Genomic DNA, 70,194 nt, shown 5'->3' with positions numbered 1-70,194 from the left:
AGATAATTGTCATTATAGGCAGTCTAGTTTTCATGACAGTACGTGTTACTTAATTTCCGAGTATAAAACGATTTTAGTAAAATGTTACATGTTATTATGAACTCTTCTTTTAAATTCATAAACATGTTATTCCAAATACTAATGATGTATTTTATAATGTGCATGATTTTATTTCATGAATTATTAAGTATTTACCACGTATTGGACACGTGGAAAGTTCTCTCTAAAAATAAATAATATTTCAAATAAATGTGGCTAGTGATGAACCCGTGCATTGAGGACGGTTATCACACTGTTAGCCACAATGATTGTATATATGATGGCCAAACAAATGGATGTATAACTCAGTGATGTAACTTTGGACTTCGGATTACAATATTTTTATAGATCACTTATGTGGAATTTGTCTAGTATTTGATTAAAGAGTATAAATATAACGTTCTATGTAAGGTTAGCCACTGATTTCACTAATGCAACTAGGAACAAAAGATTAAGGGGAGAAATTAACGGGATTAATTTGGAGTAACTTATAGGTGAGGTTGGAAAGAGACCAAATAATTAACAAAAAGTTTGCTAATTGTTCATTTAACTATTCGGTTTTATTCCATTTAGTAGTTTGTTTAATTATAAACAAATAAATTTAGTATTTATTCATAAATGTATAGAATTTAATATTTGATTCATTGGCTTATTAAACATTCATTTCAATTGCTCTTATACCTTGTATTCTTACACATTCGATGTTATGCTTTTGATTCACTTGCATTTTATTACTTTACATTCTATACCCATTTCCAGAGACTTAAGAGTCCCAAATCAGGCTTTAAATAAAAAACCCAAATTACAAATTTATACATCATACTTATAAAGGAATATTTCCAACTATGAATTTAAATATTATTTAAAAAATCAAATTCCTAACTAAAATGAAAGCATTTTTATCGAATCAAAAATATTTTCATAATTAAATAATGAGTAAAGCTAGAATAAACTTAAGTAGACTGAGGGCTATATCCACGAATGTTTTTATCTGTTAGATTTGCTTGGAGATTCATGCTAGTGTGTAATACACATCAAGGTCAACTTTGAAATGTGCGTCTACATTATGAATTTCAAAAGCAAAATCAAGAAATTAAAAAGTAGGTAGATAAAACCATTAGTCCACTTAAGTTTACTGTAGCTTTTTTCTTTAATAATTTAATATTCATAAACTATAATTGTTAATGAAATAAATATATTTTTATTTTAAATAAATATTTATGAATATTCAAAAAATACTCGTGGTCAAATTTCAAGAATCTAGAGAAGGATATTCGAATTCATATCCAAATTGAAATTTTTAAATAAGTACAAATATGAACACCTTGGCATTTGATTCGTTTCTAACCCTATTTATAATATTAAGCAGGTTTGCATAACAATTTCAAGAATATGAGGGAATGATTTAAAAATATGAAATATTTAAGGGGACACTAACTAAACCCCTTTTAGCCTTTAAATCATCATATTTTATTCTCAGTTGAAACTAGATCTAACTTCTACGAATATATTCATTTCTTGTTTGATGTTCAAGCATCATCTTTCTGACATGATATTTCTCAATCCTTAGCTGATATTAAAAAAATATTTTTGATCTTCAAGATCATTTTTTGGAAAGTAAACTAAAAACAAAAAGTTAATTATAGCATGATATTCTCCAATCTTCTAGGATATTTATTGAAATATAATTTCCGTCAATTCTTCCTCAATGGCAATGACTCGGTCCTAACGCATAAAATCTAAGATAACTCTCAAACAATAATTCATTTGTATGAAATTTGTCCTTCACTGTCCATGTAGTGACATAGTCCGAACGATCAATCCATTTGACAAAGTCTTAACGATCAATAAGTATTAAGTAGCCTAGCTCACTCAAGCTGCCTATGATGTCGCTAGTACCTCGCTGCTTTATTGTGGCACCCAAGCCTGAATTGGTAGCTTGGTTACTATTACTACCTAGGCATTTGCTCAAAAAGATTTTAAAACAATGTTCGATTGTCACATGGAAGTCTATCCATGTCTGAGACATTATCACGTAAAACGTAAGTGTATGATTTACGTTACGACTGGAGGGGCAAATGCTTTACAAAACAATTGTGAATGATTTTTAGTACACAAGTAACGCCCTATTATATATAGCAATATTTGTATTTTTATCGATAGTGATGTAGCAAGAACACCCTCCACCTCTCAACCCCACCCCATATCCATGGAAAAGGATGGCATCTCCTATCCATGCATATAAAATAACTTTTGCAGTAATGTTGCTGCTATAACTACTACGTAGGAGTGGCTATAAGTCTCCATTGCATATATCCAAAATGTTCATACTATTCACTGCATCCACCATTCAGGATATGCATGACATATGTAAGCATTTCTTATCCTACCTCTTCGCACATTTTATTTATGCACTCAACATTTCAATTGCGGCTACCCAGTTTTCTAGGTAAATTGCTTCTTAATTCCCTATATTATCATTTTAGCAATATTTTCCCCCCAGCTTCATGGTGATTTTACTATCATACAGTAGTGAGAAGCAATATTTTACTTTATTATTTGGTAATATAAACATCATCCTCAAACAACTCCATTACAATGAATGGAATGATTTGTCCTCGCTAATGAAAGTAGGTCAGTATGTATTTTTCGTAGTAAGTGTGAGCTTAATTTTTCATAACTTCTCATAAGATTCCTAGAACTATAATTCACGAATTCTTCCTTGACTTACTATTCTAAATCATTCTGATTTTGAAGTTTCTACTAATATTTCTTCGTCAGAAACTATACCTTCCCAACTCTCACCAATCAAAACTATGGCATACACAGATAACATTGACAATGGTGGATCGTTCAGAATATGTCTAGCAAGTTATTTAGTTATCAACACAACAGGCTAGGGATTATTGATTAGTAGAAATGATGATGAAGAAAGTCAAATACGAGTATGTCAAACAAGTGGAACATATTTACTCAAATATAATATACATTATGGATCTTCATCATAAATATACAAAAGTTCATACACAGCTAGTATATTATTGTTTACTAATAGAGGTTTTTGCTAACTCCTAGACCAAGAACTGCTAGCCACTACAACTATATCACTCCTAAGTTCCGAAACATACAGCTAGCTGGCAACCAAATCAGGTCTGTGCTCACGTCCAGAACATCAAAAATTAATTCTTTGTTATTTTACTTTCAAAATACAATTTATCTGTACCTACTTCATGATATACTAAATTTGTACAATATCGTTTAGTGCTATGTGAATCATTGAATTGGTAGATTCCAATAGTTTCAACTTTCAGAGATTTGGACTTGTGTAGTGTTCTTAGATTGAGGACTATAATCATGGCAAGTTTTAAGAGCAATGTGGTGAAAGAACTATGTATCTCAAAAATCTCATTTTTGCTCATTGAATTGTATTTGAGAAATGAGATATTTAGTTACCTTTTTCTGAAAGTTCAAAGAAAATTAGAAGTAATATGCATCTTTCTTTATGATTGACTTCTTTGAATAACTATTGTAGGCTTATCATGTGTGCATGTTAGCAATGTTATTCAAGGCTAAGTTGTGTGGATGAGGGTGTGATAAAAACCACTTCTGACAGCTTCAAATAAACCAACTACTGAAAAAGGCCTTACACTTGAAAGGACAAGCATCCAAAGAAACTAAAAGTTGGTAACTATGCTTTTAGCACTGAAAAATGATCCTAAATTGTAGAATATAAACATAATATAACTACAAAAATTTTAAGTTGTTCCTTGACTTATAAAATGTAGGAAAATTAGAAATATTGGTTTGGGACAAGTGTGAATCTCAATAATAAGCTAACATCAAATTAGTAGAGAAGATTATGCCTTAAGCCCCTGAAGCCAACATAGTTCCTGTTATGTTGTGCCTGAGCAGTTAATTAAGGAATATGTACTATTCACCTAGGAAATATTAAATAATGATGATGCCGACATTGACAGAGTTAGTGATATATTAGTGTCCTATATATAATCCATGTACTGTAGGTCATCAATTAGAAAAAAATTTCCCCTTCATTTTGCTTCATGTGATAAGGATGGTAGAAAGTTCCAGATATTTCATTTGTTTTACCTGTGGTATCAAGGCCTTAGTATAGTATTCCATGCTCCAAAGCATGCTGAAGATCCTTGACTATACCCGAGTTATAACAGTTTGAAAGAGAGCAGGATGGAAATGTCACTTAATTCTCAAATTAATAGTACAGTCATGTTTTTGCCTCCTGTTACGTCATTTTGCAATAACTATGATGGGGCTCTAAAATTAGTCCATGATAGGTGAACATGGAATATAGCAGTCATGTTAGCACTAAATCATGTTACCTTCATTCCGAGAGCATACCAATGGAATGTTCCATTTGGGTCTTGTTTCTAATATTCAAATTTGGTTCCCATATTTAATTCAAGAAAATAGATAAGTGAACTCCAGTGAAATGCACAACTTTAATAATCAGTGCTTATGTGAATTCAGAAAACTCTGAAAATAGCTAGAGATAGTCTTCTTCAACAGTACATGGCTTTTTGCATGTGCATTAGTCATGATGACCAAGATGAGCAACAGAATAAGTTATTCGTGATTCTCAAGCTCTGTTGTCTGCAGTACCATGTCATTTGATACGGGTAACTGTGAAGAGATCAGGATTCATATGATAGGATGGTCTTCTTAAACAAGGTAGCTCTGATAGTGTAAATTATTGTTTATTATCTTGACACCAACAAGCAAGTTGAAAAGCATATTCTGAATGTTATCAAATCTTTATCAAAGTTTAGTATCAATCCAGAATAATGTCGATGTACCTTGAGAAAAATGGATTCTTATCTGCATCTTTAGTGTTCTTATCCTTCTGTTTTATTTGGCAAACTAAATTCTATATCTGTTAGGAATTTAGACCCCATCTTTTAGGTTTTGTATGTGAAGTCAAATTATAAGATTGATTTGATTTGAGAGTAGGGATTACAGTAAAAAATAAATAAAAATTCAAGATGCAAATGCTAGTGAAGCATTACTATTCACGTAAAAAGTACCAATTAGATCTATTTCTGTTTCAGGATTTATTTCAGTTTTGTCTGGATTAGGAATTAGGATCTTCTCTTTGATTCTACTTCACCTTTTCCATGATGCAATGCCCTTAAAAGAAGCTGGGATCCACGAATAAACTGAAAAGAATTGAAAGATGATTTTTTTCTTTTGGATATGTTATAGTATCTTTTACTGCTTTCCCTCTTTCATCCTTTCGGATCTCAACGGTAGGTCTATTGCTCTTCAATCCTTCCTCTATACACAACTGCCCTTCTTAATTTCTCTTATATCCCTGTAGTGCTCCGCTGCATAAACTGATTACCAGGCCAATGGTCACTCTTTTGTTATCTTTACCATGTTCACTATGTCAAGAGCAAAATTTGAGATTTGTTATTTTTACCATCTTCACTATGTCAAAAGCAAAATTTTACCTTATTCACTGTCTAAAGCAAAATTTGAGATTTGTTATTTTACCATCTTCACTATATCTAAAGCAAAATTTGACAAGCTTGTTGACTTTATTGTATGATCACAGTAAGAGCGATAAATATGAGGCTTAGTGGATAATCAAACCCCACAAAAGACGAAGTACCAAGCATGCCCCTGAGTTGATGTGCCACTGTTAAAGTTAAGTATACTCACAATACGACAAGCTTCAACCTCACTATCATTGTGAAAGTTGACATCACCATATCAGCATCTCCCACTATTGGTTGAAGATTGCTCCTAGTAGTACAAGTCAGATGATCGAATAGTGGTTCATAAGCATTTCTTAATTTGAAGATGTTAATTCTCCTCAATGATTATTTCCAAGTAGAGCTCCTAATACAAAGTTCTCCTTGTCTTTACAAACAGATTAAGAGATTTCCCTTTGCTATTGTTGTTAGATTTTTATAACTAGAGTTTATTGGTTTACCTGCCATCAGCATGTATATGCCTATATTGTCGAGTTGCAATATCCTAGAGTGAGGTATGGATGAAGGTAAAAGAGCTAGTGGTGGAAGTTGATCAAATATTAGCAAATAGTTTGTTAGTTGTTCGTTTAGTTATTTGATTATATTAGATTTAATAATTTACTTAATTGTAAATAAATAATTTCAGGTGTTAAGTTCATAACTGAATCAAATTTAACTAGCAGCATATTTGATTCATTTGATTGTTAACTTTTCTTTTCTATTGCGTACTCCATGAATTTTGGGTATTGTGAGAAAATTTTGTCCATGTATGAATAATTATGCTCATATATCAATATTTGATACTCAACCTTTTGTTTCTAAGTTTACTATTAAAAGTAATTGCCATTGTAGCACTGGGAATGGTTTTCTCATTTTTGTTCCTCTATGTAATTTCTCCACAGTGTGCCTACGTATTCTAGTGCACAAATTTGATGAGCTGCTTGGTTTTTACCGAACAATTATATTTTATGAGAACGTAATTTGTTTCTATTTGGTAGGCTTATATTATGCACAACATGCTTTTGTTGCTCCACTATTGAATTCTCTATATTGTATTTGTATATTCCAATGTACATGTGTGATAAATTGCTTGGTTTATTAATGAGCATTTCTGAATAACTATCAAATAATACAAACACAAATGTGTTAAACATATATTTGCAAATAATTATCGAACATCAAAATAAATAAATGAATCAAATTTGAAATGAAGAGACGAAACCCGGATTTGGAAGATTCACAAATGAATGGATCACTGCAATTAAATCTGGATTATATTAAGAAGCAAATCAAGACTTTAATTGGAATCTTACTTAGCTACATTATACGTATTGAACATGCACAAAATGTGGAAGATACTGATATACCATAACTGATTGTAACTATTCTTCCATAATTAGACTATAATTTATCTAGGATTCTGCTCTTTGATCAATAAAATTAAGAAAATATAGAGGAATTTCCCCTCCTTCTTTAAGCTTCTCTCTCTTCTTCATATTATTTCCACAATTTAATATTGGTACCAAAGCAAGTTTTCAAAGCTAAAAGTCTATTTACATCTAACTCTGGGTACAACGTATTCTCAACAACTAATCCCACAGTTTTGGTGGCCTATTCTCGATAACTAATCTACCGTGAACATTTCTTCAATTGCATCATTTTCAAGAGTTTTGCTATCACATGGTCTCCTAAGACTCTCTACCTAGTATTCTTCCTTCATTGACGTTGATGGTCGCCTCAAATTATCAATCTCAGTGACATTCACACCTCAATGTGAGTCTTCTCCGGTTCGTTGTGATAAGATTCTGCTCTTGTCTTCTGGTTTCTTGTTGTGCTGCCTCTCGACATTGATTTTATTTCGAAAAGTTATCTACCGTCTTATTCGGTTGCTCTAATTTCCCGTCCATAGTTACACGATATGTGGTACGTAGAGGGCCGTGGTACGACATTAGATATGCAATTTGCCACTTAGAAACTTTGGAGTTAAGCGAGGAAGCTTGCTTCAGTATTTGGTCAATGGTAACTTTTTTGGGTGCACTTACAATTTTCCAATGTGTATAGTATTAGAAACTAGAAAAGCTAAATATGCATTTTAATATTTTTAAATGGTAACTTTTTTGGGTGCACTTACAATTTTCCAATGGTTTTATTGAGCCGGATGACATCTTGGTATCTACGGATCATCTAGTTTCTTACTATTTTCTATTTTAAATAAATTATGAGATATAGTTGTTTTAGCAATAAGGACAGAAGCCAACAAAGTTGTGAAAAGGGAAAATATGGACTTGTTACTTAACCATTGTTCACATGAACAGTATGTGACAGCAGCCATTAGATTTACTTTCTTTTTTAGGAATATACTTATTTGGTTTATACAAGGCTAAAGTGTTGTTTAGGATGGCATAATGCAACACTTTAAGAGCTGAAACCGATGAATGATTGGATGAAGATTACAGTCTTCATATCATTCCCTCTTCCTGTCATCTAACTTTCTTTTTCTCTACTTCCTCTTCTTACATCCATTAAAGTAGGTTTATTGCTCTAGAATCCCTTGACTCTATAAAAACTAGGGTAAAGTTCAGAAAAATCCCCTATAAATTTAGGAGTTTATGACAAGACCCGGAAAATTGTGGAACTGTCACTTTAACCCCCAATAAGTTTTTCCAAGAAACAGGAGGTTGCATACCGTATCCAACTTTAGAAGTATCCCGAATTCCGAATTTCTTTCCTCTCTTGTACCCTGCCAACAATAAGAGGTTGTGCCCTAGATATCCTCTTGTACCCTGCCAACAATAAGAGGTTGTGCCCTAGATATCCTTAGGACGGAAAAGCATGTCCATATCAAACAAGACCTATCTGTGTCACAGGATGCAAGAACAATTTAATCTCTCCAATGTCATTCGGAACTCTAGATATAGACTTGGTGACTGAGTGAACCTTATGATCCAACAAAGCAACGGTTTCAGCTTGCTGATAGTAATAATTCTCGCTTTTGCATTCATGATGTATCAACTTACAGCATACTCCACTTTCTCTCCCTCATACGTACGCTCTTTCAACTTTCATCTTTAACAGAACAGATAGATCTTGATGTATTTGTTTGACAAAGAATGGATCAGTGACCTTTTATATGGCTAGTAGCTTTACAATAAAAAAGTATGTCATGATAAATTGTTACAGACATTGATTACGTGCTCATGGCAATGAGATATAATTTCTCATATAGAAATATGTATGGGATGCCTGTGTGGTCCAATTTATAGTTACAGATTTGTTTTGATAAACATGCTGCATATAGGAAATTCTATAGTCATTAAAATTTCTGAAAGCTATTTGCTGCATGCATTTCATGCCGCTTCTACAGGCATATCATGTATGCATCTGAAGTTAAGCAGGTCATATGATCAATCCTGCTGGAGTACGATTACCTGTGAAGAAATGAATATTTTCTGGTCATGTACTAGAAACAATGTTGCATGGGCACATCTAACTGAAGCTGTACCCGTGTCGTACCCGTAACCCAACACCGAAACTTCAGTGGACACTTCTAGGATATTTCCATAAACTTATTTAAATATGTAGTAAATTATATAGGAGTGGCTGTTTTAATTTAAAACAATCGTCAAATACTTCTTGGATGTATATGCTACACTTGACACGCAATTCTTGAAACTCGTTTGAGAAAATTTGGGTTCGTTTCAGCCCGTACCTAGTTCAAAACCATGATTATAGGTCTTTTGGATATCAAGTTAAAAGGACAAGAAATTTTCTAATCTATAAATCTATAAAAGAAACATACAAATGCTATAGGAATTTTATTTCATAGGACAATTGAAGTAATAATATCCAGCTCGTATGAATTATTATTTTATATACATATAACGTGTAGTCATGTTCTTGTATGCCAACTTTTACAAATTTTCAGTGTCCCTTACTTGTACCCATGTAGCTTAGACTAGAAATATGATTCTCCCACCCATGTGTTTAATTGTCACCTACATTTAGTTTGACCAAATGTATCTGTACAATGCCTGACCGTCCATTGCACAAATCTAGCATGCAAGTGCCACATAAAAATATAAATGGACTACTTTACTTGATTATCGCATTTTCTGCAGTCTTAAGATATTGCAACACGATTAAACAATTATCAGGATTTAGCTAATCACACATTGTTACACGCACTTTTTCAGTTCAGTGGGGCTTGGATCTGGTCCTTTATGGACTGAGGAGTTATTAGAGAATAAAAAAATGAAAATGTATTCTGGTACTAGTAACAGTAGTAAAGATCAGCATGTATACCATTTATTCCATCTTTGGTTAGACTTTAATTGGCTATTTTTATATTATCCATGATCTTAGTTTTTTTAAAGAATGATCTAAGAGTTTATTGATATGAAACAAATTTATTTTTAAATTATATGCCACAGGTGAAAAGTTATACAGATTGTAAAATATGTCTTCAGTTTTCTTAGACAAGGGAATTGCATTAGTTCCTTGCATAGACAAAGGCTGGGGGTGGGGCCGTGGGGGTTTATACTAGAGATTTGAGATCATGGTTTTCCTTTCAGAAGGAAGCATCAAGCACTTTATTTCCTACTTGATGGCATAATATTTGAGTAGGTCCATTTTTCTTAACATTCTCAACAATGTTCATGTGGTCTGAGAGGCAACTCAGAGCATTAGGTTACTGCATTTATACTTTCAGAATTATTAATGTTCTTCATGCTTGTTGAAACCAATAATAGCTCACTTTTCTTCTTCTCCTTCCTTCAAAACTGTGACTTCATATTGTGAAAGGTCTATTACTTCACTTAAGTTCTTAATCATAGTAGAAGAAAGAGAGCCAACAAACATAAACTTTCCATAAAAGGTTTTACACTATTAAATTTGTTTCCATACCCTCATATTCCAGTTGATATTTGCAAAAGACATACTATAATCAAGTTGCCTTCTTGTAACTGAATTATTGCTACTTGTTACTCGCACTACTATAATCAACTAATCAAGTGGCTTTCTTGTAACTGAATTCACTGTTCTTTACAAAATATTGCGTGCTCCTTCGATCCTCAAAATTTATTCCCCTTTTTCCTTTGTTTGGAGAAAGACATATAATACTGCATCATGGAAACTCTCGTGAAGCGAAAAAATACCTCAAAGTGAAGGAAAGAAGCTCGTAAAGGGGAAAAAACTCTTGTTATGCAAAGGGATCAGAATGAGCCTCCACAATGTTAGTAGTATGTCATGGACTTGAGTTGTATGATGAATGCATCAGCAGCACTCCTGTATTTTAATCCTAAACCCCGATGGGAGGTTTAAACCCATGACCCCCCACTTAGGAAGAAATGGTAATACTGCATGAGCTAAGCTTAATTAATAACATAAATCTTGTGCTACAAGGAATATATGCCCCTGTGTCTGAAGTGGTTAAATATCTATGTGCATGTAGTTGCATTCCTACTGTGTACACTAGGCTCGCAAAGTATTTGTGAATTGTAAGACTGACTAAGGAGGTTATTGGAGATAAAACATACACATTTATTTATTTGTTTGTACTATTTTATATTGCCCCCTGAGTAATAGAATTATTTCTTCTTATTCTGCTTTGTTAGCTGGTTTAAGAGCATACGTGAAGGAAACTTGTAAGACCAATATAACATCGACAATTTATAACTGAATTTCTTAATGAAGATATTCGCCTAGAAGGAGATGCTGCAAGTTAATAACTGAACGGAACAAAAATAGATTATTAGATTGTGGGGAAAGTTAAGTGACCTTTTGAAGAACGCAACTGCAGACACTGTTGTTGAAGTGTTTAGCTGAAGGGACCCATCCCAGAGCTTCTCTACTATCAATGGTGACGTTTTCTCAGAAACTGACTGATTAAGTTCTTCCAAATTTATCAGCTGCCTATCATTAGGCTCTACTAATCTGTTTGCAAGACCATCAATACTTATAAGCAAGCTTTCCTCCCCAGATTGGTGACATGTATTTTTAGAAGTTGACTTTGCATCCTGCTGGTAAAGATTTTCTTCAAAACCAACATGATCCGGCCATCTCTCCTTAGAAGAAGATTCAGCATGCACTGGCAATAGAGATTTCGGTGGATCCATCTTTTCCTTATGATCCATCTTTTCCTTATGATTCAAGTCAGAACGCAAGTCGTCATGGTTATAAGAACTTTCAGATCTTATCAAAGTATCATAGTTTTGATAACTCTCATAAGCTACCCTCCCTTCACTGAGCGCAGGTGCTCGTACAGGCTGTGTTTCGCCGACTGAAATAGCAAACGGCCCACTTTTACAGAACTTGTGCCCATCTCCCATATCAGAATGAAAATTCTCATTAACCACCATCAAACTAGACGAACAAGTTGTCATATTATTCAAAGGTGTTCTCAATGGATACAGATATGGATTGGATAGAATCCTATTATGTTCATCACTATCTAACCTAGAAGCAACCTGAGACATTTCTGTTAGACCGCTACAGTGCCTATAATATGATGGGAATTTGCTCGGTTCATATTGGATAGTATTACCAGAAACAAGCTGTTTAGAATCTTCATTTTTACAAATTTCATGAAGAGTGTGGACTGGAAAGGATTGCAAGCCACTTAATGAATCTTTTTTGCTATTCTCCTCTTTTGTTTCTGATGTCGAACTGCCAGTATTATAAAACTGGAAGGCCCTATATTGAGATTCAGGATTGCTGGGATTAGACTGTTCTGAATTGTGATTAAATAGCATTTGGAAATTCAGTGGTGGAGTTAAAGCTACATTATGCTGTGATGCATACTCTCTCTGCAGTGGATGCCCCACTCTACCTCCAATATTTCCCAAGAATCTTGCAGAGAAATCATCATGACCTACATCCGTATCCGTCGATTTTCTTTTCTTTGTTACCTCAGCAAAAAATTGTCCATTTGAACTAGAAGGTGGGGATCTCATGTTCTTTACAAAAGGGGTCTGATGACTGACAGAATCAAAATTCAAATTCTGGTTGTTGCACATCCAGTTGTTTTCTCTCTTGTCCCACATTTTTCATAATACTTAGACAGTTGAAGATCCTCAATTAGAAATGAGAACCTTAATGACATATCTGTAGTGAAAACAATAGACCAATCAGGAAGCAATGAAGTCAACTAGTAGTTGCCAATCATTACAAATCACAATGTTTAACGCAAGAAACCTGCGACACTTCGGCTGATGCAATGAAGCAGCAGACAACTCTGAGAAAGTAAACCTTCACATGTGACCAAAAACTTCAGTAGCTAGCATCTGAATTGGACAAAAATTACACAAGGACATCAGCAACATCCCCAGAGTGAAAGAGCTTAAATAGAAAGAGAACAATATTAGGTCGGACTCACTGACATACAAAACACGATCTTAAGTCAAGATTGACAAGCCAACAATGGTAACGGAGCATCTCAGGACCTGCAGCATTGTCAAAGATATGTCCATGAGTGGCAACGGCAAATAATGGAAGAGTATCTCGTGATCAAGTTTATGGAAAGTGGAAAGCAGAGCGAAGTAACAAGGTGCCGCTTAGGTTTTGGGGGCTTAAGCAGGATTTAGCGGAATAAAGTGCCATATCAAATTTTTAACTTTTAAAATATTTAATAGGGACAAAAGTTCCAAAATAAGGGGGGAAACCCAAAAATTAAAAAAACAAGAAAAGTGAAGGGTAAAAAAATCTACAAATGCATATATGATGTTTATATAGATTCTAAGCATGAAATGGAATGCGTAACGATACTTAGATGAAATCGAGCAATAGTATTAAATAATATATAATATTATAATGTGATAACTAACATGGTGTTTGATATTCACATAGAATACTCAACAAGTTTAATGACTTAATGTAAACTATTAAAGGGAGGAAAACATACCTATTAAATACAATCATCACTATATTGCTCCGGGATTCTTCCAAACTTCAAGTAGAATCCCTTTAGGAAAAAGGGGGAAATCATGTAAACATGGGAAAAAATCACGTAAAGCAGTCCAACCACTTAACACCAGTGTTTGGGCAGCTTTTAGGCTGTTTTTGGTTGCTTTAAGCCGCCTTTAGGCCCTTCTGAGTTGGAAGCGCTTTTGAACAGCTTTTCGGCCTTAACGGAGTGGCAAGGTGCCTCTTCCAATTTTTTAGCACCTCATTCCGCATTTAACATTGCTCATGACAATTGAGGTGCTTTACCTTACTAAATGAATTTAAAGGAAAAAACGAACAGAAAGAATTAATAGCAGATTCCCTAAACTTATGTGAAGTTGTGAACCGTTACCTTAGAAGGGTTTCCCAGCTTCATACTTGAGAGTGTGAGGGTGCGCGAGAGGGAACAACAAACTAAGTGGCAAACATTTATATAAGCTTTCAGTAGAATATTTCGTAAATTTTAAGAGGTCAACAACCCCTAGTAGCCTCACCCTACAGCAACATGTAAAATATCATTTTAAATTACAGCGGTGCACTTTATATATTATAATTAAATGGATTGCTTGACCTTCCAAAAAGATTAAAGCTCTTTTGAACTACTTGACCTTGGTCTAAGTTATAGAGCACAAACCAAGCCGCAAATCTTGATGCAACCTGAGGCCATAACTTATTCATTACTACCATGGTCTTGTGCTTCCCGGAGTAGTGATCTTGCATGTGCAGTGTCCCTCACATATTTCACAGTTGTTTTCTCTCATGCATTTTCTCAGCTCACAGATGGAAATACAACATGCACTTACATGGTCTCTTATAGGAAAACATGGCTGCTATTATGGCATCAACTCATTTATTGATAGCCCAATTACTTAGTGAGGACTGTCCATGAAGAATCCCTACGCAGACGAAAGCCCAGACCGTGCTTAAGGAAGGAGCGAGTAGAGGGCGGTAAAAAGTTGTTAATTTCTCTTCCACAAATTCCTGGAATGCAACATACTAGTAGTGTTTCCATTATGAGATGAGTAGATGTTATTGTAGAACAACCAGGGTCTGACATGTCAGATCAGCTATTTTGTATTGTCTTGCAATAGGAGCGTTAGAAGAGAGTATTAGTTTAGCATTGGTTTAGTCCCACATTGCGTATGAGACTAACTTGTAACTAATCCATCTCTATAAATAATAAAGTATAGAATGAGGGAAATGTTCTACAAGAAACACTTCTCTAAATCTTAACATGGTATCAGAGTCTCTCCCTAACCCTAATCCTAATACCAATCCAAATTCCTAAACCTAACCCTAACCCTAATTCCTACCGCTGCTGCTTTGTCCGCCGTAGGGATCTGTAGCCCTCGGATTTGATCGAAGACTGGTGGACGAAGAGATCCTCGTCGCCGTCGTCAGGGGTAATGAATCTGAACCCCTTGGTGCTGTTGAACCACTTCACTGTCCCCTTGGATTGCGCTTCCGCCATTGAAATCCTAACCCTAAGAGAGAAACAGAGAATGAATCCCCAAAATCCAATTCTCTCTCCCCTCTCTTTTCAGATCTGCGAGTTGTACTAAAATAAATAAATAATAAATAAATAAATAAATTATTATTTTATATTTATGTACATATATTTATTTATTTAACCTTCAGGTTAAATAATAAACCTTCGGGTTCCATGTTAACCTTCGGGTTCTTAAACTTGTTCAGCCTACTGGCTAATTCAATAATTATTATCTTGAATTTGGACATGCTATGATTATTTCCATTTTGGAGTACAACTTGTGGAGGATATTGTCTTGAACTCTACTCGTTTGTTTCATGATGGCCGGATCTGAGGAACTCAAGAATTCTGAGTTAACGGTCCAGGCGAAAGTTTCGGAGATATTTTCAGGTAAAATCACTGACCGAAAGCTTTATAGAATTAACTATTTCAAATGGAAGCATGTTATTAAAATCTACGTGGCAGGCCAAGGCAAAACTGGTCATTTGTAGACAGACCCTCTAGACGGACTCTCCTACTCCGACACCGGAATCTTGGACATTGGATGATAGTGTCCTCTTACATCAAATTCTTAATACTATAGAGCCTAAAATTCAGGATTTAGTTCTTCATTGTACGACAGTGAAGGAACTTCGGTGCTTTTTGCAAGATCTCTATGGGGTAGCAGCAATATTAATCGGGCATATGAAGTAATTCAAGAGTTGTTTCGTAAGAAACAGGATGGTAAACCCATGGATGATCATCATGGTGAGTTTAATCGTCTGACTGAGGAACTTCATCAGATTTTTCCTATTACTAGGGATGTAAAACAAATACAAAACCAATGGAACAAACTTATGGTACTCACCTACTTGGGTACCATCAATTCCATTTACTCCTCTGCTCGACCACAAATCATGAGGAGTTCCACCATTAGCTCTCTGCCTGAGACTTATCACTTTCTCTGACTAAGACTTATCACTTTCTGAAGAATGTTGTCCCTGCATAGCCACTTACATCCACTACGGATCGCTCTGCGCTTGCCACTCAGAGTTGGCAGTCTTATGGATGAGGAGGTCATACTAGTGGTCTTGAAAGAGGTAGAGGAAACTTTGAAAGAATGAGAGGTTACCACACTGGTCGTTCTGAGGACCGAGGTGGTCAACGAGGTGACCGTGGAGGTCCATCTCAAGGCGGACATGCTCATGACGATGACTAAGCGAAGACTTGTAACTACTGCCACCAGCCAGGACATCTCAAATATAACTATCCTGAATTGAAAAAGAAGAAAGCCAAGGGTGCTTACATGACCACTCAGGATAACTTCACCTCATCTAATAGTAAAAGTCAACCACAGTCACTCTACCATGATGCGGAGCTGCAACATCAATTTAGCAATTTCAATTATTCCAGCAAAACCAAAGTTCACAAACATCTTCCTCCTTATCCGCTACTCTCAAAAGTACAGGTACTACTTTATCTTTACTTACATCATCTTCGTCTAATACTTGGATTATAGATACAGGTGTCACTGATCATATGACTGAGAATCAATGTATTTTGTCATCTTTCTCCAACTACATCTAATTCAGTTATATTAGCTGATGGTTCACGTACACCTGTTCAGGGTGTCGGCAACACTAATCCTACTCCTAGTCTTCCTCTTTCCACCATATTTTATCTTCCTAGTTTTCCCTATAACTTTTTATCTGTTAGTAAGATTACTAAATCTCTAAACTGTACAGTAACATTCTTCCCCACACGTTGTCTTTAAAGACCTGATCACGAGAAAAACGATTAGGACGGGACATGAACAGAACAGCCATTATAAACTGGAATTGGGTGCCAAATATTTGGCTTGTATCGAAAACTATCAGCCTTATAATACCACTGTCAGCTAGGACATCCCTCTCTCTGTTCTCAAGCTTCTTAATCCCCTGTTAAAATATCTTTCCTCATTAAAGTGTGAGCTGTGTCAACTTGATAAACACCATCGTGTGTTTTATCCTAATCGAATCAATAACTAAGCTACTTAATTTTGTTCATTCTGATGTCAGGGGATCATGCCTAATAACTTCTAAATTGGGGCTCCGATACTTTGTCAGTTTTATGGATTATCACTCTCGTATTACCTGAATTTATCTTCTCAAGTCTAGGTCTGAAGTCATTTCCACATTTAAACTCTTTTATTCTGAAAATCAATTAATTCAAGTCTTCGATAAAAAATTTCCAATCTGATAATGCAAAAGAATATTTAGATAGCAACTTCATTAGTTTTCTTGAACATGGGATCCTCCATTAGTATTCTTGTATTTACACCCCTCAACAAAATGGAATTGTTAGACAAAAGAATAAACATCTCCTTGATATTGCTCGGACCTTGCTATTTCATCGCCACGTTCCCAAAAAATTTTAGGAGAAAGCTATCTTAACAGCATGTTACTTGATTAATCGAATGTCATCTTCTATTCTGCAAGATAAAATTATTTTTAAAGTTCTATACCCCAACGATGATCTCTTTCCGCTACCTCTAAAGATTTTTGGCTCTGTGCTTTGTTCATAATCACAGTCCAAATAAATAAAAGTTTAACTCTCGTTCTATTAAAAGTATTTTTCTTGGCTATTCCCGAAAACATAAAGGTTACAAGTGTTTCTGTCTGTCACTCAATCGTCTTATGTTATCTGTTGATGTAACATTCTTTAAAGATAAACCCAGTTATTCTAGTTCTTCATCTCCATTATCACCGGATGAGTATGACTATTTAATCTTGAAAGAGTCATTGGTTAACGGTGATGGTCCATCTGCTGACAACACTATTTGCGCTACTAGCAAAGACTCGGTTCGATTTAACAACCCAATTCAAGTTTATCATCGTCGTTCTACTCCAGCTCCTATGCCAACGTCAACCTCAGCACCACGGCCTCCGCCTGAATAACCTGAATCAGTAAGTGCACATTTACCCCTTTATGCGGAAGACCTTCCTATTGCACTTTGAAAAGGGACACGAACTTGTACTCAACATCCTATTTCTAACTGTCTCCTATGATCGTCTCTCCTCTACCTTTCGATCTTTTATTACTTCCCTCGACTCATATTTGGTTCCAAGCATGTGTTAGAAGCCCTGTCTTATTTCAAGTTGGAATCAAGCGATGCAGGACGAAATGAGGGTTTTACGACAGAATGAGACTTGGGATTTGGTCTCACTTCCATCAGAAAAGCAGGTGTTGGCTACAAGTAGGCGTACACTATCAAGTTAAATCCTGATGGAACTTTAGCACGCCTGAAAGCCCGACTGATTACTAAAGGTTATTCACAGGTGTATGGCTTGAATTATGTAGATACCTTCTCTCCGATGGTAAAAATGACATATGTTCGGATTTTTGTTTCGTTAGCAGCAACAAATCATTGGTCACTTCATCAGTTGGACATCAAGAATGCATTCCTTAATGGTATTCTAGATGAGGAAGTTCACATAAAGCAACCACCAGGTTTTATCGCTCAGGGGGAGAATGCGAAGGTGTGTAGGCTGAAGAAATCACTATATGGTCTAAAGTAGTCTACGAGAGTCTGGTTTAGATGTTTTGCGTCGTTTATTCAAAAATTTAGGCTTTGACGTGCATAGAAAGATCATTCTGTCTTCTGACGATTTCAAAATAGAAAACGAATTCTGCTCGTTGTCTATGTGGATGACATTATAATTACAAGGGGGAAAATGGATGCAAAGTCTTTGTGGGTTGTCTGTGGAACAACTATGCTAAAACTACACGAGTTAGCATTAAAGTTGATTGGGCATCCATGTTCCTCTTCTTGTTATGAGAGAAATTGGAGCTCTTACAAATTTATTCATTCTCTAAAGAGGAACAAAATGACTCCCCAATGAGTGGATGTTACGGAATATGTTTATCCAAATATCCGTCTTCTTTCAAGGATATCTTCGGAATATTCTAGAAAGACAAAGATGTGGGACATAGGAGGTGATGAACTTGAATCATTCAATGGTGCTGACATTTTAGAAGTTGAAAGCCTTTCTCTTGATGGACTGGAGCTTGAGGTCATTGTATTTGATCGGTATGAAATTGTTGAATGATGATTATCTTGGAACCGATTCTATGCATCTAACTTTTGAGATATGCTAGTAAGTAGTAAATTTTTGGGATATAGATCAAACTTTTGAGAGTATATTTGCACTTTTAAACAATATACTTGTAATATTTTGAGAGCTGCTTCTAACACTTTGGGATATAGTTAACTTGTGAAGTTATGCTTGTAACTTTTGACTCTTGTTTTGCAAGATAACTTGTACTTTTGTATGCTCATGATAAAAGTAATTGAAAATTGGAATTTGACATTATCTTCAAATCAAGTATATTTATTATTGACCACACAAGTCAAGATCACATAACATACAACTTGATCTATTTTTCTCTATGTTTCTCCTCTTTCTTTTCTTTATCATTGTTGTCTTCAGCTCTTCAAAAGATTGTTACAGTTCCCTTCTATTTATTCACACCTGCAACAAGCACTTTCCTTTAGTTTATTATATATAATCTATACTTTACATTATAAAAAATGTATGAAAATATAATAGGTATTTAATTAAATATTGATCTAAAGTGATTTAGTAATCTCTCACACACACATATATATTCAGTCGTGTCCTCGTACCCTATTTTTTACAAATTTGTTGTGTCCTATACCCATACCCGTATCTATGCAACACATAACCTACCTATATGAGTTGCGGCCCTTTTGGGCATATGAGATATAGCCCTTTTCAGCATATTAGATCTAGCAAGCAGCCTATTGTAACATTAGGTTTCTATTCCCAGAAATGTGTTAAGTAATGTGTTTTCACGTTCCCATGCTATTGCACTATACATCATAGCCTTAATGGGACCTATGAGGTGGTTCTCGTAACTATGTGAACAGCTCATCGAGATTTGAGATTCAAATTTTCGATTGTGAATTTGACAACCCCATAATAATTTTGTTTTGCACAAATTTTCATATTTTGTTTGCCTAGTGATTATCTTGACTGCAAAGATTTAATTTAGGGATTCAAGATATAATCAATTATCTTTTAAGAAAGAATCTAAATTATTGTGTTTCTTTCTTGACAATATTAACAATGAGTTCCATGCAAAGTTATGTCATTTCAGAACTACATGTGCAAAACTTATTCACCATTTGTGGAAATAATTATTTTGTTAAGAATATAAAACCTAGTAGGAAATGTTCTCACTAAGCTGTAACTCACCTCATCCTTTTCAAAAAAAAAATTATAATTCAGCGTAGCTTCGTGTATTGACTGGACTTTTGGGATGAAGGCTTTGCCACGTGGCGTTATAGAGAAGCCTTACTTCTGTATCATAAAGAAGCATTACTTTTGTGAAATGCATATATCGGTGATTTTCGAGTTGTAAGTACTAGTTGTGTATGAAGTTTGCTCTGAACTTTTATCATTCGCAAGTTTTATTCTTGCTATGCGATATGAAATCCCAAGCTTGACACATGCATGAGATTTGTCTTGTGCACGGGTCACCGCTCATACTCCGTATTTATCTTCTGCTGCTATTTCAAAGACGTGACAATAAGCTAGTATTAGAGCCTAAGTTTTAAAGTTATGGGTTTTGTAGCGAGCGTTCACATAGTATACATATGTAAGATGAGGGTACCGTATTAATTAATTATTATGTGACATATATATAGAGGAATACGGGTATACTTAGTACTAAGCACCATATTTGGTGATTGGTAATGATGTGGCCAATATTCATCCACTCATCTAATAAAGGGAGGACCATGTTCAAACAAGGACATTTAAATATGTGAATGAGAACCATCCATGTCACTATCAAGCACCAATCCGGATGGTACCAAGTATGCTCATTTTTCTCTCATATATATACATGTGTGTGTATATTAGAGGTTAATGGTTATCAAATGTCATGAGGAAATTCTCTCACATAAAATGATGTGGCACAATCCTAATCAAGTACAATTATGCGGCTTTCTCTCCTCCTTTAGTCACTTGGTGGAGATTGAGACACATTATTGCTATATGAGGAAATCCCCTCACATAACAAGGATGCACATTTTTCGCATATATATATATATATACACACACATATGTCTATGTATATATGTAATATATATATACATATAATGTATATATATAGAGAGAGAGAAATATTGGTATGCTTGGTACCAATCACAAATTTTGTGCTTGGTAGTGATGTGTCACATCCCCATCCACTCATTACCCATGTGAATGTGGTCCCACATTTGAATGAGTGAAGGGAGATGTGACACCTCACTACCAAGCATATCTTTTTGTGCTTGGTACCAAGCATACCCATATTTCTCATATATATATAATGTATATATATATATATAATAGGAAACTTTTTCTAAAAAGACCCTTTTTAAAAAAATAATTAGCAAAAACAACTTTTTCGCTAAATAATTAGCAAAACGGGCCTTTTTTCAGCCAGCTCACCAATGCGGGCAAAAAAGATGTCGATTTCACAAAATTTGGTGTAAAAAAACATGGGACTACTAGTCCCGTGTGTAGCGTTCGCTAGTCACCTCATAAGCACAACCCAGAAACAAGGTTTTAAATGTCGGCCGACATGTCCGACATATCGGTTTGAGGGCTTGACCGACACGACATGGACGTTTTCAACTCGTATGTCGGTTTTCAGGGCCAAATTAGAAATATTAGGGTCATATCGGGCATATCGGCCTATTTTTTAGCTTTAAAAAACCGGCTGATATGATACCTTTTTTAAAGGTTTGTTTTTTATTATCGGGTTTGGGTTTAGTGATAAATACCCAAACTCGTTTGACCCGTTCTCATGTTTAAGGATTTCTTATGAACCCGATAGAAAGAATTTATGAACGCAAATCCATATATTATTTACTTTTTTATATGTTTAGTCTATAGAATTTATAAAGTATGCTTATATTGAATTTATGAATGCTTAGATTACATTTAGGACATGATATTATACATATGCGCCCACCCGATATGGCAATCCGATATTTAGTCAATGTCTCCCGATATATCCCCGATTTTCGCTATCCGACATGGATTTCAGCCATCCGACATGAACCCGACATCCGATGTTTAAAACCTTGCTCTCAACTTCTCTCTCCCTTCTCTCAAAAATATTAGGCGATCTCAAAAACATTAGGCGATCTCAGGTACGAAGTTGTCTTTCTCTGTCTCCTCTTTCTCTCCTATGTTCCTGTACTCTCTCTCTCTCTGACCTCTACCTATATCTAATGTCTCTAAATATTGTATATCATTATTCATGACGTAATTTCTTATGTTTAGAATACATTAAATATATTTTGATTAAATATTACAATATTATGTTACATATGAACATCATCCGATAAGACACCCCGATATTTTTCACATACACCAATATATTTCCAATTTCCGCAATCCGATGTGGATTTTGGCCATCCGATATTTTTGATATTTAATACATTGCTTACACTTAAGTAGACCCAACTGACCTTGCTCCAAACATTTTGGCTATTAACTGCTCTGCGATAAGCTGTGTAAACCTTTGATAAACCCTGAAAGAATTCACATTTTAAAAGCTGTTTGGAACCCATCTGGTGAATACGAACATTAGTCAGATGTTGGACTATGCATGATCTTAGTTTGAACTGCTTGACCTCTGCAGCAATTGTCAAACCCGAAGAAGTAAAGATGTTTGTCACGAGCAGCTTTGCTTGCCTTTATGGAAGTGGGAACCTGCCCTGCATCCAGGGATCTAATGGGGGATGAAAAAAGTCCTCCCTGCCACTGTTAATATTCAATGAAATGGAGGTAGGCGTGAGCACTACAGAGACACAAGCTTGTCACATGAGCCAAATCTACATAAAGTGCACCAGTACTCAAAACTTCAGAAAATATCGACTCCTACGGAAAGATACCTGGCAAATATCATCTGAAAATTTTAGGAGATATAAGTTCAAATACCTGGTTTATAATCTCATGTTTCTCAAAAGACATGTAGATTACAAGAAAAATTAAACGCTTGGATTGAAGATAGTAAAAGTAAAATATACTTGTGATAGTTTTCTTTAAACAAGTCAAATTTCGGCGAGGCATTGATTGCACAGTACTTTGGGTCCGTAGTGTTGTCAGCTTCCTCCTGATTTGTGATAGGTGGTAGCTTGATCTTGTTACCTTCAAGGAGGGATTCGAAGATGGCTGGAACGTCTTCGTCCTTGAAAGAGTACTCTTTTTAGAGTCTCGAACCCGAAGTCTTTTGCTGCCTTCGAGATTGCTGTTGTGATGCTTGATTAGCTCCACCAGCAGCTGCAGGTACCTTGCCCTTACCACGAGAGGCGAAGTTTGAGTCCAACGGATTAACCGTCGGTTGGTTCCTCTCGGCTTTCTTCCTTCTAAGGAATCGCTCAGCCTGCTCCCCTCGATTACATTTAGGACATGATATTATACATATGCGCCTACCCGATATGGCAATCCGATATTTAGTCAATGTCCCCCGATATATCCCCGATCTCCGCTATCCGACATGAATTTCAGCCATCCGACATGAACCCGACATCCGACATTTAAAACCTTGCCCAAAAAACACACGGGACTAGTAGTCTCGTGTATTAAACAAAAACAACCTCTACTTGGCTCTCAACAAATGAACGAGGCTCATAACAAATACACGGGACTAGTAATCTCGTGTATTTGTCAGGATATATAACCCAATCGTACCTAAAAATTAGGACACAACCGCACTCTCTCAAAACTTATGATCCCTCTCTGCCCTTCCTTTGAAATCAACCCCGACCTCAACCTCAACTCTCTCCTGATCTCTCCCTCCCTCAACTCTCTCATGATCCCTTCCACAACTCTATCCCGCTCTCTCTCCCTCATCCTCATTCATCATATCCCACATCAGCTCCTCCCACAATTTTCTCTCCTCTACAAACCCAAATCGAGACTCATCCCCAAAATTTCTCTCTTGTTTCACTTTGATGCTGAACTCTGACACCGTCTAACCAATCCACTATTTTATGTTTATTTCATCATAAAATTTTATTGTCAAAATAAAAAAAAAACATATATAACATCAGCCAGAAATTAACCGGCACTCTTTTTCATTTATTCTTTAGCAAGAAGAACATCACTGACACAATTGACAAATCAAAACTAAACCGAACAAAGTAACTAGTTAACTAAGTAAGAAAATTCTCCAAAGGCCATCTAATTTGACAGAAATGAAAAATAACTAATCTTGTCGATTAGTAACTACAATAACAAGAACTTAATTATGACTTCTCACATCTAAGTCCTAACAAACAAACGTTATGATATATCAGTTCCTATCAATCAAGCATAACGATTACCTATATCATGACAATTTCATGATAAAAATTAAGGAAAATAAAACAATAATAGAGCAACTTTTGCTCTGATACCAATTGCTAGCAACGGAAGGTGATAACATATCACGCTACAAATCAGAAAATTTCTAGTTACTTATCTCACGTGATAAAATTAAAAAAACTTACGTTAGTGGTTCGCCAACTTGACAGTCAGTTTTCTAGATTTGATCTAGGCTCGATGAACTCCCCTCTCATCTAATGAAGGCAGAGTCTGCACCTCTTATAATCTCAAGACTTCTTGTAACCAGAGAAGATGGGAAGTCATGAGTTATTACAATATGACATATTTATAGGATCAAAAATTGTTATTATAATCCTAGTGGGATTCATCATAACATGAAATTTAAATATGCAAATATCTTAACCTCAGTTGATTATGTTTATCCTATTAGCATTAATTTCACTTGATTTGATATTTAAATAACTTATTTATAAGATATTTAAATCTTTGATAATATCAAGAACTATTAGATTACTAAATGTTAAGTCTACCGATTAAGAATGTTTACTTAAATTCACATATTAAAAAATTAAATTAACAAATAAATCATTGATTCAACTAACTGCAATTAATTGAAGCAGTCTGCCACAAGTCAAGTTATCACTAGTTCAGGCCGAAGTGAGATTCAATCAATTATTTACTCATACACATTTGATGGTTAGTCTAATAGTTAACGGATTTAGTCAATTCAGATTAAATTGACTCCCTGCTTGTAAATGCAATTATCCTTGATCCTTCCACTGTTTATTACTTGGTTTCATCTTTGCGATAAATAGTCATTGTCTTACCTATAGTCAACATCCAACCCCATAATAGATATTAGGAACAATTAACTCTTGCAAATCTAATCTGTTATGAAACATGGCCAGAAATTTGTACAAGTTCACTTATCCAAAATCACTTTGTGGATTCCCTATTGAAAACTCATAAGGTCTTGATGACGTTTGACTACACCCAACTCATCGCATTAGCAGATCGATAACTCCTAGGTCAGAGGATAAATTACATTGCATACACAACTTGGTTTTACTCTAACAATATCGATGTTTCATGTGATGAATCTTTATGGTCCAATCGTGAACGCATTCCTAATCACCCAATGCAAACTCTCGCCTTGTATCACGAGATTCGCAGTAGTGTTAACACACAATATGGGCCTATGACAGTTCTTTTTATGAAACTTTTCCAAGCTTAATATCAGTTGTTACAAAATTTAAAAGGCAAGGATACTATCTGATCTCCCGCAATTTAATCTTAATAATTCTAGGATATTAAGTAAAATAAAGTGCATCACATCACATTCAGTTTATTATATGAGTGTATTTGGGGAAAAAGCCCAACAGAGGGGCTTATCTAAGACTTCTCACTTCAACATTGAGTAGCCCAGATATAAAACCCTAAAAAAAAGGTCAGCATAAATTGCCGATAACCAAATACAATATTAGTTAATATCATTCAAATCTATGTTAAACCCTAGTATTTAACAAGAATAAGTAATTCTAGCAGAAAGAGGAACATACCTTGGGTGTTTCAAAAAAAACCCTAGCGAAAACTCAGGGCTTTTCCCAGAATTTCAGTATCCTCGACTTCGTATTCGTATTCACAGAGAGTCTGTTGCCATTATCACCCTCGATATCAACTCTGTCAGAGGAGGAGGAGGCGGCGGCGGTGGAGAGTGAGAGGCCAGTCGGAAAAGGGCACACCGAGAGCGAGAGAGTGAATTGGCAGAGAACCTCGGAAGTTATCGGGTATTAGGAGCTTTGCTTTCTGGGCCCAAGTAATAAACGGCCCAGTAAGTGCATGGGGACTATTGTCCATATCCGGTTTCACATTTATTTTCAGACCAGATATATGCTCCATGCTATATTATAAAACGGTTTTTCTATAGAGTGTTCATGGACACTCTATAAGGAAGAAGAAAGATAGAGAAAAATGAATAGCTCATGACCTCCCTAATTTACATTAATTTTTGTGCATAATTTATTTCTCTCTATCTCTCTCCTCTCTTATAGAGTACCCATGAGCACTCTATAGAAAAACCGATTATAAAAAACCAATTAAGGGTGCCATAAAGTTTGGACGATCTCGGAGATCGCCATGGAAAAGATAGTGACATAATGGTAAAATCATGGGGTCAAAGTAAGCAAGCAAACACATGTCCAAGTTCAAGCTCTTTGGGGCTAGGTGTATTTACACATAGACCCTTTAGAAAATTTTATTTGCAATGATCAATACATTTTATCCTCAATTCTTTCCCCTCTATGTATAGCACAAAAAATAATATTTTTCATGTAGAAAAACTATAAGAAACTTTTGCTAAAATGTGTTAAACAAAAGACCAATATTTATTTAAATAAAAAGAATCTCATTCTTTTCTCCTTATTTTGTGTACAAATACATGCACTTTGGACAATATTCTTAGTTATTTTTAAGCAATACAACTAAATACTCGCAACAGTATCATATCCATTGCATCACAATTACAAGTTTTAAATCTCATATTTTACAGCACATGCATTTATACATGCTAGAATTCTAGTTTATCAAAATAATTTGTGTGATGTTTGGATACTTATCTTTATATGTTAATAACTATATATGTGTGTGTACGAGATTAATGGATATCATATGCCATTAAGGGGATTCCCTCATATACAATGATGTTGCACAATCTATACCAAGTCAATAAAGTAGGAGAGAGAATGTCTCATAATCACACATGGTAAAGATTGTGTCATATCATTGTTTTTGAGGGAATCCCCTCATATGGGCATATCATACCTATATATATATAGAGAGAGAGAGCAATATAGAGGAATTTGGTACTAAGCGCAAGTTTTTGTGCTTATTAATGAAGTACTTCATTTTCATTCACTTATTCAAATGAGAGACCACATTGACATGAGTTGGAGAGTAGATGTAAATGAGACACCTCATTACTAAGCGCTCTCCTTCGGACGATTAGTCGTCGTTAAATCCTCTTACCGGCAATTGTCGTTCCTTCCTTTTTTTCTTCATCTTGATTCTTGTAACGCTGATCTTTAATCTTGCACGACGTCATCTTCTATCTTGCGAACTCGCTCCCGGATCCATCATCATGGCTCTGATACCACTGTTGGGGAATTTTAGTCTCACTGCCTACTACATTTGCGCAACTTGGAAGCCAACCCATAATTAACAAGATATAAAACAACCACAATTAAGAAGAAAGAACACAGAGATTTACGTGGTTTGGTCAACCAACTTTGACCTACGTCTACTGGCAACAATACGATAAATCCACTATGTATCAGGGAGAACTACAAGAAGAACCACTCAACTCTCATCTCTCAATCTTTCAACCTCACATACATAATCAACTCTATTATCTCCAAAGCCATCTCCTTACGATCTTTCGAACAGACAAAGACTGTGAAACCCTCTCCTAATAATGTAATATTTTGCACGGACAAAGACTATGAAATACTCGCCTCTCGCATAATATTCTTGAACCAGGTTACACCATCTGCTAACCCTAGATTACAGGAATATTAGCTCTCTCTTATCTGCTTAGTTTTTCCTCCAACAATAAAAATATATATATAGGGAAACCAAAACATTATCTCTAGCCTAACTTCCTAATTAGAATAGGATTCAAACTCCTAATCATGATGAAACACAATCTCCTAATCATAATAAATCTCTAACCATATCTAATTCTCATAAAGTTATACAAAGAATCAAAGACGCAATCCTAACATTATTTTGATAGTTTTTCTCACTTATGTCTCTAAACTATAGCATTATAATTATTTATTTTCTTTAATGTTCGATTCATGAGCTACACTCAATTTAAATTCTTATGCTGATAATTGAATTGACACGAAACAAATGTAATTCGAAGCTAATTTAAATTATCATGTTATTTGGACCCACATAAAACCAAGCTTGACCTGAGAAAGTATAGTGTTGTAAAAGTGAAAAACACTTCAAAAATAGCATTGTAAAAGGAAGATGGCTAATTAAAAGCTAATAAGACAAAATAATTAGTTAAAATAGGCTAAAATAACATAAAAGAGAATATAGAGTTTATTCCTAATCTGTTATAGACTTTAAAAAAGTCATAATAAGCTAAAGAGTAATGCTAACTCTAGCACACTTTCATATGATAAAAGCATCCACATAAGCATATAAAAATATTAAAAAGTTCATAAAAATCTCTTTTAAAGATTCTTAATTTACTCAAAAAATAAATTATCTATAAAATATTCAAAAAATAGTGACCTTCATTCCTTTTGTTTATTTTTTAGTGAGCTGACATGTAATACCCCAACCCTTGAGAGGGTGATGTGATTAGTATTAATAGATTTGATTAGAATACTCATACCACCAAGATGCATCTTCTTTTCGGGAACTCAACTCTTAGAAACTCCAAAGTTAAGCATGCTTGGCCTAGAGAAATTCTAGGATGGGTGACCCCCTGGGAAGTTTTCTAGGGAGCGCGTGAGTGAGGACAAAACGTGCTGAAAAGACATGTGGTGATTTGTGAGGCCAGTCCATCAGATCTAATAGCGTACTAACTCCGGGATTCCGAGGCGGGGTGTTACAAATGGTATCAGAGCAAAGCCAATCGGAATTGTGAGAGCTAAGTGCTATGCAGCACAAAGTGCTACGTCGAGAGGGCGGGAGCCACCTCTTGAGGCCGTAGGAGCCACCTCTTGAGGCCGTAGGAGCCACCTCTAGAATCTCACACGGATGGTACGGTCTTGGATGATATGATTTGGCGCAACGAGGACGTTGCGAGTTTAAGTGGGTGAGTTTGTAATACCCCAACCCTTGAGAGGGTGATGTGATTAGTATTAATAGATTTGATTAGAATACTCATACCACCAAGATGCATCTTCTTTTCGGAAACTCAACTCTTAGAAACTCTAAAGTTAAGCATGCTTGGCCTGGAGATATTCTAGGATGGGTGACCCCTTGGGAAGTTTTCTAGGGAGCGTGTGAGTGAGGACAAAACGTGCTGAAAAGACATGTGGTGGTTTGTGAGGTCAGTCCATCAGATCTAATAGCGTACCGACTCCGGGATTCCGGGGCGGGGCGTTACATGACATCAATCATTTTTTACCTTTACATTTTTGATAAAAATATACTGCTTTTAGATGCTAAAAAATAATAGTAAACCTTAAATTGGAAGTTAAATTTATATATCTTAATGAAATAATATCAAACAACTATTTTTTTCTTTGCTAAGATTTGAAACTTTAGTTTTATTTTTGTGATTTTGAATTTTCAAGGGTGTGTTTTGCAAATTTTAAAACTTTGAGAGTATTTTTTAAATTTTAAATTTTTAAGTTGGGTGCTTGTAATATTTATGTTTCATGTGTTCGTGGTAAGTTTTCGAATATTAGGATATTTCTTGCAATTTTGAAATTTTGAAGGCGTATTTGTAGTTATTAAAACTTTGGATTGTTTGTTATAAAATTCAAATTTTTAGTGGTCTACTGATAATTTTTAGAATTGATATGTATTGGTTATAAGTTTAGAAATTTCATGGTTTTTTGTGATTTCTAACTTTTAAATAAGTTTTCTGCAATTTTTATAACATTAAGGTTATTTTTACAAATTTCAAAATTTTAGGTGCCTGATGGTAAGCCCTTAAGTTCACCTTTATTGTTTGTAAATTTTGAAATTTCAAAATTTTAGGGTGGTGTTATGATGTTTTCAATCGCCAAAATGTGATCTATTATCAACAACAAACAAGTATCCCACATTATGCCTAATCCAGCTAACACTGAAATTACGTAAGAGGGTGGGTGAATAAGGTATTTGCTAATCTAATCCGATTTTAATATTAAATTTAAAACTTATTAACAATCTATCCTAGCAAGTATGATATTCAACAAGATATGAGCAATGATATGTAATTAAACAATGGTGAAATAAATATGAACACAAGATGCAAATGAGATAGTACGCAAATGACAATCATAAACAAACGATGTGATCATGGAGTTCGGTCATTCTCGACCTACGTCTCTGCTCCCCACTCTTGAGGAGAATCTTCATTATCTCAAAAGATAACTACACAAACGGTTTTTAATGCTCACTGATAAACGTTTACAACTCACACAATTATAACCATACAATACACCCTCTACGTGTTGGCCTAGCCCGTGTTAACTTTCTCAAGTACTCAAAATTACGACCTCTCCTTAGGATTTACTACCGACGTCACTCCTCTTGGAATTGACACTGTCTCTCACCAACCACTCCTCTCGGTGTCCTTAAGTATTACAAAGTGATCTCACAATAATTAAGCATAAATACAAAGTTTTTGTTCTCTAACAAGATGAGAACTCAATTAAGCTCACTCTCAATGAATCACTCACCACAACCCAATTATATAATGTATGAACTGCTAAAAGCTCAATAGGTGGTGTGTGTGACCAAAGAGCAATAATAAAACTAAACTCAATTTAAAATCTAGCTTAATGAAAAGATAATCAACAACAAATATATATAAAGGTAGAAATGGAGTTTATCAAAACTTCTCTGAAAATCAAGAGTGAGAGAGATTGAGATTGAAGCCCAAACACAAAAGAAATGGTCTCGTCCTCTTGTGAAAACCTTTTCACATAAACACACTTGAGAAACACTTGAAAACTCTTAAGCAAACTTGCTCAAAACTTGATTTTTCATTTTTCTTAATTAACTCCAGAAGTTTGAGGGTAAGGGGTATATATAGGTTCACAAAACAAAACCCTAAAATTACGAAAATCGAAGGAAAAAGACAAAAACCTAAAAACTCAGTAAAGCTAGAAAACTAGCCGCTACAGTGCCATCAGCCGACTGCTGGTACTGTTTAGTCGACTGATGAGCTGACCGTTAGAGACTGCTCATCCTTCATCGGTCGACTGATGAAATCATCAGTCGGCTGATGAAATCATTAGTCGATTGATGACCTGCTTCGGTCGACTAATGGTTCATCAGTCGACTAAGTAGAGACTTTTAGCTTTTCTAGCGTGTTTCTTTGGTCACCTGATGATCCTCATCAGTCGACTGATAACGTGCACAGGAAATTTTATGAACAATAAAATTAAACTTTGAACCCTTTTTAAAAAATAGCAAATAAATTCTAAAAAATATAAAATTTAAGAAAATATTTATAAACATGAAAATGAACATGTTATAAAAGAAAATTTTAAAATATCATTTCCCATTTGTGAAAACTCATTATTTTACAAAAACTCAAAAATACATGTTCGTTTAAACACTTGGTTTTGACATTATGACTTAAACCAAGTTATGAAATCTTTTTGAATTGATTTATAGACTTGCTAATAGATGTATAGAAGGATTATTTTGTCCATAAACCAACAACACAATGTTTTCTCAAAAATACCTATATTTTGATAAAACCAAGAGAGAGAGAGAGTGTGTGTGTGTAAAATTGAGCTTGAAGTATTTACACACAAAATATAACATCTAAACTAATATACCCAAGTTGATAGCATATGAAACTTGATCTTGAATCTTGGCTTCATTTGAGATATCGTCATTGCAAAACTTTTTCAACCTGGATACATGTTAAACAACAATACTAGAAAATACACAGTTATAAATTGTTTATTAATCATCAAAACTAGATTAGATAGTAGGGTTATAAACATGAGTCCTAACAACCCCCCCCCTTTTGATGATGACAAACAATTTTCTCAATGGATATAAATTGATATAAAACAACAAATAAAATTACAAACAATATACACACTAATCACATGTTTTCTCCCCCTTTGTCAACATCAAAATGGGGAAAATAATATAAAGAGAGCGAAAGCCCCCTACCTATAAGCATGGGTGTGTATAATCACAAATAGGGATTGCCCCCCCCCCCTACCAAAATGCCACATAAATTATATGTAAAGATGATTATGGCAAACATATTAAAAGCAACCAAACAAGTTCAAATTCTTGTTTCTCCCCTATTATGCATATGTTTATCACTGAAGAGGATATGCATGATAAATATGTGATAAACCCATGACAATCACCAAAAATACATTATAAGACACGATTAAGATGATCCAAACACTCAAACACATAACTATCAACATAATAGTGTTTACAATGATCTCACAACCACAAACACGTTTATCACACCAACTTAAAACAAAATACATAGTTCAAACTTTATAAAAACAACTAAAGAACCAAAACAAGATAAAAGCACAAAGTTCAAAACACAAATACAAGTCCAAATGATAATTTGTCTTCAAGAATTTGATAGCCCTGGACCCGGAGGAGGAGGAGGGTGATGCATGTACATATCCATAAACTGCTATTGCACCCTAACGAGGTCATCAATCCTACTCTCAATATTGTCAAATCTCCTAAGCTCCTCATAATGCCAACCTTGAGCTTCAGCTCGAATTTCTTCTTGCCTCCGCTCAAAAACAATCAGGCACTCAAACACTCTCTCCTCTAAACTATCTAAACAGTGAGCTGTAGGGTCTGGAATATGAGAGGTGGATGCAGGAGGTGAACGATCACAAGCCCTAGAACTGGATGGAGGAGGTGATGGATCCCTAGAGCTAGAGGACTGAGAGCTAGAGGACTCAGGCAATGAGCTATCAGCTGGAGGATGATCTAGGAAATATCGAGTGACGGGGATACCCATCCTATTAAGAGCTGAGGAGTTAAAGAAGTCAGTGATTTGAACAGGGGTCTCATCAGATAGGTCTACTTTGAAATGAGTGAAAATTTTGGTTAAAATGGCATCTAAAAATCAAAAGAAAAATCAAATCACATGAAATAAAATTTGAAAATTTACAACTTTAGAGAGAGAGAGAGAGAGAGAAATTGATAAGTGCAAGAATAGATAAACTGTAAAACCCTAAATTTTTGTGAAATAATTTTAAATGAGTTTTATTATGATTGGTGATCATTTTGGGATGAATGGATCAGTTTAGAATCGATTTGAGATTGATTCGTAGTTTCAGCCTCGATATCACAAGTCTATTGAAAATTGTTACTATTTTATTTTTAGTATTTTTTTTTGTTCATCAGATGGGCACGAGATTTGCGTCATTGATATTATAATATCAAGACTGTATTGTGGTTAAAGTTTCGTTGCATTCTGATGACAGAGACTGAAACACTATATTAAGACGATATTACGAGTCTGTTGGGTATCTGTCGTATTTGTATTTTTAATAATTTTTTTATTGATCAGATAGATATGAGATTTACACCATTGATCTTAGATTTCAAGATGGTGTTGTGAGTAAATTTTTATTGTTTTCTAAAAACGGAGTCTGAAATCCTATTTTTAAATAATATAAAATATTATTTATATTATTTTATAACCCACCTTGTTGGCCTTTTTATTTTGATGATGTTTTTTATGACTAATATTATTTATCTAGTATTTGTGTTTTCATATTTATTCTAGACAAATAATAAAGTTGGAGGATGGATGGAATAAAACTTCAACGACCATATCTAATGGAGGTTGGCGGAATATCGGTATAAAGCAATACAATTCAAGTCAAGATCTAAGTTCAAGCTTCATCCACAAAATTTACCAAGAAGAGCTTCAATGAAGATCTATCAAGCTTGGGTAATTTAGTTTTAGGTTTATACTTGTGTGTAGATACTTTAAGCTCATATATACACACACGTATTTAATTTTTATATATATAGTCATAAATATATATACATAAGTTTTGGTTTTTTATTTTCAAGTTTAAATATAAAACAAATATATATTTATATATATACATATTTATTTTCATATGGTTAAGTTATTTTGGTTTAGTTATGTAGATATGAAACAAATATATATTCATATACACATTCATATGTTTCAAATTCTATTATATTAGGAAATATATTGTGTTTTTGGGTTATAGTCTTTAAAACAATAGTTCATATCTTTTATCAAGTCTATAAAGTCATACAAGAGTTTTCAAAACATTGGTTTATGTTAAAATATAACAGCCCAAACAAAAAAAACCAAGAAAAAAAATACAGGAAAAGAAAAGAAGAAGAAGATTAGGGGGAAAAATGATGATGAGAAGAAAAGTAACGGGGAAGAAGAAGAGAAGGAGAGAGAAAAAGAGAATAAAAGAATAAAATAGCAAAATTAGTTTGGGACCCCTAAAATATTTTTAGTTTGTATATGGGTCCAAGAGGAATAAAAATATCTTTAGGACCCTTGAAAGTTTAAAATTTTGTAAATGAACCCTATCAGAGAAATCTAAGATCATATACAGACAGGATAACTTCGTATAGACCCATGTTATTTGCTTTGTTTACAAATAAGTCCACTTTGAAGATTAAGAGATCACTTTTGGGCTGGATAATTACCCATAACCCCCTGCCTCATCATAAGTTAGAAATAAATCCATATCTACCCTATTTATGGATTTTAAATTGATAGGGATTATATTTGAAATTATTAACTCTAGAATATGAATTGATTAACTTATAATATGTATTATAGTGAACTAATAATAGTCTTATTATTCTATATTATAGGTTCAAATTTGATATCTGGAAAGTAATGTTTTGAGGAAGCTCTACTCAGTGGAGGTGAGTTCATTTCTCACTAGTATTTTATAATATGAAATTTCATGAGTATTATAATTGATTTATCTTGTGATCAAAAAATAAATAATATATCATTTTCATGTATATAAACTTAAAGGTGATTGATTTACTTTTGTTATGTATATAAACTTAAAGGTGATTGATTTACTTTTGTTATGGCCTAAGCCGTAATACGATGTTGATTTCGTATAAGATATGAAAAAAAATCAATTTGATTTTATATGAACTATGAAAAGTGAATTTGGTTCTCATGTGATTTCAAATAATTATGGGAATTGCTTTATTTGAAATCTTTTGAAGAAAATAAATATTTTGAATGTGCTTCGACGGTTTAATGGATTTAAAGAATTTCTGTGACTTAGTATCTGATAAAAATAAAGAAAATTGAAATCTGTGAACTGTTTTAACTGGAATGGAGAGTTCACCCTCATACACTTCATTTGAAAATATTTGTAAATTCTGATAAGCACGGTATCTCTGATTTGACTAGTGATTCTCGATGTTTTCAAACCATCAAAAGTCCACTATGAAGTGATTCTGCATGCCATATGGTGAATGCACCTTTATTTGGCCCATCTGTATTGGCCCTTCTGAAATTTGTTCTGGCCCTTTTGTTTTGGTTAGTAACCTATGGTAGTGTTAGGTGCATTCGATTCCCGAAAATTATCTGTTATCTGATACGTTTTACGTATTCCCATACTACTAGGCTATAATCCGTAGCCTTAGTGTGACATATGAGGTGATTCTTGTGTTTTATGAATTACTAGCCGAAAATGTGGAGCTAAGTGCTATACGAGGCTAAGTGTTACATCGTGTGGACGCGGTGGGAGCCATCTCTAGAGCCTGTAGGAGCCACCTTTAGAGTCCACATCACCTGACAGTAATAAATTTGTGATTTTGAGATTTGAGCATGAATTTGAAGAATACGATTCATCGAGATTTAAGATTCTAACAATTGACTGTGAAATTGAGAAAATAATAGTCCTCTGGTTTTGTACCCAATTTAGTAATTTATTTTCTTGTTAATGTTTACCTTAATTCGAAAGGGTCTGATTTTAATAAAATATTACAGTATGTTCAATTACACATAAGAAAGAAAATATAACTGTTGTATTCTTTCTTTTAGATGACAATATTATGATGTTTGGATCATATTTTGCTATTTTTGAATTTCTGGTGCAAAACTTATAATTCGTTATTCTAGAATTATTCTTATTATTATTTTGTTAGTTATCTAGGAACTCTAGTGGGAAATGTTCTCACTGAGCTCTAGCTCACCCTGTTGTTTTTTTAAAAAAATTCAGATCCGGTGTAGCTTCATACTATCTAAGATTTTGGTTGTGGCGTTTTACTAAGAGGCGTTATAGGAAAAGCCTCCTTTTTGAATGTTACATACAATGAAGATTGTGCTTTATTTTGTGAAATGCTTATGACGGTGAGCTCATGGTTTGTAAGTACCGATTATATGCATATATATAGTTTCTCTGAACTTCTATCTTCAACAGGTTTATGAAAATTTTGTGATAAACTATGTGATATGAAGTGTCAGGCTTGACTCGTGCATAAGACTAGTCTCGTGTACGGGTCGCTGCTGTCGTGTACCCCGTATTTTATGAATTTCCGCTACAGTTTCAGTGTGTGATAGTAAGATGGTATCAAAGCCTAAGGTGTAGGTCCTACTTAATTTTGGAGATGATTAAGTAATGAAAGAAAAAAATATATATTGGATTTTGATGCATGAAAATGAAATTTGATATTTTATTTTGAAGTCTGATTAAGAATAATATGAATATTATTGGATCAACTTTAGTTATATAGGTATATGATTTTAGATTCATGGATTACATAATTTCTTGTTTAGTTTTCTTGGATATAAAGAAATTAGTTCAGCTTAATTGGAGGCATGTTTGACATATGTGACTCATGAAAATATTATCTGATGATATATGCTATTATGATAAGGAAAATTCAAGGGATTGGTTATAGATGATCATTATGATTAAACTTTCATGCTAAATGCATTTATTTTGGTGATGTTAGGTTGTGATGGCACTTGATGTGAAAGATTATCATTTGAGATTTATAGAAAAGAAATTTGATGGTTTATTTTGAGAGGTTATAGTAGATAGTATGTCAGCTTAGTTGGTTAATGATTATAGAAAATTCTATGTATGGATTCTAGTTAGAAACATGGAAGTATAGACTTTATAAATGTGGAAGACTATGGATGCTATTAGTTTTGATTTGATTTTTCAAGGACTTACATATATAGCTTGTGTAGCATAATACAGGGTAAAAATATGTGGTTATTACTTAAATATTTGCCTATGTACATAACTTGTGTATTTCATAGATTAATATTACTGATGATTGTTATTATGAATTATGATACTGTTTCTTGATGACACCAACCAGATGACAATGCATCGGTAAACTTCAAAAATTTTGTTTGGTGAATGAGATAGTATAATCATAAATGGATCCATTTGTAGTGGCCTCTTTGATGATGTAGGAATATTTTATTCAAGAGTTGGCATGGGCAAAAGAATATCTGAGGATTATTTTTGCGACGTTATGATAGAGCTAAAATTTTAGATAAAGTTATTACGTTTTGAATTTTGATTAAAGATTGTTTCTTTTAGTTTGTTAATATATTAATAGCTTTCGATGTCTCTGGATCTATGTTGAATGTCTGATTTATTTTTAGAATACCATGAGTTGAAGGACACTCAAAAATGTTTTTTGCAATGTTTGATATATGACAAATTATTCATACAATTGAAGAAATGTGAAGTTGTTGGAGAGTATTTCTTGCTTTTGTACTCACTACATTATTTTAGTATAAGAATTTTGATGCTAGCCCACTTAGGTTTATGGTGTAAATGCTAAAAATGTATTAAGGTGTACTATATTATTTCCCCTCAATCATCATGTAGCACATAGTGAAAACTTATGAAGTGATTACTTTAATAATAGCTTTCAATTACTTTGAACGTATATTGAATATGCGATATATCTTGAATGAGAAGTGCAAAAGAAAAAAAAAGATTTTCGTGAAAGGACTGATTTGTTTTTGCACTTATTTCATGATCAGTGGATTTTATTAGTATACAATAATTTTCATATACTATCTTTGAATCATTCTATACAAAATGAGAATATATACAGATCTTGGAAGATTAAGTCATATGAGTTGCAGAGTAGACGGTATTTATATCAATTATTAGTATGTGAAGAATTATAATTACCATGAAAGAGACATTGTATGAGAAGAAAATGGTCCAAATCAATAAAGGTTTATGACTTCAGTTTTGATTATCACCTTAGTCATAGGAATGTAAAGGTAGATTTCTTGAGTGCAAAGTGAAATATTAGTATTTATATTTCAATCACCAAATAAAAAGATATATTGGAATATGCTAGATTTGATATTTAGATTTATGACTCTGCAATTATGTTTACTTATTTTAGAATTCAAATTATCTTTATTGAAAGGATTGTGACAGTACATTATTGTGATATTTTGACAGTGGAAAAAAAATTTAATCGAAGGTAAGAAAAGGTTCGTGCTAATGACTTAACAATGGAGATTTTATAAAATAATAATAATAATAGCCTATGTACCCTAAATGATCCTAAGCTAAAGATAGAAATTTGGAAGTCAATCTCTTATTGATACATTTTTATTCAGGCAGTACAAGGATGTATAGAGACTTGTGAGCAGCATTCTGGTTGATTCACAGGAAGTATAGATTTCAGATTATGTCTCTGTGCTTGATGTTTGAGCTTGTGAAGGTTAAGCATTATAAGATTGTAGACTTTGTTTAACCCCATTATGTTTTTATGGCAATGAGAGTAGACAGCCATGCATTTTTCTAACTAGCTTTAGGAGTCAGAATAGTAATGATCATATGTATTAAAGATGTGTGAGTGTATTGAATACTAGTGGCTATAATATCTAATAGAGAATTTAGGTTTCATATTAAATGTGGGAAAAACTTGAACAACGCTTCAGAACAAAATTGAAATTGAGCTTTTATATACTTGCAAACAGAAGAATAGTTGGAGATGATTATATAAATTGTGGGAGCATATTCTTTATGCTTACCTGTTGGAACTTGAGAGGTTGATGAAAATCATATTTATCCTTGCCAAAGTTTATCCGATGACAGTAGTCACCAATCTGGTGCTTATATGTCTGCTTAATAAGAATTTACTGACGGAATATGTGAATATCCATTTATTAGTGCAAGTGAAAGAATTGTTGTTCAATTATGAAATTAAGTATCTCATATTTTAACATTATAGTGTATTGCCTCCCCTTTGACTCGTCTTACCCAGAAAAGTGTTAAATTCATCTAGTCGGATGAATGTGAGAAAAGTTTCCAAGAGCTAAAAAGTCGACTAGTGTCTACTCCAATATTTGCGTTAACCAATGGAGACACAGACTTTACTATTTATAGTGATGCCTCTAGAAGAGGATTGAGATGTGTACCTATGCAAAATGGGAAAGTCATAGCATATGCTTCAAGGCAGTTAAAGACTTATGAACAAAACTATCTCACTCATGATCCTGAGTTAGCGGCAGTAGTGTTTGCTCTAAAAAAATTTGGAGACATTATTTATATGGAATACATTGTGAAATATATATTAATCACAAGAGTTTGAAATATATATTTACTCAGAAAGAAATGTTGTTGTTGAAACATTGAGCAACAAGAATTCATGCAATTTAGCTTGTCTAATTATTTCTCAAAGAACAATATTGGAGGACTTGGATCGTACTAGAATTGAAATTAGAGTCCACCAAATTGCAGTTAAATTAGCAAATATGGTAATACAACATTCTTTGCTAGATGAAATTAAAGCAAACCAACAGAATGATTCTCAACTATTAAAGATAAAAAAAGATGTGGAAGAATACACTCGAAGAGCATTTAAAATACATGAAGATGAGTCATTGAGGTTTAGAAATAAAATTTGTGTGCCTGATATACCAGAGATAAAGAAGAAGATTCTAAAACAAGCACACCATTGTATACTATGCATCCTGGATCAACAAAGATGTATAAAGACCTTAAGGAAATCTATTAATAGAATAACATGAAGAAAGAAATTGTTACTTATGTTGTAGATGTATAAAGACCTTAAGGAAATCTATTAATAGAATAACATGAAGAAAGAAATTGTTACTTATGTTGTGAAATGTCTTACTTGCCAATAAGTAAAGGTTGAACGCCAAAGACCAGCTGATTTAGTCCAAAAAATTAGATATACCAATGTGGAAATAGAAAAAGATCACTATAAAATTCATCACCGGCCTTCCCAAGACTTTAAAGAAGAATAATGCGATAAGGGTGAATGTTGATCGACTGACTAAGTCAGCACATTTTTTCCTATCAATATGAAATATTCATTAGAAAAGCTGACTAATATATACATTAATGAGATAGTGAGATTGCATGGTGTACCAATATTAATAGTTTCTGACCGAGATCCTAGGTTCACATCAGAATACTAGAAGAACGTGCATAGAGCTCTATAGACTAAACTAAATTTTAGCTCAGCTTACCATCCATAGACTGACGACCAATCAGAAAGGACAATTTAAACACTAGAAGATATGCTAAGATGTTGTATACTAGATATGAAAGGATCGTGGAAAGATTATTTGCTCTTCATGAATTTGCATATAATAACAGCTATCAGGCTAGTATTCAGATGGCACCATATGAACTTCTTTATGGAAGAAAGTGTAGGTCTCATATCTATTGGGACAATTTTGGAGAAAGAAAATTTCTCATACCAGAATTGGTACGACAAGCAATTGATAAAATTTAATTAGTTCGGAAACATCTTTGCCGGAAGAGTTATGCGGACCAAAGAAGAAGAGAATTGGAATTTTAGATGGATGATCATGTTTTCTTAAAGGTTTCGCCTACTCGAGGAGTGAAGAGATTTGAAATCCAATGAAAGTTAAGTCCGAGATTCGTTGGTCTATTTGAGATTCTGAAAAGGGTTGGTCTAGTGGTGTATAAATTAGTGTTACCATCATCTCTATCTGGAATACATGACGTATTTCACGTATCGATATTGCGGAAGTTCATCTAAGATCCAAATGAGATAATCGAATTATCTTCAGTAGAGCTCAAACCTGGCTTAACTTATGAGGAGAAACCTGAGTGCAGTGTGGATTCTAAGAAACAAGTACTTAAGCATCGTATCATAAGATATGTGGAAGTACAATAGAAGAACCATTCAGAAAGAGAAGCTACTTGGGAAACTGAAGATTCTATGTGAGGGAAATTTCCAAGAGCTCTTTGGAGATTAAGGTATGTTAAGTTTCAAGGACGAAACTTTTTATTAGGTGGGGAGAGTGTAACAGCCCAAACAAAAAAAACCCCAAGAAAAAAATAGAGGAAAAGAAAAGAAAAGAAGAAGAAGAAGAAGAAGAAGATTAGGGGAAAAAATGATGATGAGAAGAAAAGTAACGGGGAAGAAGAAGAGAAGGAGAGAGAAAAAAAAGAATAAAAGAATAAAATAGCAAAATTAGTTTGGGACCCATAAAATATTTTTAGTTTGTATATGGGTCCAAGAGGAATAAAAATATCTTTAGGACCCCTAAAAGTTTAAAAATTCGCAAATGAACCCTATCAGAGAAATCTAAGATCATATACGGACAGGATAACTCCGTATAGACCCATGTTATTTGCTTTGTTTACAAATAAGTCTAATTTGAAGATTAAGAGATCACTTTTGGGTTAGATTAATTACCCATAACCCCCTGCCTCATCATAAGTTAGAAATAAATCCATATCTATCCTATTTATGGATTTTAAATTGATAGGGATTATATTTGAAATTATTAACTCTAGAATATGAATTGATTAACTTATAATATGTATTATAGTGAACTAATTATAGTCTTATTATTCTATATTATAGGTTCAGATTTGATAGCTGGAAAGTAATGTTTTGAGGAAGCTGTACTCAGTGGAGGTGAGTTCATTTCTCACTAGTATTTTATAATATGAAAATCATGAGTATTATAATTGATTTATATTATGATCAAAAAATAAATAATATATCATTTTCATGTATATAAACTTAAAGGTGATTGATTTACTTTTGTTATGGCCTAAGCCGTAATACGATGTTGATTTCGTATAAGATATGAAAAAAAATCAATTTGATTTTATATGAACTATGAAAAGTAAATTTGGTTCTCATGTGATTTCAAATAATTGTGGGAATTGCTTTATTTGAAATCTTTTGAAGAAAAGAAATATTTTGAATGTGCTTCGACAGTTTAATGGATTCAAAGAATTTCTGTGACTTAGTATCTGATAAAAATAAAGAAAATTGAAATCCGTGAACTGTTTTAACTGGAATGGAGAGTTCACCCTCGTACACTTCATTTGAAAATATTTGTAAATTTTGATAAGCACGGTATCTCTGATTTGACTAGTGATTCTCGATGTTTTAAACATTCAAAAGTCCACTATGAAATGATTCTGCATGTCATATGATGAATGCACCTTTATTTGGCCCATCTGTATTGGCCCTTTTGAAATTTGTTCTGCCCCCTTTGTTTTGGTTAGAAACCTATGGTAGTATTAGGTGCATTCGATTCCCAAAAATTATCTGTTATCTGATATGTTTTACGCATTCCAATACTACTGGGCTATAATTCGTAGCCTTAGTGTGACATATGAGGTGATTCTTGTGTTTTGTGAATTACTAGCCGAAAATGTGGAGCTAAGTGCTATACGAGGCTAAGTGCTACATCGTGTGGACGTGGTGGGAGCCACATCTAGAGCCTGTAGGAGCCACCTCTAGAATCCACATCACCTGACAGTAATAAATTTGTGATTTTGAGATTTGAGCGTGAATTTGAAGAATACGATTCATCGAGATTTAAGATTCTGACAATTGACTGTGAAATTGAGAAAATAATAGTCCTCTGGTTTTGTACCCAATTTAGTAATTTATTTTCTTGTTAATGTTTACCTTGATTCGAAAGGGTCTGATTTTAATAAAATATTACAGTATGTTCAGTTACACATAAGAAAGAAAATATAACTGTTGTATTATTTCTTGTAGATGACAATATTATGATGTTTGGATCGTATTTTGCTATTTTTGAATTTCCGGTGCAAAACTTATAATTCGTTATTCTGGAATTATTCTTATTGTTATTTTGTTAGTTACCTAGGAACTCTAGTGGGAAATGTTCTCACTGAGCTCTAGCTCACCCCGTTGTTTTTAAAAAAAAATTCAGATCTGGTGTAGCTTCATACTATCCAATCTTTTGGTTGTGGCGTTTTGCTGAGAGACGTTATAGGAAAAGCCTCCTTTTTGAATGTTACATACAATGAAGATTGTGCTTTATTTTGTGAAATGCTTATGACGGTGAGCTCGTGGGTTGTAAGTACCGATTATATGCATATATATAGTTTCTCTGAACTTCTATCATCAACAGGTTTATGAAAATTTTGTGATAAACTATGTGATATGAAGTGTCAGGCTTGACTCGTGCATAAGACTAGTCTCGTGTACGGGTCGCTGCTGTCGCGTACCCCGTATTTTATGAATTTCCTCTATAGTTTCGGGGCGTGACACAAAACATCATATTTCAAGTATATCACATTTTCATGTTTGGATATTTTTGCAAAATAAAGAGATTTCTTATTTGGGGAGTGCTATTCCAAAAATTCTTTTTGTAACATGTTTATTATCATGTCTACAATTATTTTCTAAAGTTTATATTTTTCTGAATTTATTTGCTATTTTTAAAAAAGGTTTAAAAATCAGATTTATTATTTTAAACATGTTGATATTATGTTATCAGTCGACTGATGCAAGTGTTCAGTCGACTGAAGAAAATCGCCTGGAATTATAAAAAGTTTTTGTTTTTTATTCAGTTGACTGATTAGTCGACTTATGAGGTCTTCAATAGACTGACGAGGTCTTTAGTCGACTAATTAGCAGTGAGTTGCCTGTAATGATCAACTCATCAGTCGACTGATCGAACCTGTCAGTCGACTGATGTTGTAACGGCTAGTTTTTTCTAGCTTTTATCTGTTTTGGTTTTTTGGTCTTTTGGTCTTTTTGTTTTGTTTTTCTTGTATTTTGGGGTCTCTATAAATACCCCTCATACCTCAAACCTAAAACTAACAAAGAAAATTATTCATACAAGTTTACAAAAGTTTAACAAGAGTTTAAGTTTGTTTTTAGTGTTTGTTTCAAGTTTTTGTGAAGAGATTTTCACAAGATCAAGAGGAGATAATCTTTGGTGTTTGAGCTTCATTCCATTCTCTCTCTCACTCTTGATCTATAAAGAAGTTTCCCTAAACTCTTCCTAGCTTTATATTTATTTGTTTGTTAATCATTTTTATTAAAGCTAGATTTATATTGAGTTTAGATTTGTTTTACTCATTGCTTACACACACAACCATTGAGCTTTAGTATTTTCATACATAGTATATTTGGGTTGTGTGGTTGTACCTTGAGAGTGAGCTTATTTGTGTTCTTATCCATATTAGAGAAAAAATTATTGTATTTGAGCCTTCATTATGTAGATCACTTTGTAATACACTTGTACACCGAGAGGAGTGTGTGGTGAGAGATGGGGTCATCCTAAGTGTTAGGTCTCATGTTATAAGCCTACATCTTCTAATCTTGTTTTGATGATTACAAACAATTCCTAATTATTAGGTATCCTATACAAACAACGAAGTTGAAGGATGGATGGAATCAAGTATTCATGATCATATCCAATAGAGGTTGGTAGAATAGTGGTTGAAACATTGTAATTCAAGTTGAAGATCCAAGTTCAAGCTTCATCCACAAGTTTACCAAGTCGAGCTCATTGAAGACCTTCATCAAGCTTGGTCCAAGTTCAAGCTTCATCCACAAGTTTACCAAGTCGAGCTCATTGAAGACCTTCATCAAGCTTGGGTATAATAGTTTATAGTGTTTATAGTATAAGTTTATATTATGTGTGTTAGATACTTTAAGCTCAATATTATATACACACATACACGTTTTGGTTTTTGTATATATATAGTTATATATATATACATATATGTTTTGGTTTAGCTAGATAGATATGAAACAATATATATCTTCATATATACTTTTATATGTTTCATATTCTATTGCATTTGGAAAAATATTATGTTTTTAGTTTATATGGTTTATAGACTTAACAACTATAGTTTATACTTTTTATCAAGTCTATAAAATCATTTTACAAAAGTTTTAATATTGTGTTTATGTCAAATGACAAAAACATATATGTTTAGTTTTCATGTTTTTGGATATATTTGAAAAATGATGAGTTTTTACTATTGAGAAGTGCAATTCCAAAAATTATTTTTGTAACATGTTCATTTACATGTTTACAATGATCTCCCAAAGTTTTATATTTTTTGGAATTTATTTGCTATTTTTAAAGGCACTTCAAAAATCGGTTTTACTATTTAAATCAGGCTGATACAGTGTTATCAGTCGACTGATGAATATGTTCAGTCGACTGAAGAAAACACCTGGAATAACAAAAAGTTTTTGTTTTGTTTTGGTCGACTGATAAGGTCCGTCAATCGACTGATGAGCTGGATAACGCCTCTAACGGTCAGCTCATCAGTCGACTGATGAAAACCGTCAGTCGACTGATACTGTAACGGCTAGTTTTTTCAGCCTTTTACAGTTTTGGTTTTTTAGTCTTTTTGCCTTGTTTTCTCTTGGCTTTAGGGTTCCTATAAATACCCCCACATATCCTCAGTTCTATTTACTGAAGAGAAAAGTTTTACAAGGGTTTTAAAAGTTTGTTTAGTTTGTTTAAAGGTGTTTAAGCATTGTTTAAGTGTTTCGTTTGTGAAGACAATTTCACAAGAGCAAGTGGAGATCATCTATTAGTGTTTGAGCATTCACTCTTCTCCCCCTCTCTTGTTATCTATAGAGAAGTTTTCTAAACTCAATTTCTAGCTTTATATTTACATTATTTGTTGATTATCATCTCTGTAAGCTAGATTTTTATAATTGAGTTTAGTTTGATTTTGTTTTATTAAATCTCATTGTTACACACACCCATATTGAGCTTTTAGTATTTTCATACATAGTATATTTAGGGTTGTGAGATTTGAAATAATTGAGTGTGAGCCTACATTGAGTTCTCATCTATTGTAGAGAACAAACTTGTTGTATTGAGTGTCTTAATTGTAAAAATCACTTTGTAATACACTAGTACACCAAGAGGAGTGTGTGGTGAGAGACGGGGTCGTCCCAAGAGAAGTGGGGTAGGTGGTAATGCCTAGAGAGAGGTTGTAATTCCTAACACTTGAGGGAGACACGGGCTAGAGACCAACACTTGAGGTTGTATTTAGTGTAGTTACATTGTGAGTGATTATGGACGTTGATCGGTGAGCGTTGAAAACCGATATTGTGTGGTGTAAACGTTTTTGGGTGATTGTTAAAAACCCGGTGTGATAGTGGATTTCTCCTAGGGAGTGGGGAGCGAAGATGTAGGACGGAAGGTCCGAACTCCGTGATCATTTGGTTGTGTTTGAGTTTGCATTAGCGTTCATTTATACTTGTGCTCATTGCTCATATCGCCTTATCTCATTATTTAGTTTGTCCACTATATTGTTTATACTATTTGTTTACCCTTATTTATATTGCTTATCATTGCATATACCTCATTGCATATCTTATTTGCTAGGATATTTGTTAATAAGTTTTTATTTAGCATAAATCGGATTAGATTAGCAAAAATCCTATTCACCCCCCTCTAGGGTTCTTTCCTAGTGGCATTAGGGTACTTTCAATTGGTATCAGAGATTGATGCTCTTTGATTTAAGGTCTAATCACCTTGAGTTAAAGATCCAAGTTATCTTTGTGCTAATCTAGTTTTGATTGTTATCTTGCTTGCACTAAATTATCATGAATACAGATGGTGCATCTTTTTTAGGCTATGATCCTAGTGTTGCTCCTAAATTCAATGCTTTCCCCTATGCTCAATGGTGTTTTAGATTTAAAATATTTGTTCAATCTAAAAATATCGATTTATGGAAAGTTATTGATTCTGCTTATATTGTGCCCACGTTGGAGAAATCCAAGTGGAGCAAACATGATAAAAAGATATTTACTATGAACAAGCTTGTGTTAGAATTTTTATTAAATGCATTTGATTCATCAATGTCTAACAAGCTTGATTCTTTTGATAGCGCTTATACATTATGGAAATTATTAGAAGCGCATCAAGGGAACTTGGAGGCGATCCGAAAAGCTTTGACGGCTTCCTCTTCAAGTTCTATTGGAGCATCATCATCATGCACACGGCCACTAGGCGATAGCCCTAGTGTGGTAAGCGATTCAGAATCCGATAGTGATATATCCATCAATGAACTCGCTTGTGCATATGATAGATTAATGCATGCCTACACTAAATTGCATAATAATTTTATAGATTTAAAAAGCAAGCATATTACATTAAAATTCGATCATGAGTTATTAGCTTCTAAGTTTGATACTATTTCAAATGACAATGTGATCCTCAAAGAAAATAATAGGAAATTAAAATCCGATCATGTTTCCTTAATTTCAAATGTTGCTAAGTTAACTCATGAGAGAAACAATGTCATGCTAGAATTAGAGGCTATAAGAAATGAATTCACATCATTTAAAAATAACCATGTTTTCTCTACTTCAATTGTCAATGCCTCTATGCCTAATGATGAGTTGAATATTGTTAAAAATCATATTTCATCTTTAGATTCAACTCTAACCACATGCATTGATAACCATAAGAAACTTATGGACAAGTGTGCAAAATCATCTACACACTATGCACACTTGTATAGCAAAGTTTATAAATACTCTATTTGTGATCGTAAAGGCCATTTATCTAAATTTTGCTATGATGCACAAAAATCTAAAAATGCTAATATCAATGCTTCTCGTAAAGGCCATTTATCTAAATTTTGCTATGATGCACAAAAATCTAAAAATGCTAATATCAATGCTTCTTATGCATCTCATAAGGTTTCTTCATCACATGTACACACACATGCACATAAAGTACATCATAAGCATGCTCATGTGTATCAATGTGATCTTTGTGATCGCCTTGGCCATTTGACAAAGTTTTGTTTTGATTTGAAAAAGAATTCTAGTTTGCCAAATGTTTCTAGTAGACCACATGTTTTTAAATATGATGTTTGTGGTAGGTTTGGACATCTTGCTAAAAAAAATTTTGATGTGCAAAAAGCTCCTATTTTGCAAAATGTTCCAAAAAGAGCACATTTGTTTAATGAGGTTTCTCATTTGCAAAATGAAATTAAAAGACAATCTTTATTTGCAAATGATTTTCGTACACACTAACTTGGTCAACACAAATCTTTTCATGCTTTTCATTGCACAAATTGCAATCGAAAGGGTCATTTGAATGAATATTGTTTTGACCGTGTTAGTGCACCACATGCACCCAAATAGGATCATAACCCAAGGGTTTTAAGCTTTAATGATAGGGGTCATGTCCCTAAACCCTTTGGTACCAATAATACTTGGGTACCAAAACATGTTTGATTTGTTTAAACCAAGAATTTTAATGTTTTTATTTTTTTCTTGGTTTTGAAAAAAGTTTTGAAATTATTGTAAATGAAAACAATTTTCTTTTGGTTAATTCTTTTATTTTCATTTTATTAACTTTGATTTTGGTAAGATGTTTGTGTTTATATAACCCTCCAGATTTATTGGGCGTTTATTCCCAAATCATGTTTACCTGTGCTAAAATATTTATGTGGGTTAAAAAAATCTTAAGAGCTTGATATATTTTCCTCTCTTGCTTTATATGGTTTGCTTTTATGGATTTCATTTGATTTATGATTTCACTTGAGTGATTTGTTTTCATTTGAAAACTTTTTGCATGATTCTCATGTTCCTTTTGTAAAACCCCGAAATTTCTATAATAAATATATGTGTATTATTAATAGTGAATAATTCCCTTATGATGAATAATCATATATATATATATATATATATCAGATGAATGTAATTATCTGTGTTTGAGAACCCATCAAGTTTTTCTATGTGAGAGAAATCGAGTGAAATGACCAGCATGTTAAATGCCTAGCAGCAGGCATTTTTCTGCTGCGCGGTCGACCGCATCGGTCGACCGCACAGCGGTCAGAGTGTTCTCTCAGGTTCGGGTTCAAACGGATTTCGGGTCGGGTTTTTGAGTTGGTATATAGGCTAATGATCCGAGACAACCCTCTTTGCATCTGAAATCAGTAACTCTAGCCCCCCTCTCTTCTCTAAAACCCTAATCCTCCTTGTTTGGTGATTTGGGAGAAGTTCTTGAGGATTTATAGTAGTTTTTGGTGGGATTCAGCGAAGGAAAACGTTCTCCTTCAGATTCAGAGATCCATTGCTCACCTGAGGCGAGTATCATCTCGCCCAATCCCTCACCCCTATTTTCTATGGTTTTCTTTTGATTTTTTATGAGTTTTTGATGAGCCCAAATGGTATTTTCGTATAAAATTGAGTTCTTTATAATATGGATTACAAGAATCAATGGTTTGGTTTATAAAAGTTCACCAATGTTCTATTTAATAAAGATCTAGATCTGAAATTTACCTAAACAAGAGTTAAATCATTTTTACTGTTTTTAAAACGTTTTTGATTTGTTTCTCATGTGTTTAGAATATTGGAAATATAGATTTCAGGCTTGGGATTAGCTGTTTATCTTCTGTAGTATTTTTGAAACATTAGAACTCCTGTTATCGTAGAGAAATGTAAATTTTATTTTAGGTTTCGAGCTGACAGAAACCTAGATTTGGGTTTCTGTCCGCTTGGCGGTCGACCGGGGCGTGAGTATTTTACTCATGTTCGAGAGTTTGCCTGGATTATCTGACTTTGGTTTTTAGTCTTACTATGTACCCAGGCATGATAGATGACCTGAGGGTATAAATTGGGGACTTACACACTGATTTGAGTGGGGATTGATATAAGTAGATTTCACTATATATCACAGTGATATTTTTTCGCCATTTCACAGTCCTCGTGTTGGACTATAATCCATAGAAGTCCTCGTGTTGGACTATAATCCATTTCAGTCCTTGTGTTGGACATTTGCCACTTATTCCATGAGTTTGGAAACTACAATATTTAGTTCATGTTTCGGACATAGTTCTTAACCCTGTATATGACTTTCTCACAACAGTTTACGACATGATAATTATGTAGATTTTGACATGACACTTATGTAGATTTTAACATGATATTCATGTAGGATATGATATGGCATTGTCCTTATTCTCTGAGATTAGTTGTATTTCTTCTATTATTGTTCCTGTATTAGAACTTCGGGTTTGGTGATTAGGGGTTTACAATTTAAGATATAAGGTATATACATGAGGGTTTCCTTGTCTGGATTATTTCGCTCGACGTACCTATTCTCGTGTTGTATACATGAGGGTTTCCTTGTCTGGATTATTTCGCTCGACGTACCTATTCTCGTGTTGTAAATTTCTAAATACTAAAACCCTCTTTAGTAAGTTATTTCGCTCGACGTACCTATTCTCGTGTTGTAAATTTCTAAATACTAAAACCCTCTTTAGTAAGATCGATCAATGATTTTAGATCTATTATGTATTATCTGTATTTTTCTTATACAACGAGCCCTGTCCCCTTGGGGTTGGTTGTGATGTTACTCGCTAGCGCTTTGACGCTCATTGTCCCTTCACCTTTCAGGTAACGAGCCAGGAGCCCGGAGAGTCGCAGGTTGATGGAAATGCATTTTAGCTTCAGCTGTCTAGCTAGTTATATATTTTCTTTTGGAGTTCCACAATAGACTTGTGTTTAGACATTTGAGAGTCTTGTTCTAGAAGTTGTAAAGGCTGTGTGCCTTATTTCCTTCTTGTCAGATATTTGTATTTGAGACTCATTGAGTATTCCAGTTTATCTACTCAGATCTTGACTATGTGTTTCTGTTTGTTGGATGATGAGACATTAAGTTGATTATTATCATTTCATCAGTCTTCTTGTATTATCTTTTACTTGCTTTTGTACCTACACCCGTTGTTGATTCTACTAGATAGATGTTAATTGTGATGGTGAAACATGTTGTTGTACGGTGTGGTGCATGGCAGGTTTGACATTCTTGTTTTCATCTTGGACTGCAGCCTTGTGTGAACCTAGGGGCGTTACACTTTTTCTTTTGATTTCATAAATCTACTTTTATACATTGTTTTTATGCTTGAGTAATAATACACTATTCTCATATTGATATATTTATATGTGTTCTTAATGTCTTTATGTATGTGAAATGTGTTTAGCATATTTTCATCTATGCTTGCTTACATATATTTGCCTTGGTCTTAATTACATATATTCCATAAGGCATTTTAATAGGGGGAGCCATTCCCTATATTTGTTTTATACTCACCATATTTATTTGTAGGGGGGGCTTTCGCTCTCTTATTCTTTTGTTTCCTTATTTTGATGTTGCCAAAGGGGGAGAAACAAGTGGATTGTGAGTATATTTTAAGAGTATTGTGCTTTATTGCTTATCTTATATACTCTTTGTGTAGATTGTTTGTCATCATCAAAAAGGGGGAGATTGTTAGGTCTCATGTTATGAGCCTACATCTTCTAATCTTGTTTTGATGATTATAAACAATTCCTAATATTGTTTGTCTAGGGTTTGTGTCTCTTATTAGGTATTCTAGACAAACAACAAAGTTGGAGGATGGATGGAATCAAGCATTCACGATCATATCCAATGGAGGTTGGCGGAATAGTGGTTGAAGCATTGTATTTCAAGTTGAAGATCCAAGTTCAAGCTTCATCCGCAAGTTTACCAAGTCGACCTCATTGAAGACCTTCATCAAGCTTGGGTATAATAGTTTATAGTGTTTATAGTATATGTTTATATTATGTGTGTTAGATATTTTAAGCTCAATATTATATACACACGTACACGTTTTGTTTTTTGTATATATATAGTTAGATATATACATATATATTTTGGTTTAGCTAGATAGATATGAAACAATATATATCTTCATATATACTTTTATATGTTTCATATTATATTGCATTTGGAAAAATATTGTGTTTTTGGTTTATATGGTTTATAGACTTAACAAGTATAGTTTTTACTTTTTATCAAGTTTATAAACTTATTATACAAAAGTTTCAATATTGTGTTTATGTCAAATGACAAAAACATGTATGTTTAGTTTTCATGTTTTTTAACATATTTAAAAAATGATGAGTTTTTACTATTGAGAAGTGCAATTCTAAAAATTATTTTTGTAACATGTTCATTTACATGTTTACAATGATTTTCCAAAGTTTTATATTTTTTGGAATTTATTTGTTATTTTTAAAGGCACTTCAAAAATCAGTTTTACTATTCAAATCAGGCTGATACAGTGTTATCAGTCGACTGATGAATATGTCCAGTCGACTGAAGAAAATGCCTGGAATAACAAAAAGTTTCTGTTTTGTTTTGGTCGACTGACCAGTCTACTGATGAGGTCATCAGTGGACTGATAAGGTCCGTCAGTCGACTGATGAGCTGGAAAACGCCTCTAACGGTCAGCTCATCAGTCGACTGATGAAAGCCGTCGGTCGACTGATGTTGTAACAACTAGTTTTTTAGCCTTTTACAGTTTTAATTTTTTGGTCTTTTTACCTTGTTTTCTCTTGGCTTTGGGGTTCCTATAAATACCCCCACATATCATCAGTTTTATTTACTAAAGAGAAAAGTTTTACAAGGTTTTAAAAGTTTGTTTAGTTTGTTTAAAGGTGTTTAAGCCTTGTTTAAGTGTTTCGTTTGTGAAGACAATTTCACAAGAGCAAGTGTAGATCATCTATTGGTGTTTAAGCATTCACTCTTCTCCCTCTCTCTTGTTATCTATAGAGAAGTTTTCTAAACTCAATTTCTAGCTTTGTATTTACACACACCCACATTGAGCTTTTAGTATTTTTATACATAGTATATTTAGGGTTGTGAGATTTATAATAATTGAGTGTGAGCCTACATTGAGTTCTCATCTATTGTAGAGAACAAACTTGTTGTATTGAGTGCCTTAATTATGAAAATCACTTTGTAATACACTAGTACACCAATAGGAGTGTGTGGTGAGAGACGGGGTCGTCCCAAGAGGAGTGGGGTAGGTGGTAATGCCTAGAGAGAGGTTGTAATTCCTAACACTTGAGAGAGACACAGGCTAGAGACCAACACTTGAGGTGGTAGTTAGTGTAGTTACATTGTGAGTGTAGTTACATTATGAGTGATTGTGGACGTTGATCGTGTTAGACCCTAGAGGGGGGGGGAGGGATTAGGGTCTTATACTAATCTAATCCGATTTTATGCCAATTAAAATTAATTAACAAGTTATCCTAGCAAGTATGAAATACAACAATATATATGAGCTAGGATAAGCAATATGAACAACAAGATATATCCTAACAAAGAGATATAGGCAATGTATGTGCAAGAATATATAAACAACATAAGGGTAAATAATCTAAACTAGATAGGGACAAACTAAATAGTGAGACAATGGCGAAATGAGCAATGAGTACAAATAAGAATAAACGTTAAGGAACACACAAACACAAGCAAATGATCACGGAGTTCCGACCTTCCGTCCTACGTCTCCGCTTCCCACTCCCGGGGAGAAATCCACTATCACAACCGGGTTTTCTACGCTCACCCGAATAACGTTTACACCTCACAGTATCGGTTTTCAATGCTCACCGAACAACGTTCACTCCTCACACTCGGTTTTCTAGTTCACCGAAAACTTCACAACACACTCGGTTTTCTAGCTCATCGAAAACCTTACAATCTCACAATGTAACAATAAATGATTTGTTCTCTCATACAAGGGGAGAACTCAATTAAGCACAACTCAAAGTTACAATCTCTCACAACTCTAATATACTATATATTCAAATACAATAAGCTCAAGTGGGTGTGTGTGACAATGAGATAAAATCAAATCTAAACTCAATATAAAACTAGCTTTAATAGAAATGATAATCAACAAATAATTATAAATAAAAGATAGAGTTGAGTTTAGAAAAAATACTCTAGATGACAAGAGAGAGAGATGGATTGAATGCCCAAAATACAATTGATAATCTCCTCAAGCTCTTGTAAAACTTTCTTCATAAACCAAACCCTTAAACAAGCTTAAAACAAGCTTAAACTCTTTTTAAAACTCTTTAAAACATTCTCTTGTTGTGTATAGAGTTGAAGGTAAAAGGGGGTATTTATACAAACCCTAAAGCCAAGAGAAAGCCAAGAAAAAGACCAAAAAACCACACTGCAACGGCTCTGGAAACTAGCCGTTGGAACAGATCTGACAGAGCGGCGGTCGACCGCGAGCAACAAAAAATCAACAGAAAACTCCAGAGAGTTCGACGGTCGACCGCGACGGTCGACCATTTTGCAAGATAGTCCAAAACACGAAAATGTAAACATGTGAATTTTGACATTTAGGCTAAACCATGTTTTGAAACTTTGCACAATGATTATGTAGACTTAATAAAATATGTATATGATTATTGTTAAGTCCAAAAACTAAGAATACAATATTTTTACAAATACAATAGAAAATGAAACATATGAGTATGTATATGAAAATATATTTGTTTCATATCTAAGTAGTTAAACCAAATCACAATAATAAATATGAAATATGTAATTTCATATTTGTAAGCATGAAAACCCAAAACCATGCATGTATATATATAACTATATATATACATAGAAACCAAATACGTCCATGTATATGATATTGAGCTTAAGGTACTTAACACACATAATATAAAACCTAAACTAAGTTACCCAAGCTAGATCTTGATCTTCAATAAGCTCGACTTGGTACACTTGCGGATGAAGCTTGAACTTGATCTTTAACTTTGAATTGCGTAGGCTTCACTCCACAATTCTGCCAACCTCCATTGGATATGATCGTTGTGGCGCAATCCATCCAACCTCCAACTCGTTGTTTGCCTAGAATAAATATAAAAACACAAACACTAGACAAACAACATTAGAAGTAAATTATTTGTTAAACATCATCAAAACAAGAAGGCTAACAATCTCTCCTTTTTTGATGATAACAAACAATTTACAAAATGGATATATGCATGAAAGGAAATGAATATACAAAGTATAATATATCATGCATATAAACAAGAAAGAATATACTCACAATATTTCCCCCCTTTGACAACATCAAAAATGGGACAAAAGGATGAAGAGAGCAAAAGCTCCCCCTATCAATAAGCATGGGTGTGTATAAAAAAATAGGGATTGCTCCCCCTATAAAAATGCCTTAATGAATATATGCAATGAATGCTAAGGCATACATATGTGAGCAAGCATAGATGGAAAGTATGCTAAACACTCCTCACATACAAAAAGACAATGAAGATACATATAAATATGTCATTATGAAGGTAGTGTCACATTACACTAATATAAAAACCATGTATAAAATAGATTTATGAAATCAAAAGAAAAAGAGCATGAGAATCATGCAAAATGTTTTCAAGTAAAAACAAATCAATCAAATGAAATCATAAATTACAAGTAAATCATACAAGAACATAAAACCAAATCATCATTGATTTTCAAAAATCAAGAGAGGTAATTATATCTAGCTATTAAGCTAGTATCAACCCATATAAACATTTTAGTACCCGGTAAATAAGATTTGAGAATAAACACCCAATACATCCGGAGGGTAATATGAACACAAACCTCTTATCAAAATCAAAACAAAAGATTTGATCAATTAAAAATTTATTTTCATAATCAAAAGATTTTAAGACATAATTTTCAAAACCAAGAAAAGAAAAAATAAGAACACTAAAATTCTTGGTTTAAAAATTAAATTTATTTTGGTACCCAAGAACTCTTGATACCAAAAGATTTAGGGACATGACCCCTATCATTAAAGCTCAAAGCCCTTGGGTTATGAACCCACTTGGGCGCATTTAGTGCACTAACACGGTCAAAGCAATAATCACTCAAATGACCTTTCCGATTGCAATTTGTGCAATAAAAGAGATCCATTTGTTTTTGTGGACCATTAGCTCGTGCACGTGAATCATTTGCAAACATAGGTTGTTCTTTAAAATTATTTTGCAAAGGGGAAACTCTCCTCAAATCAAAACAAAACTTTCCTAAGTGGTCATACCTACCACAAACATCACATTTAAAAGCATGTGGTCTACTAGAAGCATTTGGCAAATGAGATTTCTTTTTCAAACCAAAACAATATTCGGCCAAATGACCAAAACGACCACAATGATTACATCTATACACATGAGCATGCTTATGATGAACAATGGGTGCATGTGTGTGTACATGTGATGAAGAAGCTACATGAGATGCACAAGGAGCATTGATATTTTTATGTTTGTGTGCATCATAGCAAAATTAAGCTAGATGGCCTTTACGGCCGCAAATAGAGCACTTGTAAACTTTGCTATATATGTGTGCATGATGAGTGGATGATGACTTAGACTTGGCACACATATCCATAAGCCTCTTATGATTATTAATGCTTGTTTTTAAAGTTGAATCTAAAGATGAAATGCATTTATTCATAAGATTCAAATCTTCATTTTTAGGCACATATGTATTTTTAGAAGTAGAACATAAATAGTCATTTATAAAAGAAGCAGTATCATTTTGTATGTTCTTTACTTCTAATATGGCATAATCTTTTTCATGAGTTAACTTAGGAAAGTTCAAACCTCACTAGGGCTATCGCCTAGTGGCCGTGTGCATGATGCCCCTTTTGAACTTGAAGCGGGATCCTCCAAAGCTTGTCGGATCGCCTCCAAGTCTCCTTGATGCGCTTCTATGAATTTCCATAATGTATAAGCGCTATCAAAAGAATCAAGCTTGTTAGACGTAAATGAATCAAATGCTTTTAATAAAAATTCTAACATAAGCTTGTTCATAATAAACATCTTTTTATCATGTTTGCTCCACTTGGATTTCTCTAACGTTGGCACAATATAAGCACAATCAATGACTTTCCATAAATCGATATTTTTAGATTGAACAAATAATTTGAATCTAAAACACCATTGAGCATAGGGGAAAACATTGAATTTAGGAGCAATACTAGAATCATAGCCTAAACAAGATACATCATTTATATCCATAATTTGTAAAAATATGCAAGCAAGATACAAATGCAATCACAACTAGGATAACATAAAAATAATAACTTGGATCTTTAACTCAAGGCGATTAGTCCTTAAATCAAAGAGCACCAAGCTCTGATACCAATTGTTAGACCATAGAGGGGGGTGATTAGGGTCTTATGCTAATCTAATCTGATTTTATGCTAATTAAAATTAATTAACAAGTTATCCTAGCAAGTATGAAATACAACAATATATATGAGCTAGGATAAGCAATATGAACAATAAGATATATCCTAATAAAAAGATATAGGCAATGTATGTGCAAGAATATATAAACAACATAAGGGTAAATAATCTAAACTAGATAGGGACAAACTAAATAGTGAGACAATGGCGAAATGAGCAATGAGCACAAATAAGAATAAACGCCAAGGCACACACAAACACAAGCAAATGATCACGGAGTTCCGACCTTCCGTCCTACGTCTCCGCTTCCCACTCCCGGGGAGAAATCCACTATCACAACCGGGTTTTCTACGTTCACCCGAACAACGTTTACACCTCACACTCGGTTTTCTAGCTAACCGAAAACTTTACAATCTTCGGTTTTCTAGTTCACCGAAAACTTCACAACACACTCGGTTTTCTAGCTCACCGAAAACCTTACAATCTCACAATGTAACAATAAATGATTTGTTCTCTCATACAAGGGGAGAACTCAATTAAGCACAACTCAAAGTTATAATCTCTCACAACCTTAATATACTATGTATGCAAATACAATAAGCTCAAGTGGGTGTGTGTGACAATGAGATAAAATCAAATCTAAACTCAATATAAAACTAGCTTTAATAGAAATGATAATCAATAAATAATTATAAATAAAAGCTAGAGTTGAGTTTAGGAAAAATACTCTAGATGACAAGAGAGAGATGGATTGAATGCCCAAAATACAATTGATAATATCCTCAAGCTCTTGTAAAACTTTCTTCATAAACCAAACCCTTAAACAAGCTTAAAACAAGCTTAAACTCTTTTTAAAACTCTTTAAAACATTCTCTTGTTGTGTATAGAGCTGAAGGTAAAAGGGGGTATTTATACAAACCCTAAAGCCAAGAGAAAGCCAAGAAAAAGACCAAAAAACCACACTGCAACGGCTCTGGAAACTAGCCGTTGGAACTGATCTGACAGAGTGGCGGTCGACCGCAGTGGTCGATCGCGAGCAACAAAAAATCAACAGAAAACTCCAGAGAGTTCGACGGTCGACCGCGGCGGTCGACCATGAGAAATTCTCAGCTAACGGTCGACCGTGGCGGTCTGTTGTATACATGCAAAAGACTCAGGCGCGGTCGACCGTGGCGGTCGACCGTGAACTGATACATGAAATACAGGTTTTGAAAAACTGTTTGCTGATTTTAAAACATTGTTTAAAAATATCAAATAAATTCCAAAAAATGTAAAACTTTGGGGAATAATTGTAGACATGATAATAAACATGCTACAATGATTGGTTTCCAAAAAGGACTTCCCAAATGAAAAATATCACCATTTTACAAAATAGGCCAAAACATGAAAATGTAAACATGTGAATTTTAACATTTTGGCTAAACCATGTTTGAAACTTTGCACAATGATTATGTAGACTTAATAAGATATGTATATGATTATTGTTAAGTCCAAAAACTAAGAATACAATATTTCTACAAATACAATAAAAAATGAAACATATGAGTATGTATATAAAATATATTTGTTTCATATCTAAGTAGTTAAACCAAATCACAATAATAAATATGAAATATGTAATTTCATATTTGTAAGCATGAAAACCCAAAACCATGTATGTATATATATAACTATATATATATATAGAAACCAAATACGTGCGTGTATATGATATTGAGCTTAAGGTACTTAACACACATAATATAAAACCTAAACTAAGTTACCCAAGCTAGATCTTGATCTTCAATAAGCTCGACTTGGTATACTTGCGGATGAAGCTTAAACTTAATCTTTAACATTGAATTGTGTAGGCTTCACTCCACAATTCTGCCAACCTCCATTGGATATGATCGTTGTGGCGCAATCCATCCAACCTCCAACTCGTTGTTTGCCTAGAATAAATATAAAAATACAAACACTAGACAAACAACATTAGAAGTAAATTGTTTGTTAAACATCATCAAAACAAGAAGGCTAATAATCTCCCCCTTTTTTATGATGACAAACAATTTACAAAATGGATATATGCATGAAAGGAAATGATTATACAAAGTATAATATATCATGCATATAAACAAGAAAGAATATGCTCACAATATTTCTCCCCCTTTAACAACATCAAAAAGGGGACAAAAGGATGAAGAGAGCGAAAGCTCCTTCTATCAATAAGCATGGGTGAGTATAAAAAATAGGGATTGCTCCCCCTATCAAAATGCCTTAATGAATATATGCAATGAATGCTAAAGCATACATATGTGAGCAAGCATAGATGAAAAGTATGCTAAACACTCCTCACATACAAAAAGACAATGAAGACACATATAAATATGTCATTATGAAGATAGTATCTCATTACACTAATATAAAAACCATGTATAAAATAGATTTATGAAATCAAAAGAAAAAGAGCATGAGAATCATGTAAAATGTTTTCAAATGAAAACAAATCAATCAAATGAAATAATAAATTACAAGTAAATCATACAAGAACATAAAACCAAATCATCATTGATTTTCAAAAATCAAAAGAGGTAATTATATCTAGCTATTGAGCTAGTATCAACCCATGTAAACATTTTAGCACCCGGTAAATAAGATTTGAAAATAAACACCCAATAAATCCGGAGGGTTATATGAACACAAACCTCTTATCAAAATCAAAACAAAAGATTTGATCAATTAAAAAATTGTTTTCATAATCAAAAGATTTTAAGGCATAATTTTCAAAACCAAGAAAAGAAAAAATAAGAACACTAAAATTCTTGGTTTAAAAATTAAATTTATTTTGGTACCCAAGAACTCTTGGTACCAAAAGATTTAGGAACATGACCCCTATCATTAAAGCTCAAAGCCCTTGGTACCAAAAGATTTAGGAACATGACCCCTATCATTAAAGCTCAAAGCCCTTGGGTTATGAACCCACTTGGGCGCACTTAGTGCACTAACACGGTCAAAGCAATAATCACTCAAATGACCCTTCTGATTGCAATTTGTGCAATAAAAGAGATCCATTTGTTTTTGTGGACCATTAGCTCGTGCATGGGAATCATTTGCAAACATAGGTTGTTCTTTAAAATTATTTTGCAAAGGGGAAACTCTCCTCAAATCAAAACAAAACTTTCCTAAGTGGTCATATCTACCACAAACATCACATTTAAAAGCATGTGGTCTACTAGAAGCATTTGGCAAATGAGTTTTCTTTTTCAAACCAAAACAATATTCGGCCAAATGACCAAAACGACCATAATGATTACATCTATACACATGAGCATGCTTATGATGAACAATGGGTGCATGTGTGTGTACATGTGATGAAGAAGCTACATGAGATGCACAAGGAGCATTGATATTTTTATGTTTGTGTGCATCATAGCAAAATTTAGCTAGATGGCCTTTACGGCCGCAAATAGAGCACTTATAAACTTTGCTATATAACTTGGCACACATATCCATAAGCGTCTTATGATTATTAATGCATGTTTTCAAAGTTGAATCTAAAGATAAAATGCATTTATTCATAAGATTCAAATCTTCATTTTTAGGCACATATGCATTTTTAGAAGTAGAACATAAATAGTCATTTATAAAAGAAGCAGTATCATTTTGTATGTTCTTTACTTCTAATATGGCATAATCTTTTTCATGAGTTAACTTAGGAAAGTTTGAAAGCAAAGAATCATGATCCGATTTTAATTTGTCATTGTTTTCTTTAAGGATCATATTTTCATTAGAAATAATCAAACTTAGAAGTTAAAGACTCATGATCGAATTTCAAATTTTCATTCTTGCTTTGTAAATTAATGAAATCATTTTGCAATTTCTTGTAGGCATGCAATAATTTATCACTAGCACAAGCAAGTTCATTACTATATAAATCATTATCGGGTTCGAACTCGTAAACCTCACTAGGGCTATCGCCTGATGCTCGTGTGCATGAAGCTCCTTTAGAACTTGAAACGGGATCCTCCAAGTCTCCTTGATGTGCTTCTATGAATTTTTACAATGTATAAGTGCTATCAAAAGAATCAAGCTTGTTAGACAATAATGAATCAAATGCATTTAATAAAAATTCTAACATAAGCTTGTTCATAATAAACATCTTTTTATCATGTTTGCTCCACTTAGATTTCTTTAATGTGGGCACAATATAAGCACAATCAATGACTTCCCATAAATCGATATTTTTAGATTGAATAAATAATTTTAATCTAAAACACCATTGAGCATAAGGGAAAACATTGAATTTAGGAGCAATACTAGAATCATAGCCTAAACAAGATACATCATTCATATCCATAATTTGTAAAAATATACAAGCAAGATACAAATGCAATCAAAACTAGATTAGCACAAAAATGATAACTTGATCTTTAACTCAAGGCGATTAGACCTTAAATCAAAGAGCACCAAGCTCTGATACCAATTATAGTGTGATAAATAATTATAAATATGTTATATGGTAAAAATAATGTATTTTTATGTTTGAGTATGATAGGAATTGATTTGAGATTAATTCAATGTATATTTGTGAATATATGAGTGTAAATACACAAAACATGCACAAAGGCAAATAGTGAAAATCTGAGAATTTTGACCAGTTGAGAGTTTCTATATTTTTCACACTTATTAAGTAAGAATATGGAAAAGTGTATAACACCAAAGTTGTAGGTCTCTTCAATAGATTTCTAACGAATCTTAGATCACCTCATTCCGAGATCGTATGAGAAAGTTATAATATTTTTACCGAACCCCAGTCTGAGTATGGCCCAGAACCCTGCGCAGTCGACCGCCGTGGTCGCTGCGGTCGACCGCGCAGCGAACCTGGTTCTGCCAGTTCAGTTTCGGGTCAAGTTTTGTTTATACCAAACCCGGTTGTTACCCTACTTATATATACTCGTTTTGAAGCTCTCAGAACCCTCTTTCAAACCCTAATAGTCTCAGCCCCCTTCTCTCTCTCCTCTCAAACCCTAGCTCGGATTTTGGCGTTTTTAGGGCGTTTCGAAGGATTTCGGTGGGGTTTCGCGATTCAGATTGAAGGAGGATCGTTTTTGGGTGTTCATCAACCCCCCTCAGGCGAGTGACATCGCCCCAGCCCTTCACCCACGTTTTATGGGTTTTCTAATGATTTTTAATAAGTTTCTTGAGCCTAAATCATTATTTTGTGTGAATAGATGGATCTTTATGATATGAGATGTAAGAATCAAGTATTTTAGTTTTCAAATGCTCACCAACGATTTTGGTTAAAGAGATCTGATCTGAAAATGGTTTTAAAAGAGTAAATTTCTGTTTTTATTGAATAAATAATATTTAAACCATGTTTATATATGTTTAGGGATCTTGGTGATGATTTTGTTTACATGCTAGAAGTTATTATATGATGATTCATATGTATTAGAATGTGTAATATATTGTTTGGAAGCATGGGTGTATTGTTTGGATCGATTTCGAAGCAGAACAGAAACCTGGGAAAAGCCCCTGTTCGTTTCGCGGTCGACCGCGCGTGACGCGAAGGACGACAGTATAAGATGGTGTATAGATTATCGGGAGTTGAACAAGATCACTATCCAGAATAGGTAATCATTACCTAGGATTGATGACTTGTTCGACTAGTTGCAGAGAGCGCAACATTTTTCGAAGATTGATCTTCGTTCTGGCTATCATCAGCTGTGGGTTCGGGAGATGGTTGTTCCCAAGACCGCATTTCTTATTCGATATGGGTCCTTCGAGTTCTTGGTCATACCATTTGGGTTGACCAATGCACCCGCGGTGTTCATGGATTTGATGAACCGGGTTTTTCATCCTTTTTAGATCAGTTTGTGATCGTTTTCATTGATGATATTCTTCTCTACTCGAGATCAGAGGCAGAGCATGAGGGGCATCTACGGGTAGCTTTGAGGACTCTTCAGGAGCATCAGTTATATGCCAAGTTCAGCAAGTGTGAATTTTGGCTTTCAGAAGTCAGATTCCTCGGCCACGTCATCAGTAGAGAGGGCATAGCTGTTGATCCAGCTAAGATTTCAGCAGTTCTTGATTGGGATCCGCCGAAGATGGTGACCTAGATTCGTTGCTTTTTGGGTCTAGCGGGCTACTACAGGAAGTTCATCCAGGACTTCTCGAAGACTTCGGCGCCGATTACACGTCTTACGAAGAAGGGTGTACAGTTCATTTGGAGTGAGGAGTGTCAGAAGGCCTTTGATACTTTAAAGACTAAGTTGACTATGGTACCGGTTTTGACTATTTCGAGCAGTGATAGGACGTACGTTGTTTACACAGATACATCATTGGCAAGTTTAGGAGGTATCTTGATGCAGACTCAGAGGGTAGAAGCATATACCTCATGACAATTTAGGGTGCACGAGCAGAACTACCCAACTCATGATTTGGTGTTAACAGTAGTGATATTTGTACTGAAGTCACGAGGCATTACTTATATGGAGTGTAATTTGAGTTGTTCATCGACCACCAGAGTTTGAAGTATCTTTTCTCCCAGAAGGAACTCAACCAGAGGCAGCGACGGTGGATTGAGTTTATTGAGAACTATGAATTCGTGATTCTGTACATCCAGGAATAATTAAGATGTACAAAGACCTAAAGAGACACGTTTAGTGGAGTGATATGCATAGGAAGATTTCAGAGTATATAGCTAAGTGTCTTACTGGTCAGTAAATGAAGGTGGAATATTAGGGACCGGTAGGAAACACTTCAATCTTTCTCCATTTCAAAATAGAAGTGGGCGGACCTTCTTATGAACCTTATTTGTAAGGTTGCCGAAGTCGAAGAAAGAAAATGATTCTGGTTGGATGATAATGGATATACTAATGAAGCCAACATATTTCATTCCGTATTTTTGGAAGGATTTCCAGGATTCATTTGGCAACAGATTTATCTTACAGTAGTGTATTCTACCCACAGACGGATGGTAAGATGGAGAGAGTAAATCGGATGTTGGAGGACATGTTGCGGGCTTGTGTTATTTACTTCCAAGGCAACTGGGAGGATCATATTCCACTGATAGAGTTCTCTTATAACAACAGTTATCAAGTGATAACTGGTGTGGCCCCGTATGAAGCATCGTACGGGAGGCCTTGCATATAACCTATATATTGGGTAGAGCAGGAGGATATTTTAATGCTTGGGCCAGAGCTTATGAGATAGATTACTAAGAAAGTAACATAAATCAGAGAACAGGTTCTAGCCGCTCAGAGTCAGCAAAAGAGCTATGCAGATAAGAAATGAGGACATTTAGAGTTTCAGATTTGAAGAGTTAGTTATGCTGAAAGTATCGTCTATAAAAGATATATTGGACCGTTTCGGATTTTGGAGCTTATTGGGGCTGTTTCATATGGACTAGACTTTCCAGCATCGATGTCTAGTGTACATAAAATATTTCATATTTTAATGTTCGAGAAGCAAGTACATGATGAAGAGCAGCAGTGAGTGTTGAACACATCAGAGATTTAGCTTCAGGATGATTTGACTACGATTAAAATCCCAGCTTATATACTTGCTATAGAAGATAAGAAATTTAGAAACAGGATATTTTTTTTTTCGAGAAGCAAGTACATGATGAAGAGCAGCAGTGAGTGTTGAACACATCAGAGATTTAGCTTCAGGATGATTTGACTACGATTGAAATCCCAGCTTATATACTTGCTAGAGAAGATAAGAAATTTAGAAACAGGATATTTTTTTCCTTTTTAATTTTTATGATATGAGTTTTATATTATATTTACATATTGGGTTATATTTACATTTAACACTAGAATGTGAATATTTCTACTTAATTCTTAATCTTTTGGAACACATGGTATATATATGGGGGGTTCCTTGTTTGGATTTTTTACCCGATGTACTAGTTCCACTAGATTAGGGTTCGAGTGGGAGTATTACCATTTTAAATTGTTAGGTATAAATATTTCTATATGTTCATCTAGAAGTTCATATTGCGAGATGCGTATGATTTCCGAATATAATTATAAATATGTTATATGGTAAAAATAATGTATTTTTATGTTTGAGTATGATAGGAATTGATTTGAGATTAATTCAATGTATATTTGTGAATATATGAGTGTAAATACACAAAACATGCACAAAGGCAAATAGTGAAAATCTGAGAATTTTGACCAGTTGAGAGTTTCTATATTTTGCACACTGATTCAGTTAGAATATGGAAAAGTGTATAACACCAAAGTTGTAGATCTCTTCAAGAGCTTTCCAACGAATCTTAGATCACCTCATTCCGAGATCAGATGAGAAAGTTATAGCCTTTTTACCGAACCCTAGTCTGAGAATGACCTAGGAAACTGCGCAGTCGACCGCCGTGGTCGCTGCGGTCGACCGCGCAGCGAACCTGGTTCTGCCAGTTCTGTTTCGGGCGGGTTTTGTTTATACCAAACCCGATTGCTATCCTAAGTATATATACTCGTTTTGAAGCTCTCAGAACCCTCTTTTGAACCCTAATAGCCCCAGCCCCTTCTCTCTCTCCTCTCAAAACCCTAGCTCGGATTTTGGCGTTTTTGGGGCGTTTCGAAGGATTTTCGGTGGAGTTTCGCTGCTCAGATTGAAGGAGGACCGTTCTCACTCGTTTTTGGGTGTTCATCAACCCCCTCAGGCGAGTGACATCTCACCCAGCCCTTCACCCACGTTTTTTATGGGTTTTCTAATGATTTTATTGAGATTTGTTGAGCCTAAAATGCTAGTTTACATATAAGTATAGTTCTTGTAGCATATGATGCGAAAATCCAATATTTCAGTTTGAAAATAACCTCACCAAATGAATTTCTTTTCTGTAATAGATCCGGATCTGAAAAATTGTTTTTGAACTCTGAGTTTTGATGCAAGTTTACTGTTTTATAACTTTTAAATCATGTGTATAGAAGTTCACAAATTCTAGTGATGATTTTTGTTTTCATGCTATGTTATTATACGATGATTCATATGTATTAGAATGTGTAATATATTGTTTGGAAGCATGGGTGTATTGTTTGGATCGATTTCGAAGCAGAACAGAAATCTGGAAAAAGCTTCTGTTCATTTCGCGGTCGACCGCGTGTGACGCGGCGGTCGACCGCTGGGCGTTCTGTCGAGCAGAACGTCTCTGCCCTATGCGCGGTCGACCGGAGTGGTCTCTGCGGTCGACCGCCGCACTGTTTGTGCATGTTTTAATTTTGGTGCATACTTTTGTGTGTTCGAGGAGTTGCCTCGATTATTTAATGTTAGATTTTAGTGATTTATTATTTATCTGTACATGTGAGTTGACTTTTGACACAAGCACCGATCCGCACAACGAGGCACGTGTGACATGAGATTATGTGTATCTTTTGTGTATATATATATTCGACACTTACACTTTGTATAATTTTACAGTTAGTCCTCGTGTTGGACACTCATTCCAGTTAGTCCTCGTGTTGGATACTCATTCCATTCAATCCTCGTGTTGGACACTCATTCCACTCAGTCCTCGCGTTGGACATACATTGGTTAGATTTAGTCCATGCGTTGGACATTGGTTATATTCAGTCCATACGTTGGACATTGGTGAGATTTAGTCCATGCGTTGGACATTGGTTATATTCAGTCCATACGTTGGACATTGGTGAGATTTAGTCCATGCGTTGGACATTGGTTATATTCAGTCCATACGTTGGACATTGGTGAGATTTAGTCCATGCGTTGGACATTGGTTATATTCAGTCCATACGTTGGACATTGGTGAGATTTAGTCCATGCGTTGGACATTGGTTATATTCAGTCCATGCGTTGGACACTCGTTACTTTCAGTCCATGGGTTGGACGTTTAATTTATATAGTCTATGTTTTGGACACTTAATCGTTTTCGGACATGATACTCATGTGAGTTTGCATGACACTTGTGGTGGCCTTGTCATGATTTCATTTATCGGTAGAGACGGGTTTGTATTTGTTTTATTTATTGTTTCTTGTATTAGACCTCAGGTTTAGTATTTAGGGATTTACAATTTGAGATACAAGGTATATACATGAGGGTTTCCTTGTTTGGATTATTTCGCTCGACGTACCTACGCTCGTGTTGTAATTTCCTAAATACCAAAACCCATTGTTGTTAGGACAAATGATTTTATATTATTATGTATTAACTGTATTTTCATATACAACAAGCCCTTTCCCTTGGGGTTGGTTGTGATGTTGCTCGCTAGCGCTTTGACGCTCGTTGTCCCTCCCCCTTTCAGGTAACGAGCCAGGAGCCCGGAGAGTCGCAGGATGAGGCCGACCCTTACTAGTGCCTATTTATCCTCTTATTAGATGTATTTTATTTTGTACTCCACTTGAGACATTTTTTAGACTTAAGAGATTTATGTTCTAGAGTTGTAAAGGCTGTGTGCCTTATTTCCTGTATCAGATATTATGTACTTTGAGACATGTTGAGATCTCCAGATTGTTATTAATCATTTCAGACTTTGACTATGTATTCCAGTTTATTTGGTTGAGGAGATGTGTTAATTTGATGTTCTATCATTTCATTAAGTATTTGTTGTAGAACCTTTTACTTGCTTTGTACCTACATATTGCACGGTGTGGTGCATGGCAGGGTTGACATTCCTGGTTTCACCTCGGACTGCAGCCATGTGTGAACCCAGGGGCGTCACAGTTGGTATCAGAGCTCTAGTTCCAGTATCCTTAGGATCATCCTGTGTCGAGTCGTGGAGCTAGGATAGGGTTTCTTAGGATTCATGTATAGAGTCCGATAAGAATTTCCTAGTATGTGTGAGGACGATATATGCGTATATCTCAAAATTTTGAGAATTTTTTTTATGACAACTATTTTTGTTTAAAGTATTGGTGTGAATATGAATATAGTATGTTGTGAAAGTCGTATGGTGTTACGTTATGTATGTACATATATCTATTTTGGCTCATGAACTCTTTTTGTTATATGCTCATATGTCGGAATATGGTATGCCACGTACCCGGAGACCTGGACAGGCTGAACCACAACAAACTTCACCCGAGCCACATCAGACGCTACCTGAGCCGCAGCAGGCTCCCCAGTATCTGATAGATCTTATGGCTCCCTTAGTTGCTAGGGTAGCAGCAATCGAGGAGCTTGTGGCGAATCATATTTCACCACCACCATCTAGTAGCTGAACCGACCTTTTTCAGAAAACGACGGGCTATGTTTAGGAGGATAGGAGGAAGTGAACTAAGAGCGGGCATCTGGGAGACAAGAAGAGTAGAAAGGACCTTTGTTGGACATTAACGCGAAGCGCAGGCCCATCATAAGAAGGGATCCCAACAGGATCAGAGAGCACAACAGCAGCCCAAGTTCAGGGGAACTTGTTTTAACTGTCGCAAGGTCGGACACAAGGCATTAGAGTGCCGCAGTGCACCAACAAGAGCTCAGAAGAGAAATGGTCCGAATCAGCAGCAGCAGCAGAAGATTGAAGGGCGTGTTCTAGCAGTTCAGGAGGTTCCCCATGGGCAGATAGTCCCATATTCTCCAACACCAGCAGCAAAGCAGTTTTTATCCACCGGCGGAATATATGCAGTAGTTCCGCATGATAATGGAGCAAGCAGATCAGTTGTGGAGGGTACGTCCCTCATAAACCTTTTTCCCCGCCCATATTCTTTTCGATTCGGGAGCTTCATATTCCTTCAGTTCGTATGCTTTTATGACTAGACTCCAAATCGTAGCTCAGCCCCTAGACATCCAATTATCGTTTTTCCATCCCTTTAGGTGGGGTATCGCTTCTGGAGAGCATTTGTAGGATGTGTATCATTAGTCTAGGTGAGTCGGAGTTTGTTATAGATTTGATAGTGTTGCATGTGTCCGAGTTTAATGTTATCCTTGTTATGGATTGGTTGTCATCCTGCCATATTAATTCTGACCATCTTCACGAAGATAGTCAGATTGCGAGCATCCAATGGGTCCGAGATGATTGTGGCCACTTCTCAGGGGATCAGAGTTCTAATTTGTTGGAGACTAGAGTTGTCTCAGATTATCAGGATGTCTTTCAGGACATACCTAGGTCACCTCCTGTGTGAGAGGTTGAGATTTACATTGAGTTGTAGCCGGGCACAACCCCGATATCCCGCGCACCCTATCGCATGACACTAGCTGAGATGAGGGAGCTTCAGACCCAATTGGACGAGTTGTTAGCTTAGAGTTTTATTCATTGGAGTCTTTCTCCGTGGAGAGCGTCGGTCCTCTTCGTGAAGAAGGACGACAGTATAAGATGGTGTATAGATTATAGAGAGTTGAACAAGGTCACTATCCGGAATAGGTACCCATTATCTAGGATTGATGACTTGTTTGACCAGTTGCAGAGAGCGCAACATTTTTCGAAGATTGATCTTCGTTCTGGCTATCATCAGCTGTGGGTTCGGGAGATGGATGTTTCCAAGACCGCATTTCTTATTCAATATGGGTCCTTCGAGTTCTTGGTCATGCCATTTGGGTTGACCAATGCACCCGCGGTGTTCATGGATTTGATGAACCGGGTTTTTCATCCTTTTTAGATCAGTTTGTGATCGTTTTCATTGATGATATTCTTCTCTACTCGAGATCAGAGGCAGAGCATGAGGGGCATCTACGGGTAGCTTTGAGGACTCTTCAGGAGCATCAGTTATATGCCAAGTTCAGCAAGTGTGAATTTTGGCTTTCAGAAGTCAGATTCCTCGGCCACGTCATCAGTAGAGAGGGCATAGCTGTTGATCCAGCTAAGATTTTAGCAGTTCTTGATTGGGATCCGCCGAAGATGGTGACCTAGATTCGTTGCTTTTTGGGTCTAGCGGGCTACTACAGGAAGTTCATCCAGGACTTCTC

General features: G+C 34.5%; 1 protein-coding gene across 5 annotated transcripts; it reads right to left on the bottom strand.

The window, feature by feature from the left end:
• Nucleotides 10,104-26,112, bottom strand: LOC109838006. 5 transcript variants are annotated; one of them, XM_020406416.1, is made up of 5 exons: nucleotides 25,901-26,112; nucleotides 13,444-13,503; nucleotides 12,919-12,985; nucleotides 12,738-12,826; nucleotides 10,104-12,647 (listed from the first exon to the last, which is right to left on the bottom strand). In XM_020406416.1, exon 5 carries the CDS (start codon nucleotides 12,584-12,586, stop codon nucleotides 11,246-11,248), a length of 1,341 nt encoding a protein of 446 aa, XP_020262005.1. In that variant the 5' UTR covers nucleotides 12,587-12,647; nucleotides 12,738-12,826; nucleotides 12,919-12,985; nucleotides 13,444-13,503; nucleotides 25,901-26,112; the 3' UTR covers nucleotides 10,104-11,245. The 5 variants fall into 5 exon arrangements, with proteins under 5 accessions (XP_020262005.1, XP_020262008.1, XP_020262003.1 ...); XM_020406419.1 differs by having other exon boundaries at nucleotides 12,923-12,985; XM_020406414.1 differs by lacking the exon at nucleotides 13,444-13,503.

Source organism: Asparagus officinalis, chromosome 4, assembly GCF_001876935.1.
Source record: "Asparagus officinalis chromosome 4, Aspof.V1, whole genome shotgun sequence".
Taxonomy (NCBI): domain Eukaryota; kingdom Viridiplantae; phylum Streptophyta; class Magnoliopsida; order Asparagales; family Asparagaceae; genus Asparagus; species Asparagus officinalis.
Note: the sequence above shows the minus strand (reverse complement) of the source record. Positions and strands in the feature narration are given on the sequence as shown.

Excerpts from the sequence above, each read along its gene's own strand:
- LOC109838006 (XM_020406416.1), bottom strand. The coding sequence starts at position 12,586 with ATGTGGGACAAGAGAGAAAACAACTGGATGTGCAACAACCAGAATTTG.